Source organism: Podarcis gaigeae (assembly GCF_964106915.1).
Source record: "Podarcis gaigeae genome assembly, chromosome: 9".
Taxonomy (NCBI): domain Eukaryota; kingdom Metazoa; phylum Chordata; class Lepidosauria; order Squamata; family Lacertidae; genus Podarcis; species Podarcis gaigeae.
Window position 1 is genome coordinate 58,548,460 of NC_139685.1, and position 58,728 is coordinate 58,607,187.

At 43.0% G+C, this 58,728-nt stretch overlaps 1 protein-coding gene and 1 long non-coding RNA gene across 5 annotated transcripts; one reads left to right on the plus strand and one right to left on the minus strand.

Moving 5' to 3' along the window:
• Positions 1-17,343: 17,343 nt before the first annotated feature.
• Positions 17,344-58,513, plus strand: SLC39A8 (solute carrier family 39 member 8). 4 transcript variants are annotated; one of them, XR_014568353.1, is made up of 10 exons: positions 17,344-17,513; positions 27,440-28,113; positions 40,005-40,170; positions 42,232-42,401; positions 43,476-43,598; positions 43,865-44,035; positions 50,450-50,657; positions 51,264-51,448; positions 52,076-52,197; positions 57,566-57,633. XR_014568353.1 is itself a non-coding variant. In XM_083756666.1 (9 exons), exons 2-9 carry the CDS (start codon positions 27,850-27,852, stop codon positions 57,713-57,715), a joined length of 1,437 nt encoding a protein of 478 aa, XP_083612792.1. In that variant the 5' UTR covers positions 17,345-17,513; positions 27,440-27,849; the 3' UTR covers positions 57,716-58,513. The 4 variants fall into 4 exon arrangements, 3 of the variants coding, with proteins under 3 accessions (XP_083612792.1, XP_083612794.1, XP_083612793.1); XM_083756666.1 differs by lacking the exon at positions 52,076-52,197 and having other exon boundaries at positions 17,345-17,513; positions 57,566-58,513; XM_083756667.1 differs by lacking the exons at positions 17,344-17,513; positions 52,076-52,197 and adding an exon at positions 25,109-25,403 and having other exon boundaries at positions 57,566-58,513.
• On the minus strand, positions 36,303-37,757 carry LOC310852975. Its single transcript, XR_014568499.1, has 2 exons — positions 37,566-37,757; positions 36,303-37,348 (listed from the first exon to the last, which is right to left on the minus strand). It is a non-coding gene; the product is annotated as an uncharacterized lncRNA (long non-coding RNA).
• Positions 58,514-58,728: the final 215 nt, after the last annotated feature.

Here is a 58,728-nt window from a genome sequence, read left to right on the forward strand (position 1 = left end):
GAAGAAGAAATCAAGATAACAATCTTTTTACAAAAGAATGGAAATGATTTATTGAACATTAACAGATAAATTATAAACAGTTAAAGGCATTGGCAGGATTATTGTAACAACCTACAGTTTTAGAAGAGCATATATTTAAAGAAGATGAATAAATGAGTAAATTAAGTTAATTTGGATATGCAGAAGATATTAAAAACAAATTTAAGGAACCGCAGAAAGAGAGGGAAAGGAAGTCAAGTTTTGAAATGTCAAACTGATTGTAGAATGAGTGAAATGTATAAAATTAGTGAAATTTACAAACTTGAAAAGTATAGATAGATAGATGATAGATAGATGATAGATAGATAGATAGATGATAGATAGATAGATTGATAGAAAGTGAAACTGGTTTTAGACAGTAAATTGCCCAGTCCTAACACACATCATGATTCACAATATATGGCCAGGTCAAAATTATGAAACCGATACCACAATGTGGATTTCAAACCACTTTCGGGTGATATATCAATATATCACCCAGCCCTAGAGAATGGATTAACTACCTCTTGTTTAGAGCCTTGTCAGGGAACTGTATATACCTCTCTTTGGTACCAACACTTGTGGGGCCTTAATGAGTAATTGACATTCAACAAGACAACACAGGCCAAAGTTGCATTATTCTCTATATAGAACACCTGCTCTGCCTGCAAACTGTTTCCTGTCTTGCTAAATGCTGGTTTATGTAGATGGTGTCATGAATGGCATCAAGACACCAGCTGAGATTCCAGGTTGAGTCACACAACTCACTCACTTATGATTCATCCTTGAATTTGTTTAGGCTCTTCTGTGCTGAAACAAGGAGAACCTCAGAGGCAGGAAAGAAAGAAGAAAACCCTCAGAACTGGCTGTTCCATGCTTTAAAGGAAATGTGCGGCTTCTAAATCATGTTGAAACAGAAACATTAAGCATGAGAAGAACAGCCCCGGAAACCATGGTGAAGTGTGTGTGTGTGTGTGTGTGTGTGTGTGTGTATGTGTGTGTGTGTAGGGGGCAGACTGAAGAACAGAACACAGATGCCTTTGTTTTCATATATATATCCTTTGCCACCAAGCCCATGCCAGCTTGATCTAACACTGCCAGGCTCTTACTATTTTGGAAGCTATCAGGAACTGCTTTGCAATATGTATCAAGCCTGAAGTGTTTCAAACCTTTTGACTGCATAGTGAAAGGGGGTGGGGTGGGACTCTCTCTCTGATGTTAATTCTCCATATGAAATGCTGCCAAAAATATAAAATCCTTGAATTATGTATTTGGGCCACAATATCCGAGGCTGTCATTATGAGACAGTTGCATGTCACATTAAGTTCAGCATGATTTATTATGTTTAATAGGCACAGGAACTCCTGTTAAAAAGGAACATTGGGGAACTTCCATACACTGACCCCCCCCTCCACTGCACATAGGAAGCTCTCTTCCATCACTTCATGGCTTCCCCCCAAAGGATTCTGGGGCCAGGTGCTTGTTACAGGTCCCAAGAGGTCTCAGGAGACCTCTATTTCCTTCCCAGAGCTACCGTTCTCAGGATGGTTTAGCAATTGATCCCTTTTTCCCAGGGAACTCTGGGAACTCGGAGGACTTTGGTTAAAGTTGAAGATGTGTTTGACAAACTCATTCTATGCCATCTGAAGTAGTCACAGCTAAGTTCAAAGGCACTTACTCCCAAGAAACTGTGCACAGTTATGTTTTATGCTGTGTACTACTGTTTTTTTGTGGTCTTCATTGATAACGGATCAATGAATCTGCTTGGATTCTCTGTGGGCAAACAAACCCTTGTGTTGCAAAGAGAATGTCAGCAATGTCTAGGCAACACGATGGTCATGTACATACACAATAGACAATCTTTATAGAATTCCTTCAAACCATAACAAGTACAAAATGAAATCTTTGTACTTGTTACGGTTTGAAGGAATTCTATAAAGATTGTCTCTTGCGTATGTACATGGTCATCGTGTTGCCTAGACATTGCTGATGGATTCTCTGTGGAGGCTGTTATGAAGAGCTCTTGCACTTCAGAATTTACCACTGAGCCATTGGCACCCACCCTCCTCTTGCTAGCCATATGCTTCCATCCTCAGTTTTGGGACCAGGAGACTGACCTCAGTTCTACTCATCTGTTCACGAACTTGCCAATCCTAGGATGCTCAGGCCATTGTTTGTGCAGCAGCTGCTAGGCAAACCTATGGAAACTGGGATGCCTATCATTTCAGTGCGGGGCTATTGAGTCTAAACTCTTGTCCTTCACTTGGTAAACTTATTATTATTATTTAGCAGCTGTGTCCCATATTTGCTGCAGCTGACATTGGCTGTAAATCTTAAACTTTCTCCCTTCCCAATGTTGTGCCCCAAGGAAACTTGAATCTGCCAGCTCTAAGACAGCTGGATTTATACAGCATTTAAAAGCTGACATTTACTGCTATTCTCAAATCTGCCTTCCCTCTCTTGAGTTGATTTCAAAAGGTAGGCTCTTAAGTGGGTGCTGTGAGAGACACTAAGCTCCTTCCAACTTTGCTGGGCTCTTGGCATTTGTTTACAGCACTCAAGCGACTGCTTGACAACCCTGGGAAAGCCAGTCCACATTTTTTCGGTGTGTCTGCCCAGAGGCTATTGAGCAGACAGTGTGCAGCTGTATCAAATAGCTTGCGCCAAAGAAAGCTGTCAAAATCTGGTGTTTTACCCAAGAAGCCATGGGAGGCACACACACACACACACACACACACACACACACACACACACACACACTTTTTAAAATAACAACGTGGCAAGGACTGTAGCTGGAGGGATGCCAGTTTTGAAAGCTCCCACATAGAAAAATAAATGTCAATGCAAGTAGAAAACTAGTAGATCAGGGAGAAAGAGTCTAACTCAGCCCTTTCACTGATGTGTTGGCTTTCTGCTTGCAGGAAGTTCCTTTGTTTTTAATACAGAGGAGCATTCAAATGTGTCATTTGAAACCTGCAGTCTGAAGAGGTACACTCCACGCTACCACCTTAGGACCAGTAGTGGGGTAGGAGAGCTGGAAATAAATAAAAAAAATCACATCTGGCCACCAATGCACCCCTTTGGTTTCAGATAGCACATGGGTAGACGAGTCTAAAAAGCCCAGGACACAAATGTTCGCGACCCTCTAGTGGCTATGGTGGTTCATTAAGCAGAAGTAATGTATTTAGCATTAACTCTGGAAGTGTACACGTGATTCTGACCAAACTAAGCCTCCTAGAGCAAATGGGCTTTTTAGATTCATCTAACCATGTCCTATCTGATACCCAAATGGGTGCATTGGTTGCCAGATTTAAGAAATATATCGGCATTATTTTCAGCTCTCCCTATTTCACTATTGAGCAGGGGTGGGGAAACTGTGGCTTGTGGAACTGATGAGACCCACTTGGCCTCCCCATTTGGCCCATGGGGCCATTTTGGATCAGCAGCTACTCAAAGCCCAGTACATCCCTGGGACATGGAGTGGTGCCTAGTCAGCTCTGAGCTTGCCAAGCCCCATGACAGTGTTTTGCAAGACTTGAAGGGCCAGCAGCTGAACACCAGGGCTTTGCAGTCTGTGGCTATGCCTGCGTGGTTTGATTTCAAATTGTGCAGGCAACAGATGGCCACCCCTACAACACTGTACACTTGGTGTTACCTGTACACCAGATAAGTGGGCCCAGCCACCTGTCTAACTTGACCCGCTGGTTGGGGTAGATAACAATCTGGCCTGCTGACTGGATCCAATTCCCCCCCCTCTGGGCCAGAGAATGAATAATTGTTTTATGCTTTTTTTCATATGAACTGCCTTGGGAGGGGTTTGTCCCAGGAAGTGGCATACAAATATTGGAATAGATAAATACTCTGGGACTCGAATACTGTCAATTACAGATGGGGGAGATGTTCGTTCAGCCAATTTGCACTTCCTGAGCCATTATGTGGGTGAAAACGCAGCTTTCTGTTGAAATTTGCAGTCCTCTGAACTTTGCGATGCTGTTGCTCAACCCAAAAAATATGTACAAAACAGCATATATTAATGAAATTAATGTAGAAAAAAAGCACTATGTTATGGAATATTGCTTGCAAAAAAGCATGTATTAGGAGAAATGCATGCAAAAATGTGTATGGGCTTTTGTGCTTTTTTTGTTTTGTTTTAAAGTTCACCAACAGATGTGCAATGGGGATAAACTGAAGGCTAGGAAACTATGTATATGAGAGAAGCTAAAATGGCCAAATTTGCCCATCCCTGTACAGCACCATTATACAACTTTGCTCTCTTCACTGATTGCAAATTCCATTGATCCATTTTAGTGCAGGGATGGTTTCAGAAATATTTTTCTTGTGTCAGATGAAGATGACCCAAGCACCTCTGGACTTGCAGGACCTGAATTTTTTCCCCTGTGGGCAGAAGCTGATGAACCACTGCTCTGCCAATATCATTCATGAATTTCTCCTCAAGGCACTGGCAACTTCATATCCCTGTTGGTCTTGCTCCTAGTCATCACTGGCATGTTTTCTGCATGGTGAATTAGCTCATTATTACTAGACTGTTTCCTCCAGACTCGTTCCCCCTTTGGGCCATCGTCTATTGTTTTAGAAGTGCCATAATCTAGAAGGAGACATAGCTAGGAGGAAAGAGTGGTACTGAATAGAATTTTGTTTAAAGTGGATATTTGTATGTCTAAATTCCTCAGGGCTTGTAAGACAGAGTTGTTTCGCCTGGCCTTTGGCTTGGAGCCAATTTGATTCCCTCCCCCCTCTTTCTTTTTTCTTTTTCCTTTCTCCTCCTGTGACGAGGCTGCATTTTAATATTTTAATGTTTCAAGATTTTAAATGTTGTATTTTAATCTTGTTTTTAAGTTGTATTCATTCAACTTGTTTTTATTATTGCTTGTTAGCCGCCCTGACCCCGGCCTTGGCTGGGGAGGGCGGGGTATAAATAAAAAATATTATTATTATTAAGTGAGTTTCTGCCTGAATATTGAAACTGCAGAAGATATTTTCTCTCTCTTTGAACTTTAAAGATTCTTTCAAAATGTGACTGGTTGTTGTTGTTGTTTTGGGGGAGAGCTGATTAAAAACATTTTTGATAGTAAATGAGCATCTTGTCAAGAAATAGCTAGCAAGTATCCAGTATTGTTTTTGCAATAAGCCTAAATATGACAAGTCTGCCAGCAATATTTAGGGACCTACAGCCTAACTGCACCTAGATATTTGGCATATCTTTGTTTTTTTCTGCATTATAATCTGCTTCCCATGTGAAAATCCAGTTCAGGCTGTTGAACCATGGGAATTATTCCAAGATCAAACGCCGCCATGCCTTTATTTCCCATCCTGCTGCTTTGTCAGCACCTTTGGTATTATAACAAAGAGCAACCACTTCCTCCTTTTTATGTTCTCCTATTGAAAGATTTCTATCTAGGTCACATTAACCAGTGAATACATGCAAGGAGAATACAGCTTTCTCTCTTTTCTGGGATACAGCTGCCATCTAGCGGTCAGTTGCACAATTGTCTCATTAGAAGACGCCATGTTGTGAACAAGGATGCGATGAAATAGCCTCTGGTGGTTTGGATCATGTTTTGGCTTTTCTGGAAAGGAAACAGCACCAGTTTTTCATGAGTTAGTTGCACACTGTGTGCTGACAATGGCACATTCACTGCTAGCATGCGCTTATATCATCTTATACTGATGTGCAGGAGCAGAAATTGTCACAAATTTCAAGTTTGTCCATGACCAGGAATGGAATCCACTTAAGCAAATACAAGCTATTGTTGTTTTTTGTTTGCAAATATTTGCATATGCAATTATAGTTTTTTTCCTGCATTTAAATTCCCCCTTCCATTTAAATCCACTGAAGTTAATTACATAATTAATTGCACAATTAATTATGTTAGGTTTGGCCATAACAGCTAGCAAGAGGAATAATGTAGGTTTTCGCTGCAGCGGAACGGAAACAGGACTGCTGGGTTTGTTATTATTTCTTAAAATTTTTACACCGCTTGATTGTAAAACGAACAAACTTCAAAGATGCCTGCATTTCTGGACTGTGTGAATGAAAGGTGAACCATTCTGGAAGCCCTGCAAACACCATCTTGGTAGTCAAGATAACCCCAGAATTAATTGGTAGTTGTAGCAATGAGCTCATATATGTTTATATTCACTTGGCTTCATATTAGCTAATTGGCTTGCTTTGATGTTCAGGACAGATAAAGGACAGGATTCCACTATCCCAGTCAGTCACTCTGAAGCAACAGACTGAATGATATGGGGAGGAAATTGGTAAGGCCTGATACCAGGTATCTGATACCAGAATCCTTGCGGATTGTCGTAACTGGGAGATGTGGGCTCCCAGATTCCAAATTCTTGCTGTGCACATTCAAGAAACTCCAGTAGTTCTTTGTGGACTGAACACTGAGGAGATCTCACTTCAAATAACACCCCCCCAAAAAAAATTCAGCTTGTGTGGTGGGGCAGAGCTGCCCTCTGGCAGATGGGGCTTGGCAGCAGTGAAGCTGCCCCACCCCAGCCCCACCCAGTTAAAACTACATTGACCCCAGTGTTGGGACATTGCTTGGCTCTGTCCAGCCACATGGAACTCTAGGCCTATGAAGACTTGAAATGTGGACTGGTGGGATGGAAATATACCATTTCAGCTGGCTCCCAGCAAATCAACAAGCTCCCAGCCCTGTGTGTTTGATGGGCAGGTGCACGACTTGACAGAAGAAAGTCCTCTGTCTGAAAGTGCCCTCTATTTGAAAGGCTGTCTGGTCCAACTCTAGTTTATTTATTATTATTATTTTTAAAATATATTTATTAGGCTTTTACAGAAAAAAGAACACATAACAACAACACAAATGAAGAAAAACAAACATAGTCAAAAATACAAAAAAATAAAAAATACAGAAAAATAAAATTACACCAATCTAGAAAGAAAAATAAAAACTCCAATTTTTAAATTCATACTTAGTTAACCTTCTTTCTTGACTTCCTCACGCCTCCCTTTTTTGTGTTCCTCTTTACCCAATCAAAACAGCAAATCCTTACCCTCTTTTAAAGCTCATTTCTAATTATTAGAATCATTCTATTATGTCTCCGATCTTCCTGCTTGTACTTTAAACACCTTTAACATATTATTTTACTTTTGACATAATATAACTTTAGTCTTTTACCCTTTTCTATTACATTTTTACATATTTTTTCAAACTGTATCACTAATGCCATAATATTGTCATATCCAACATCATTTTAACATTTATAAACTTTGCAGTGTTTCTGCAGGTAATCTTTGATCTTCTTCCAGTCCTCTTCCACCAATTCTTCTCCCAGGTCTCGGATTCTGCCAGTCATTTCTGCCATCTCCATGTAGTCTATTACTTTCATCTGCCATTCTTCCAAGGTGGGCAAATCTTGTGTCTTCCAATACTTTGCGATACATATCCTTGCTGCTGTTGCTGCATACATAAAAAATGTGGTCCAACTCTAGTTTAAAGATAAAGAAAGCAGGGAGTGCAATCTGACTTGTACTGAGCCAGACCGTTGGCCCATCTAGACCAGTACAGCAATACATTGGTTTCCACACGGCTTAGTTGCCAAACAAATTGGCTCCTGAACATCGCAAACCTGGAAGTAAGTGTTCTGGTTTGTGATTTTATTTTTTTGGGGAAGCCAAATATCCGACGTGGCTTCCACTTGAGTACAGGATTCTCCTGCAGCCAATTGGAAGCCGCTCCTCGGTTTTTGAACAGACTCCTGGAATGGATTAAGTTTGAGAACCAAGGTACCATTGTATTGTCAACACCAACTGACAAGTGGAAAATGCTTAGCTAGCAAAGATATTGACCCAAGAACGAAGATAACATGCAACTAATGGAATGGGAAAGAAAAAATACTTCTGGATTCTCAAACACAATGACAAAGGGGCAAGAAAATTATATGGTTTAACAACCATCTGCTTGTCTCTTATCCTCATAACAGCCTCAGATTGTCAGTAAGGTAACACTCAGCACTTTTTCATGTTATCTTAAAACATGTTTTTCTGCACCGCTAACTTCCAAGCTGCTGGTTTCTTACACCTTTACTTTTAGTGATGTGGTAAGTAAGCCAGGGAATCGTTGTTCTCATCATCCTTATCCATTGTTTCCATTACACATTTTTTGTTGAGGAGCAAAGAAAGGGTTGTCTCATCATTGCTGGGCATTTAAGATCATGATGAATGTTACCGGAGGATTATCTTTAATCACAGTTTAGCATTTTGCCTCGTCACCCCTGTAAAGCTCATAAAACCCTGTTTTGCTTTAGTAAGATATATAAGATATATGATGTCCATTGCTTCTTGCATCCACATCTGTGCTGCTAGCCCAGCTTTGAACAAGGGAGAATTGGGTTCGTGTTGGCCCATCTTCTTGGACACACCCACCTGGTTCAGCTTGTCATTTGTGCATCGGGGTTCATGTTTTCATAGAGACCAAAAGGAGCGCAAAAAGGGTCTACAGAGGTTGGACTCTACACTTGTAGGCTTCTATGGAAATATGAACTCATACATACAATGGCAGGAGGGGGCATGAATGACATGAATGGCATGGTGTAATCCTGATTCTCACCACGCATAGATTCCTCCAATAGGAGGAAATACCTGACTAAGAATGTAGATCATAAAAACACATTTCTTCAGGCTAAAGGGTCTGATCCAGAAACTGCATACAGTATATAAGGTAAAGGTAAAAGACCCCTGGACAGTCAAAGGGGTTGTGGTACTCATCTCGCTTTCAGGACGAGGGAGATGGTGTTTGTCCACAGACAGCTTTCTGGGTCATGCGGCCAGCATAACTAAAACCACTTCTGGTGCAACAGGACATTGTGACAGAAACCAGAGTGCAGGGAAATGCCATTTACCTTCCCCGCCACAGCTGTACCTATTTATCTACTTGCACTGGTGTGTTTTCGAACTGCTAGGTTGGCAGGAGCTGGGGCAGAGCAATAGGAGCTCACTCTGTCACAGGGATTCGAACCGCCAACCTTCTGATCGGCAAGCCCAAGAGGCTCAGTGGTTCAGGCCACAATGCCACCCTCATCCCTATGCAGTATGTACAGTACCATTAGGAACATAAGAACCCATCTGGTACAGCATCTCACAGTGGGCAAACAGCTGCCCATGGGAAGCCTGAGTGCAATATTGCTCTCTCCACTTGCAATTTCCAGCAACTGGTATTCAGAAGCCAGTGTGGTATAGTGGTTAAGAGTGGTAGACTCGTAATCTGGTGAACCGGGTTCACATTCCTGCTCCTCCACATGCAGCTGCTGGGTGACCTTGGGCTAGTCACACTTCTCTGAAGTCTCTCAGCCCCACTCACCTCACAGAGTGTGTGTTGTGGGGGAGGAAGGGAAAGGAGAATGTTAGCCACTTTGAGACTCTTTCGGGTGGTGATAAAGCGGGATATCAAATCCAAACTCCTCTTCTTCATATTGCTTTTGACAATGGAGGTAGCACATAACCATCAGAGCTAGTATCTACTGAAATACCTCGCCTGCCATGATTATCGTTTTGGAGTGAGAGGAAGAAAGCAAGGTTCCTCCCTTAAAAAATAAAATATTTTTTTTTCATTCATTACATACATCTCAAATTCTTAACATTTATTATATATTCCTTCCTCCCCTCCAAGGTTTTCCCCAACTTCCGCTTCTGGTTTGTTTCTATTTTCACCCACTTTGCTATCTCTTAACAGAAAAAGTTATTAATAACAAAACATCAAGCCTAAAAACATAAAAGTAACAGTAAATACACCATCATATTCCACTATCTTCTAAACATTTTCTAATGCTAATAATGTGAATGTTTATTTAAATCCTGCCATCAAGCCTATTGACTTTCTTTGTTTCTGTAAATATAATATGAATGGTTCCCAATCTTTTTCGAAGTCTCTGTTGTCTTTTTCTCTTAGTCTATCTGTCATTTTTGCCAGTTCCACATAGTTCATCAACTTCTCTTGCCATTGTTCTTTAGTTGGTATTTCTCCAGTCTTCCGGTTTTGTCCAATCAACATTCTTGCTGTTGAAGTGGCATACATAAATTTGGTATGTCGTGACCTAAAATACCTAACAAAAAGGCTTCTGGTTTTTTTTTACAAAAGTTATTTTCAACATTTTCTTCAATTCATTATATATCATTTCCCAGTAGGGTTTTACCTTTTTACAATCCCACCACAGGTTCCTCCCTGAACAGATATGAATGGGACCATGCACATTTCCCCCCGAGGATTGTGGCAGGAATGCGGAATTGCCAGACCATGGCCTGGATGCAGCCTGCAGAGGATTCCCACCCTCTCTTCCAGGTAAAGCTGAGGTCAAGCACAAGAGAGCAGTCCTGAGTCAAACAGAAACCAAAGGCAGAGTCATGGGGCAGACACTGGCAACCAGGAAGATCAGCCAGAAGGAAAGCCAGGTGGCAAGTGTAAGGGGCTGAAATATAGCCCAGCCCCCAAGACCCTGTCCAAAATCTATTTAAGCCTGTTCTATATGAACTCGTTACTATTGAGGAATGCAGTTACTCCCAAAGAGCCCTGGTGCCACAGGGCTCTCAGCTGCACATCCCTTCATGGAACAACTGCTGACCTGGACCTTCTCGTGCCAATGCTTCTGAGAGCTGGATGGTGATTCAGTCTCCCCTTCCTTCTTAGATCATGGAATCATAGAATTGTAGAGAAATGATACATAATGAGATGAAAAAGATGTTGAAATATACATTTATTAAGAAACCAGAAGCATTTTTACTTGGCATTGTAGCAGACGATATAAAAGGAAAGGGTTGTAAGTTGTTTTTATATGCAATGACGGCAGCAAGAATATTATTGGCACAAAAATGGAAGCAAGAACTACCGACGAAAGACGAATGGAGGATGAAATTGATGGACTGTGCAGAATTAGATAAGCTAACAGGAAGGATTTGAAACCTGCGGGACCAGAGATTCTCAGAAGACTGGAGTAAATTTACAGACTATTTGAAAAGCAATTGTGATGAACAGATCACGCTAGTAGGTTTGCAAGAGGTTTTGTAAGGAGAATTATTTGAAATATTGCAAAAAAGACAGTGAGGAGAATTATTAGTTAAGGATAATTAAAGGTAATACGAAATTAAATGCATAATAAGTGATAAAGAACGGAAAATCGTCAGAGGTGTTGACGGAAGTCTAAAAATATTGTATAAGATGAGAGATTATGTTGTATAAATGTTGGAATTAATATGTTAAAAAATTAATAAAAATGTGTGTGTGTGTATGAATCATAGACTTGTAAAGTTGGAAGGGATCCCAATGGTCATCTAGTCCAATCCCCTGCAATGCAGGAATCTCAACAAAAGCATCTATGGGAGCACCTCTGCTGCAGAAGGCCCTTCTGTGCAATACTCCTGTGACCCAATGAAACACCTGCACGTTAAGCGTTTTGGGAATTTTTTTTGATGAATTCAGTCGCTGTGGAGCCGTGTGATATCACTGCTGCTCGGAAATTATTGGAGATCTTCCACGAAGGTAAATACCTGGGTGTGAGCTCTCTTGGGCAAGAAATTGCTGCATATTGAGAGTTATTTCTTCATTCAGGAAACTCCTTCTGTTTGGAAAGGCATTCCTTTACACTATTTTGTGTACCTGAAAGAAACTTTACCCGAAAACCTGGTGCACTCTGTGCCAGCTTGTAACCTGGGATGCTTTCATTTGTTTTGCAATAACTAAGAACATGCAAAAATTGGGAGCAGGAGAAGTTGTTGACCCAACAATTTGTAATGAGTCTCACGAAGGGCCAAACAAGACATAACAGAACCAACTTACTGCATCTCTATTTTTTTTAAATAAATATTTATTCAGGGTTTTTCAATTACAATATAAATAAGCAAACAAAGGTGTTGCATATCATAACATATTTTCTTAATTCCTTTGGACTTCCTCGCATCTCCCGCTCCTGCGTTCCAAGTTATAAACATTAAACCAGCAATTTATCACCTTGTCTCCATTCTTTCTATCTGATTTTCCAATATTATCTCTCAAGTTTTAGATACATTTGTTTCACTCCTTAAAAGAAAAATTTAATTTTAGCCTAATCATTATCTAAAAGTTTGTTTTTTCTTAAATTTAACTTATCTTCATAGTTCACTTCATCTGTTTAAGTGGTGCCAAGTTAATTATAATCAAGCATCCTATTTAGCATTCATACAATTTATAATATTTTTGCAAATAAATCTTAATTTTTTTCCAGTCTTCTTCTATCGTCTCCTCTCCCAGGTCTCGGATTCTCAGCCAGTCATCTCAGCCAATTCCATGTAGTCTATCAGTTGCGTCTGCCATTCTTCCAGTGTGGGTAGATCTTGGGTTTTCCAATGCTTAGTGACGAGTATCCTTGCTGCTGTTGTTGCACCAACTTACTGCATCTCTATTCTCCTTACACTTCTGCAGGGAAGGGGAGATATGAATTGGGACCATAGCATAGTGGAATGAGGGTCTGTAACCTTTGCTTTTGCACTGTTTTCTCAATTTAAATCCCCCCATATGCTATTTGACTTGTTAGGAAAAGCATTCATGCTTACGTCACGTTTTTCCTAATGGGGCAACAGCTTAGGTGGGCAATCTTCATTGGGAAAACAGTGCCATTCCTGATTGCACCCCTCGCTTGTGGCTTCTATTTTCAAAAGCTGGAAGAGAAAAGACATCTTGTGGCCCACCACCCCAATCTCTGAGCGGTGTGAGATTCCAGAGGTTCCGGGTGCTTACCCAGGGTTTATGTTTGCTTTTGGAAACAAGGCACAATAGAAAAAGTGGTGTCTTTATGATTGTCAGGGAACTGCCATCAGAACAGGGGTGGGAAACAGAGGGGCAGTTGTATTACTGGGAGCCTCCGAAAATCTTGCGAAGCAGTTCTTCTGCTGGTGATGAGGAAACCCCATCTCCAGTTGTGCTGGTCCCGTGGGTCAACCGAGAGGTCCAAGGTCGAAGGAGCAATATAGAGGCAGTCCATAAAAGTTGAAGCTGGGTGCAGGGCAGGGAGTCCGGTGAGGTCAAGAGCGCTGGCAGGAGAGCAGGACAGGGTTCAGGCAGGACCTGGCAACCTACAAAGTTGCTCCTGTAACTTGGGGCTGGCTGGCTTTTATCTGCTCCGAGGCAGAGGGCGGCCCCGATCCACAGGTGACTAGCCTCTCCTGACCTGGAGGCGGGCACTCCTCCTGCGGGAACTTAGTTCCCTCCGCCTCTCTGCTCTGAGCCTCCGTAGTTGCTCAGGAGAGGCTGGAGGGTTACCGGACCCAGAGGCAACCTCAGCTTCCCCTGACGGGGCTGAGAGTGGAGCAGCTGCAGGCCATGGGTCCTCCATCACCTCAGGAGCCAGAACAGACTCAGCTGGAGCCTGCACCTGAGGATCCAGCACAGGTGAGGACCCTTCAGGCTCATGCCCCAGCCCCGGCTCAGCTGGTTCTGGAGGCACGGAATCCTGTGCAGGCTGGGATTCCTCAGGTTCAGCATCTGAGTCCAAATCCCAGGCCATCACACCAGTGGGGAAGAGGTGAAAGGACCAGAGGATGCTGGTAGGAGCCTCAACACCACTTCTGGCAAAATAGCTGCAGTCAGACTCTTTCTCTGCCTTTCCACCCTGCAGCTTTTCTTCCAGCTCCTGGCTCACATAACTTGATTCTAGACTCAAGCTTTGTCCTTCTAACTACCTGCGAGTTGCCCACCCGTTTGCCATCTCCTACAGAGCCCCTTAATCCCACTTAATGGCTCATCGCTCAGGTGATCACCTCATCAGGAAACTAGCCTGTCTTATATTGGAACATTTGCTGGACCCAGGGATTAGAGGTATTGGGCACCCAGCTTAACACACACACACAAACTCATAACACTATATTCTCATGTCTCTGTTGTCGTGGGGCTATTGTGGGAAAGGGGTTATTGTGCTGAACTAAGACTTGTGTCTTTGGGACAGTCACATTCTCCCAGCCTAACCCACCCCAAAGTGTTGTTGTATTGATGAAGCTGGTTACTAGCTCCCAGTTTCTTGTTTCCAGTTCATTTATTTACCATACTTGCATAGACGGCAGTCAACAGCATGTCCTCAAGGCAGCTTACAGAACAAAGAATAAAATGCAGTATGAAAAGGACAATAAAAGGATTAAAATGGAAGAATCCAAACCATAAAAACACTCAGATGCAATATTAAAAAACCCCTACTTTGTAGGAACAGAAAAATAAAGCCCATAGTTGGAGATTGACAACAACTAGAGGACACCATATTAATACCCTATTTAATGGTGTTTCCTGCTTGGCAGGGGGTTGGACTCGATGGCCCTTGTGGTCTCTTCCAACTCTATGATTCTATGATTCTATGATTCTACCCCTAAGTATACACCACTAATATACATAGTAAGTAGGCTGCATAGACAGCATACATTTAAGGCACATTATTTCCCCAAAGAATTCCAGGTACAGGAGTTTATCCCTCCCAGAGCTACAATTCCCAGCACTTTCAACAAACTACAATTCCCAGGATTCTTTGAGGAAACAAATGTGCTTTAAATGTATGCAGCCGTATTGGGCATATATCAGTCATATTAAATATACCCCCTCCCTCAAGAATCCTGGCTACTATGATTTACTAAGGGTGCTAGGAACTGTAATTATGTGAGGTGCAGACTACAGTTACCAGGGAAGGAATGTTTCTCAAATGTATGGTGTATACATGGCCTAAGACTCTTTAATGCAGGATAAAAGCAAACTATGCTCCAGATCTCTCAATCTCTCTCTCTCTCTTTCCCCCGTTCCCTCCCTTAAAAAAACCCTCTTCTATATGGATGGAAGAATTTGGGATTTTCCCTCACCAGATGTAACATCATTTCACTGAAAGGTAAACGAACTGAACTCAGATAGGGCCTAGCATGACTATGGCACTCCCAGCTTCTAGTAAATCTAATTATATTTTAACAAAGGTTAAGCCAAGTCAGCATTGGATCACTAACAGTCTAAGCACCCTGCAAAAGTAGAGGATAAAATTGTGTGCTTGCTGGCTGATTACTATGACATTATTTCCCACAATGCATCTCCCCCATGCGGGATGTTGAGGGACGTGACTCAGCCCTTTAAACTGTTTGTTCGTATCATCGTTTACACATATAATCAAGGTCGTTTACTTTATTAAATGGCATACCCGAGATTCAAGGGCTAAACATGGGTGGCTAACACTGCATAATGCAGTTACCATGACCAAACTCTTTTGTTCAAATGCTATAATCTTCATCATCTGTTCGCCAGGCGGCCTTAGGCAAGCCACTATTTCTCAGTCTCAGTCTCTCTCCCTGTCTCCACCCCTTCTTCTGCAAAACAGGGATAATAATATCTGCTTAATGTACAGGGTAGTTGTAAAGCTTACTGAGAGGCATATGTGAAGTGCTTGTTATACCCTAAAGTGTTATTCAGCAGGAACAATAATAAACACATTTAAAAGTCTAAAATGCAGAAGAATATGTTACGATTTTTTAAAAATAAATGGCCGTGCTATACAAAGCAAAAACATAGGGGGACTCCAGTATGAGGAAAGGATCAGCAATCTACCTGAAATTGTCACATATTGTTTAGTGACCGTAAGGAATCACAGGGTTTCTTAGGAATGTGCTCTTATCACAGTCACAGTTCAATCCTATGCATGCCTACCCAGAAGTACTATATTTAATAAGACTTACTCCCAGGTCAGTCTGAAGTAAAAGTGTGAGGAACCTCTTGCTGGACCCAGCCATCAGCCCCAGTTAGCACGACCCAATTGTCAGGGATGGTCCATTGGCATCCACCCAGACTCCCCGCCACTGTAATTGTAGGTTTTGGCTGCTACCCCATGCCCACTTATTGGAGTGCAGGCCATACTTAACGGGACTTATTTCTGAGTAGACAGGTACAGGAAGGCAATGCTACCCTACCTTCCAACCAGTACCAAACTTCAGTTCACTATATGGAGATACTTTCAGGCAGCAACTGCAGAATCATCTGTAGATTCAGTCAAAGGGACATCATTCTTAATTTCCCCCAAACCTGGATGAAGATGCATCTGATGGGGAACTCTTTTACTCCAAAACAGATTGGCTGTTTGAATCAACCTGGCAAAGTAGTTTTTCTACATGTAATGAAGACATGGAATTTGCTTTACTACTAGGTGGCCGGAAGCAAAAGAGGAACATGGAAAGGCGCCTTTGGTCCATCTAGCTCAGTATTGTCTACTCTGATTGGTGGGTTTCAGGCAGGATTCTTTTGAGGCCTGTCAGGCCCTGCCCTGGGCCAGGTTGTGAATGGCAGGAGCAGGGCCCTCAGGCACTCATGCAGGGGAGTCCTCTGCTCTTGTTTGTGTAGCTGGTGATGACCATTAGCTCAGATGGCTTTATCTGGGATTTGAGACATTCAAAGAGGAGATCTATTAAAAAAACAGTTAAAAACACAAAAGCAGCAAATACATTTAAAACAAAATCCTAACAAGGTTGGGGGGGGGGGAGAAACCCTTTTATTCAGTTGTGAAAGACCCATTTATTTGGTTTGGAAAGCTTATCAGAACAAAAATGTCCTCAACTCTTTCTGGAAAGTGCAGATAAGCGGACTGCTATTTCATAGAACGGGGCAGCTGCACCCAAAGCCCTGCTCTGAATTACTGTGGAGCAGGCTTCTGAGATATTTGGAACTCCAAGTTGCTCAAGGGGGCAGAAGTGGTTCTCCCTTTCTTCATTTTAACCCTGCAACAACTCTGTGAGGGACGTTAAGCTGGGAAGCAGCAACTAGGTCACCTACAACTTCTTGGCTCTGTGTGGAGTTGAATCCTGATCTCCCAGGCCCCAACTCAACACTCTTCACTGCTGCAGCATAGCGACTCTTCTATGTCATTAGTCATCATGGCTTTTGGAGCTTCTACATACCAGCAGTTGGAGAATAAACCTGTTTGCCTTGTTATTAAATGAGTGGCATTTGCTTGCAGTTTCTTCATTTAGTGAAATCAGAGGTGGGAAACTTGGCGAGTAAAACCACAAGCTATGTGTGATCATTATGTGAGACACAGAAATGTCTGCTTATGTGAATTTGGTATGTAGCACATCATAATCCTTAAGGGATGCTCCATTCTTGGTTTTTAGAGGAGCACATGCTGTTCTTCTGTTTGAGAAAGCAAGAACCCTGAAACAACCTGTGCTAGTGTTCAACTAGCTTTTTTTATCAGAGAAGTAAATCGCTGCTATTGATGCATGCCTTGTAGTTCTGGTTTTGCCAGCTCATTAACCATGCATGCAAGTGTCATATGGTGTAATATCTTTGCTGTCAACCATTCCTTCTGCCATACATACCAGGGCAGGCAGATCAAGAGGCCAGCAGCTTTTCATGCTACTCCTGAAAAATAAGTGTGACAATCACAACAAAGTGCTCACACTGCAGGACTAGAGAAATGCACATCTTCTGCCTTGATTTCAACAGGTGCAGGTTTCCTCTCATCTGGAACAGGTACATCATCATCATCATCATTACCAAACCATTAAATGCTTGCAGTGGCAGGCAATGCTTATAATACAGCCATTTTAAAATGCTATTTTATTAGTTGAAGACATTCCAAATTAAAAAACAAAAACCGTTCAGAGTATATATTTTATTTCTGCTATCAAGATGACCCCAAAGGATCAAAATTTACAATATGCACACAATACTATTTAAGAATTGTGGAATGTTTAACCAAGCTGGTATTTCCTTAAATACAAAATTGAAAGTTTGTTAATCTGTAGATTTAATGCGGCATTTTTGTTGTCAGATAAGGTTTCATATTGCTTGCCTGTTGTTATCATACTTGTTTTTATCTCATGTCAGCTACGCTGATCTTGCTTTTTGGTAGAAAAGTGTACTACAGATAAAGAATGAAGACAATAATATGCTGACATACACAAATCTTTGGGAGGTGTGTAATGGGATTTCCATTTATCCTGCACATGTAAAGCTCTCCCAAAGATATTGTCTTTTTATTTTCACATAAATGCTGTTTTGACTTCAGTGCACTGTTTTATGCTGTGAAAGTATGTGTGTGTGTGTGTGTGTGTGTGTGTGTGTGTGTGTGTGTGTAAAGTTAAAAATAATAGCTGGCCAGTTATGTGTGTGGGATATATATATATATAGAGAGAGAGAGAGAGAACAAGAGAGATAGACAGACAGACAGACAGACAGACAGACAGACAGACAGACAGACAGAGAGACAGGCAGTAGTGGTTAAGAGCAGTGGACTCGTAATCTGGTGAACCGGGTTCGATTCCCTGCTCCTCCACATGCAGCTGCTGGGTGACCTTGGGCTAGTCATACTTCTCTGAAGTGTCTCAGCCTCACTCACCTCACAGAGTGTTTGTTGTGGAGGAGGAAGGGAAGGAGATTGTTAGCCACTTTGAGATTCCTTAGGGTAGTGATAAAGCGGGATATCAAATTCAAACTCCTCCTCCTCCTCCTCTTCTTCTTCTTCTTCTTCTTCTTCTTCTTCTTCTTCTTCTTCTGAACAGGGGTGTGTGAATGTAGCAGTATTTGAATATTGGATAGACACAGGAGTATTGCTTAAAAATGCACATGCAGAACATTCTCCACGCATCTTTTCTAAAATTGCAAAAAGATAGCTGTGTTTGCCTATTTTAGCAAAAACAATTCAGAATCCTGTGACACCTTGATGACTAATCCATTTACTGTGGATAAACTGTCATAGGTCAGAGTTCATGATGCATGAAGTGGTCCCTGAGTACAGAAAGAGAGAGAGAAAAAGAAAAAAGGGCATTTCACATAGGAAGGTCCAGAGGTCAAACACTGCAAGAGATAGCTGTAGCAGGGCATCTTGGCTCATTGCAGATCACAATGAATGCAGAATCCAATGGCACAAACAAGATGCAGTCAGTGTGGGCATGTGACTTAGTCCTAACTAACTAGCAACTGTAGATGATAAACAGACATTGCAAAACCAAGTTCTTCTGAAGCATATCCTTTTGGGAAAGTGAAATATCCGCCCCCTCCCCTTTCCCCATTGTTATTGCTCAAGAAATAGGATGGAATAGTGAGCACAGCTGAAAACTCAGCACAACAACTAGATTTATAAACTGACTGCCTATTGCACTAGAAACCAGCATTGGCTTCCAGATGTTGGCCTAAGGTCTAGTCGAGATACCAATGTGTGGGTTGTACCATTTTAGACAGAAGGTAGGGCTACACATGATGGAATGCTTCACCACGGGGGGAAATAGAGATTCTGGCAACATAGAAACTCACATATTATGGAGGAAGCTAGGCTAGCATCTTCTCTCTGAAATCTAGTTTTCTATATGAATTGATATTTTTAAAGATGTGGTGGACTCTGCATTCAGTTGGGTGAGACAAAAGTGAGCACTCCAAAGTGATACAATTCAGGCACAGGTTTACCAGGTTTTTGATACAAGCATTCAGTGAGCGGGGCCTCAGTCTAGTCAATGAATATCCACCCTCAGCTATAAAGATCTGCTGCATTCTCCAGGACGCTGCTGAGACAACTTTCATGTCTTGCCTCAGCTGCAGGATGACTAACTATGGTCCTGAAAATCACACCTTGGTCCCTCTCCAAGGTGCTGATCTTACCTTGAGCTTCCTCCTTCTCTGTCTGGTGCAAACTACTTGCCTCCCCTTGCTTGGGCGATCGTCTATCCTTAGTAGTGCACATCCCCATGGATCTGGACAAAGAGACTGAAGTTAGAAATAAATTAGGTTCCCAAATTTATTTTATCTATTGGGAGACACTTCTAAGTTCTTATTCACTTTTCAAAATACAAGTATTTCTCCAGAGAGGTACACATATATAAACCTTGTTGTTGTTTAGTCGTATATAAACCTAGAGAATTTTAAAACAACTATCAAAATTCACAATGCTAGGATATAAAGAGGAGGTCAACCATTTGCTCTTAAGCCAGAAATTTGATTAAAAAATGTAAAACAACACACAGTAAGGGAACAATTAATTAAAAGCGGACCAAAATAATACCAATGATGAAAAGTCTTCAGGCCCCACCTAAAAGAGAACAAAGGGGAAGCCAAGTGTCCCTGTTGGAGGAGAGTGTTCCATAAATGTTTGATATGGCAATGTTTGGGTCCAACAGATTTATTCCAATGTCCTTGAGGATGGAGCGTGCTCATTAATTAATTCTCATTTATTACTGGAGATATTTTGGACCAGTTTCCATGAACCCTGCTCCAGAAACGTGACTTCATGTGTTTTTGAATGCACCTTTTAAGCATTTTCTATTGTAAATGATTGATAGGGAGACGGAAGGGATTAGAATGTGGTAGCATGTGTTTTGATGGTGTTGGTAGTGATGCGGAAGGCAAAGCTCAAACCTGCTCATTTTCAATCCACTTTAAGTCCCTTTGAAATTTATCACACCAAGTCAATGTGCAATTGTCATGTCCAGGAACATGACTCTCTATCAGAAGGCTTGGAGAGCTAGTTTTATACAGATCAGAATGAATTCTTGAAATAACTACATACTTTGGGGGTTCATGTCCACTGTGCAGTGAACAATGGGAGAATCATTTAGGTTGTGGTGCTCCACCTGTGAAATCACCTATCCTATGATATCAAGTAGGCACCTGAACCCCTCAGACTGATTACTTTCCCCAGATCAGGAAGACATCCTTTTGCAATAATATCTGATGCCAGTTGATCGACATGTGGGGGACCACTTGGTGCTGCGGAGTTTTGGATCCAGCCTATTGGTTGGATCTACTTTCCCACCCTTGCTCCCAAGTAGACCCTTGCTGTTGAAGAGACCCTGGGGACAGAGCCTTCTGACACCCAAATCTGCCAGAGAGTTTTGTAGTTCTCTGTTTCTTTTTCCTTTGGAGTCCTATGTCTGGGACGTTTGTTAATGTCCAGAGATTGTATACTCATGGGGGTGGTATATGATAGATAGAAGACCGTCGTTGAAAGATAGGGAAATGTTGGTCTCCCAGGGTGAGAGGCTGGAAGGGGAAAGGAAAGATGCCAGGTGAGAGCTGGGTGCTATCTTCTGTGGCTGTCGAGGACTAAGAATTACTTTTAAGAGAGGACTCCATTTTCTACTTATTTGTATTTTCTGTAGCCACTATTTTATTGTATTATTAAAAAAATAATAAAAATCCCATTACACAGAAAGCTTTGTAGTTCTACAGTAGGGTTTCTTAAACTTTTCATCAAGCTGAAAAAGAAATATTGGACTGGATGTTTAATTCATAGTTCTGTCTAATGCAACTGGATAAATTTTGCTAACAGTGCTGCCATTTGTGAAAGACTAAGAGGACATACCAAATCAGGAACATAGACAAGGATGCTATTGTCTCTCTTAAAACCAGAATGGACTCCAGACTCTGCTCAGATATAAGTAAGTCCACTGCCATCTATTGACTAAGCTATATAATGGCAGTATCCACATATCATCTCGCACATGATTTGCTTTTTGCTTTTTTTGTTTTTAAAAGAGCCAGCAAATAAATCAGGGCCGCTGAAACATTTTTACTCACCCATCTCTAAATCTCAAAAAATTCTGAACAATTCAGTTGGAGCAAGTGTCAGTCCAAGAAGCAACATAGCTGGCAGGTATTTTTCCTCTGTTCAAAGCCTTTCTTTCCATAATATCTTGTGGCAAAGCATTCTTCAGACTAATCCAGCCCTCTATTAGCACAAATGCTTCTGGTTAATAAGTGCTCACTCCAGCAAAACAAAAATGCCTTTCAGTGCCAGGAAAGGAGAAGGAGTAATGAACACATGCTGGAGTTGGCAGTTACAAAACAACAAGCACTGTCAAAATAATAAATCAAGGGGCCTGAGCTAGGAGCTCTGCTCTGATAACGTGGCTATCTATTCATCAGCCCCCCACCCCAAAGAGGCCTCCCACAATCTGATATTCTCTACTCATTGCAACTATGCCTAATTGCAGACACATAATTCAGGAAGTTATGAGGAACCTTTTTTCATCTTGAGGGTCATAGTCCCTTAGGTGCAACCTTCTGGGGTCTGCATACTTCTGGTAGGTGCAGCCAGAGGCAAAAGTGGGAAGGGTAATGGGTGTGACTCTTTACCTTTGTACAAACTCACATTCCAGCCACAGAAGAACCAGGGTCCTACACACACACACACACACACACACACACACACACACACACACACACACCACACACACACTATTTCAGCAAGCAAGAGGTGGGTTCATTGGCTAGTTTAGTTAGATGGGACCATTGCAGAGCCTGAGAGTGCTATGGGCATATTTACTGCTGGGAAGATGTTAAAATGTGCAATACTTGATGCTCGTCACATGGGACTGCTGCATAGAAATCTCGACTTTCCTGTTTCTAGTCCTGGCAGACAATATTCTGGCAAGCCTAATACTGGCTCTGACATTAGGCCTGTATACTGTAATGGAACGATACAGGTTTAAATCTCAGTAGACTCAGAAATATTTGCCTCAATGGCCCACAAAGCATTGAAGCCCGAGTTATAATTAACCTTTTTAGGTAGCCCCAACTAACAGAGTGGCTTCACATGTTAAACACTGGTTTCCCCATAGAAGACCCTAGTTTTGATGGTGCATAGATCTTGCATTTGTGAACTCAAAATGGCTCATTCCATAGTATCCAGATGTTGATGGTGACCCCCAAACTCACATTGCTCGTGGCAAACTCACATTGGTCAAGAAAGCAGTGAATCAGCCTTGTGGAATGCCAGTCTCACTTGTCCCAAGAAACATTGTTTACATTCACTGTAGACTCCACCGGGAAGAGGGGAACTCCCCTGATAATTTATGCTGGGCATGGCCATCATTAAAATGCTCTTTGGTTAGTGGAATGATCATATAAACTGCTTGTGCAGCAGGCGGCTAAACCTACATGACCCCCTAGATCTTATTTGCCATTCTCTCCTTTTCAAATAACTTACAGCTTAATAAAAAACAAACTTAACCATTAGGGAGAGAGGAGAGAGAGCATCCATCCTTGAGGTTAAACTTTGGCTAGCCCCCAAAATGGAGAAGGATTTTCATTCTGCAGCGGATTGGAAAGAGAAAATAATTCCCCCTGGAATTGCCGAAGAATTGAACGTTTCAGCATTATGCAAATACAGGCTGCACATCTAAAAACAGCAAATAGCCTTGTTTATTTAATGAAACTCAAAAACAGCTTTCAGAGTCAGTTGCTGACCAAATGTGGGATAGTGAAAATTATCTGTTAGGGAAATAATAGCGTGTGTTTTTTTTATTATTAAGGACTACTGAATGACCCAGTCATATGCAGAAAATAAGAGGGGTTCACATGTTCCCTTACCGTGGCGAAGTCCAGTCCCCCAACACGTTGACAAGTGGACCCACAATGTCAAAATATTTATAACTGAATCAGTGTGTTCCTGCGGTGTCAACAGTATCCCACTATGCAGCAGTGTTGCAGTTCAGTTTACCTAGTCAACCAAAGAAGGAGGGTTTTTTAAAAACCATTTACAACAACAGTTCATTAATGCAGCATGACGTGAGCACAATGCGACCATGAAACCTGATCCTGATAACCTTGTGCAGCAATGCAAGAGGTGAAGCTTTTCCTGTCTTTTTATCTCCTTGCATGTAACGTCAGCTATATTTTTGCATGCTTGGTTACTGTTAAAGGGCACAGGAATAAGTGCGACAAACAGTATCAACCCCAATGCAAGGGGATCGTTTCGGTACCATGCATTGGAAGGAATGAAGAATCCAATGCCTCTGGATTTTGTTGGACCACAACTCCCATCATCCCTGATAGTTGCCTGTGATGGATATGGCTGATGGGAGTTGGATTCCATCTGAAAGGCCACAGGTTCCTCATCCCTGGTGTATGCCGACCCTATGCCATGTTACTTGGCACACCTGGAAATGATCCCCAACAGGAGTGGCAGTGGGAAGGACTACAAAAAGTGTGGTCTCTAGCATGTCACAGATCCACCCCTTGTGCTGAATGGGTGTGTATAGCATTTAGCACATGCCAATTTGTCTCTTAGGTTGCTTCACCACTTCTCTAGCTCTACTCAACCCATAACCTTGCTCAATCCATTTGCAGCTGCAATAGCTGGATTCATACAAAGTGCTCCTTCCTTGATTGAGATGAGGCTGAAAATCACCATGCAATGGTAGGCTCTGCCCTGATAGCATATCAGATCATTTCCAAGAATTGTGAAGATAATGTCCAGAAAAATCAGTCCTACCAGGGGTGCCAAATTGAATAAAATATTGCGGGGAAGCAAGGTAAGTCCCCACACTGATCACAAGACACAGACACCATTTGAATGGCAATGCTCATCAACTTTGTGGGAGCCCAGTGCCCTCAAATATTTTATTAGGGGAACTGAAGGGACCTCAGGCCCTAGGAGTTGACTCCTATGAGTCCTACAGTGCAAGAGATCTGCCTGTTTTCATAGTTTTCCCCACAGGCTGTCTCTCTGCCTTCCAGTAGCAAACTCACTAGGCCCTGGAAACAGCTGAATGGGGAATTATACATTGCACAAAAAGACATATAAGGAAGCTCCGTGTCTGGAACCCGTAAGTGGGCTTGCAATGGGTGGCAGGTGGGGGGGAAGATTAAGGACATGAGGAGAGCCTGCTGGATCTGGGTTCCAACCAGTGATCAGCCAGATGATCTGGGAAGGCCAGAAGCAGGAGCACCATGGATTCTTTTCACAAAAACTACAGCGGCTGCAGTTTCCCCCATGCAGATTCTCTCCTTTAAATGACTGGTTCAAGAATGATCTAAGGGCAGCTCATTGAAACAAGGGAGAAGGGCATTTGCAGAGCTGCTGGCAGCTCAGCTGGTCTCTCAAAGAATGAACACTTCTGTAGTGCAGTTCTTTGGCAAGCCTCTTGCTCTGCCATTCCACCCCTTGATCCCCACCTTCATTCTCCAGGAACAGCTCAAAACAGGAACCTATCTATGTATAGAGGGACAGGTTCAGGGAAGCAAGGAATAAAGGACAGCATGTCCCCGGTGTTGTGTTGAAATGCTTTCCATATCCCTGCTTAGTCAGAAGGAATATTAGCTATTTCCCAACAGAGGCTGAAAGGCAGATCCACGTGTACTGCTTACTTTGCAGTATGAGGAACTGGAGCAGCTGAATTGGCGGTAGGAATTTGTTTCTCTACCCAATTCGTTTTGGCTCTGTCTTTTGGAGGAAAGGAAGGCTAAAATCACCGCTGGGAGGGGCCAGCCGTGGTTGGCTTTTGACCCGAGCAGTTGCACATGGCCGAGGCTATCTGGCAGTGCACAGTGACTGAACTGCAAGCTGTGTCCCTCCTCAAAGCTTTATCTGTGCAAGAAGCATTGGCTATTCTGAAGGACCGCAGAAATAATCAGCGACAGCAAGAGGTAAGCAGAGAAGCAGCATGCTTCCCCCCCCAACCCACACCCAGCATATGAAAACAAGATAGTGGGAGAACGTATTGTGAAAGGCGGTGTGAAACAAGACAAGCATGGGCAAATAGTTTGTGAAAGAGTAGTGGCTACCGGAATGGAGCAATAGGATGTGCAAATGTGTGAGGCTATTCTCAGGATTTCCCTTTGGTAAATACCTTGCATGTGGCAAGCTTCTGTTTGACCCTTCCAGGTGAGAAGCTATTGAGTAACCTGAGATATAGGAGCATGCGGGATTTCCCCAACTGATTGGTAGGAAGAACAGCTCGATAAGGAAAAATAAATACTAGACGATGCACCATCACTTTTGCTGGCAATGCTCCTGTCCTTGTTGAATTTCTGCCTGTTGTGTAGCTGCTAACAAGGCAGGCAGAAACCCTGCCAGGGAAAGGGGTGTGATCCATGGTGGTCTCGAGAAGCTTAGTTGGTAGAGCACGAGACTCTTAATCACAAGGTTGTGGGTTCGAGCCCCATTTTGGACAAAAGATTCTTGCATTGCAGGGGGCTTCAACCAGATGTTCCTTGTGGTCTCTTCCAACTTTCCGATTCTATGATATAGTTTGAGAGCACGACTGCAGCATAAACCTATGCGTATTTACTCATCGTGGCTCGCTTTAGCCCTAAAACAAAATGACAGAGAACAATGCTTGTAAAGGTGGGCACATGAAATGACATGGGTGAGTTTCTGAATGCTGACACAGCCTGTTTACCCAAGATGGGGCTGTGTGTACTGTGCAACAATAACGGATTGGGGGCATCTCTCATGTTGACAACTGGGACATAGGCTGCATACGGCCTCTGTGAAATTTGTAGGGATCAGCACACCTGGAATAAAGCAAAACAAAACATCCACACATCCATGCCCTAATGACATTATTTAGAAAGTTGATAAACCCGGCCCCAGCAAGATCAGCAATGACCCTGCTGTTTTCCTGGGCAAATCTCTCATATCTGCATGCTCAGATGTTGACATTTCTGAGCCACAGCCAAGCCCCAGCAAACTATTGTTTACCATCTGAAATTGCAAAGCGCATGCTGTGCCCCCTCTCCCTTGTTAACTCTTCGGTGTGTTTCACATTTCGGAAAAGGAAAGTTTTTATGCATCCAGTTAGTGCTTCAGCAAGCAAGGGTAGTGGTGGGCCTGGAATTCTCCGCCTTGAAAGTACAGTAATTTAGAATTGCTTGCATGAGAAAAAGAGATAAAGGGATGGTTTAAAGCAGAAGTGGGGAACTTCAGACTTGGGGTTCAAATGTGACCCTTTGTTCCCTGGTCAAATCCATGACAGGCCCTATCTCATGCTTTATTTATTTAAATTTATACCCTGCTTGATTGTAAAAAAGTAGCACTTCAAAGTGGTTTACAAAACATAAAACAGTAACTGATCGAGGAACCTGAGCACCTTCTCTGTGAACAAGGGCAAACAGAATTGACTGGCATGACAATTCAATAATAGTGCTGCTTTATTCTTCACTGGCCTGGCCACATCTGGACCCCACATTTTAAGACTAAGACTGACAAATGGGAGTGGGTCCAAAGGTGGGAGATCATGATGGTGAGGGAGGTCTGGAAGAAACCCAGCCCTATGAGGAACAGTTGAGAGAGATGGGCATGTTTAGCCAGAAGGAGAGAAGAGGGGAGGGGTGCGGTTGTGGTTGAAGATAGTAAGATGGTACAACTATTGCACTAACTATTCATATTGATTTTTTTTTTTAATGTGTTGCTGTTGCCTCTTTTACTGTATTTCATTCTCTTACAATCTGAAATCCATGGAATTCAATTTTAATATAATAAAATGCAATGCAGAAGGATTAAAGAAGCAATTTCTTAATGGATCAATGTGTGTGTGTACACGTGTGTGTGCGCGCATGTGCTTGTGTGTGTGTGTGTCTATATAAAAACTCCTAGCAAAAACTGGGAAACTCCACTCCTGTATGATTTCAGCTGTCTTCTCAACCTTCCCTGCCCCTATGTTCTGTCCTCTATCACGCAGGAGGAGTTGAATGCATCTCTGCCGTCCTGTTGTCCCGTCCGCTTCTGCTGGGGAAGAAACTTCCCTCTCCGTCTCTTTTGGCTTCGCTCCTGCCCTCCCGCCCCCCTTCCATCGATCCTGCGGGCTCTCCAGGATTAGGAAAGGTCCGAGGGAGCGCCCCAAACCCTGCCCTTGCCCAGGAGGGGAGGGGAGCGACGAAGGAAGACCCGCCACCAGCAGCCGCGCAGGACGCAGTGCGCCCGAGGGAGGCTGAGGCTGCGGACAGGATCTCCTCGTTGGCTCCCGCCGGCAAAGGGAAGGCAAGGCAAGGCGCGTGCGCGCCGTCGGCGAAACCTTAACCCTTCGCGCTCCCTCCGTGCCGCTTCTGCTGAGCAGCTGAGCCAAGAGCAGCTGCTGCGTCGTCGTCTACGATGTCTCTAGTGTCTCGGACGCTCCTGGCCGCCGCGCTCGCTTCGGCACTGGCCGGCTTGGCTCCGGCCAGGGCGCAAGGATCGACGCCAGCCGCCTCGCCGGCGGGGCCGCCCTTCGCCCGGGATGTCCTGGCGCTGTTCGGGGGCAACCGGAGCCTCTCGGCCGGGCAGCTCGAGCAAATGCTGCAGAAGATGGGAGCCGCGCACCGGCTGGAGGAGTCGCTGGCCGGACAGATGGACCTGCACGTCCTGCGCTACAACCAGGTACAGTCCAGTCCCGGTCAGGCTGCCTCGGCAAAGTCCTTCGCCGCCCGTCTCCTGGATTCTCCCCACAAGTTGTTACAGAGGGGAAACTGAGGCGGAGACAGGAGGACCGGGTCGGATCTTTCTGCAGAGACTTGAAGCCTCCTCGCCCGGGGACGGGGCACGGGGGAGGGCTGCAACTTGCGGTTGTTTCCACATAATTCTGATCATCGCCTTTTAACTCATTGATTGTGTGCGTTTTCGAAAGTTCGTCCGTCGATGGTTTGAGCGTGGTGCTGATAGCGTCAAGGTTGCAGGTTGGAGCCTTATATGGGAGAGCTGGGGGCTGGACTACATTGGGGTCCCTTCCAACTTTATGTTTCTATGCAGAAAGCCCCAAGTTCAGTCCACTGCATCGCCAGGTAAGGCTGGGAATATCTCTGCCTGAAACCCTTAGTCAGTGTGGATGGTATTGAGTTAATGGCCTAATAGTCTGAGTAGGTGAAAGGCAGCTTCTGATGCACACAGCATAATTGCCATGGCCAATAATGTTTTCATTTGGGTTCGCTCTGTTCTCTCTGCTCTCTCACCCAGGTACAACCATTTACTTCTCAAATTACCACACATTCATGCATCTGAAGAAAGAATAGTAATAATTTTATTATTTATACCCAACCCATCTGACTCTAGTCTACAAAAGCCATAGGAGATTTGTATGTCTTTTAGGTACGACAAGGTGCTATAGCCCAACTCAAAGAGTTTTCAAGGAAATTAGGCAAAATTATTCAGAATAAGGCTAGGACCCTTGACAAGGATGTAGTTCCTCCAGGATCATGGGCAGTCTATCTGTGAATACTAGTTCCTGGGAAACATAGTGGGAAGCTATGCCTCAATAAAGATGTGGACCCAGTGTGTGGCAGCAGGTGTGAGAAAGGCAAATTATATGATAGGGATAATTGAAGAAAGAACTGGAGATAAAACTGCTGATATCATGATGCTGTTATACAGTTATGTGATCCATGCACTTTTGGAATATGTTCTGGTTAAAGGGTAAAGGGGCCCCTGACCATTAGGTCCAGTCGTGACTGACTCTGGGGTTGTGGCACTCATCTCGCTTTATTGGCCGAGGGAGCTGGTGTACAGCTTCTGGGTCATGTGACCAGCATGACGAAGCCGCTTCTGGCGAATCAGAGCAGCGCACGGAAATGCCGTTTACCTTCCCGCCGGAGCGGTACCTATTCATCTACTTGCACTTTGACATGCTTTCGAACTGCTAGGTTGGCAGGAACAGGGACCGAGCAACGAGAGCTCACCCCATCACGGGGATTCGAACCTCCAACCTTCTGATCGGCAAGCCCTAGGCTCTGTGGTTTAACCCACAGCGCCACCCCTACGTTCTGGTTACCTCATCTCAAAAAAAAGATATTGTGGAGCTGGAAAAAAAAATCAGAAAAGGGCAACCAGAATTATCGCTGGGATGGAGAAATTCCACTATGAGGAAAGATGACAGCATTGGGGACTTTTTTAGTTTAGAGAAAAGGCAAGTAAGTGGCAAGTGATGGTCAGCCAACTTGGATGGCCATGCTTGCCAGGGCTGCTGGGAGTTGTAGTTCCACCATATTTGGAGGGTCAAAGGTTCCCTACACCTGTACTAAGCAAAACCATGGTTTTATCATCCACATGCAAATATGTGGGCTCCCAAGGAGGAGATTGGAGCTGCTCCTCCCCAGGTCCTTTATCTCAGGGCAGCACAGCAGCAAAGCCAAGGTTTGTTCTTGGCTGCAGCTTGTGATAAATGAGGGGAGAGCTTCACCACAATTCCAGGTTGGGACAAGCCAAACCTTGGCTTAGTTGCTGCACTGAGTTAAAAGGGCTTTGGAGGAGCAAACTGGGTATGATCTCCTTCTCGGGAGCCCACCTGCTTTTGCAAAGCCATAGTTTTGCTTACTGTGACTTGCAGACCTGGCCAATATGCATTTACAGTGGTACCTCGGGTTACATACACTTCAGTTTACATATGTTTCAGGTTACAGACTCCGCTAACCCAGAAATAGTACCTTGGCAGACCTGGCCAATACGCATTTACAGAAATAGTACCTCGGGTTACATACACTTCAGGTTACATACTCTTCAGTTACAGACTTTGCTAACCTAGAAATAGTACCTTGGGTTAAGAACCTTGCTTCAGGGTGAGAACAGAAATCGTGCTCCGGCGGTGTGGCGGCAGCAGGAGGCCCCATTAGCTAAAGTGGTGCTTCAGGTTAAGAACAATTTCAGGTTAAGAACAGACCTCTGGAACGAATTAAGTACTTAAACCGAGGTACCACTGTATTCAATTCCTATAGATGTTTGCTTTCAGACCTGTGTTCTGTTTCTTTGTGGGCACAGCTTTATTTGAATAACAAAGACTGCCAGTTTCTGTGCATCTCATTTGGGTGCCGTGCTTGGAACAGAATGTTACAGTACAGTCCCTTGTCGGGCTGACCTTTAGTGGGTAATGTTAAACTTGTTGGTTGGGATGTGGAGTGACAGGAGGCACCGTAGCTCAGTGGTGGAGCACATGTCTTGCATGCAGAAGGGCCCATGTACAGCCCCTGACATCACCAGGTCTAGCTGTGAATGGGAGAGCCATTGCCAGTCAGTGTAGACCAGGGGTCAGCAAACTTTCAGCAGGGGGCCGGTCCAATGCCCCTCAGACCTTGTGGGGGGCCGGACTATATTTTGGAAAAAATAATAATGAACGAATTCCTATGCCCCACAAATAACCCAGAGATGCATTTTAAATAAAAGCACACATTCTACTCATGTAAAAACACCAGGCAGGCTCCACAAATAACCCTGAGATACATTTTAAATAAAAGGACACATTCTACTCGTGTAAAAACACGCTGATTCCTGGACTGCCTGCAGGCCAGATTTAGAAGGCAATTGGGCCGGATCCTGCCCCCGGGCCTTAGCTTGCCTACCCATGGCTTAGGGCATAGCATGGACTGGATCTCCAAATGCATACTTAGTCTGAACATCTTGTTTAGTTTGGGATAATTCTTATTGCATTGTGAGTGCTACAACTGCTAATTCAAACCTAATTATAGAAAGAAAGAAAGAAAGAAAGAAAGAAGGAAAGAAAGAAAGACAAGTGAAAGGGGCTTATGCAGAGTGAAGACTTTCTTGTTCCAACAGGGAATTGTTCCCTTGGGAGTTTGCTGCTTTTAAGGGAAAAGCTGGTTCCATGCTGTTTTTATTATAATTATTATTTTTGTTTTAAAAGATATTTTAAAGTTTTAAACAGTTTTAAATCTATCCATGACTACTTGCATTTTAATGTTTGATTTTTCTGTGTTTTTATCTGTAAGCTGCCTTGAGTTGAGTCCCATCAGCAAGAAAGGCAGAGCATGTATAAATAAATAAGTAAGTAAGTAAGTAAGTAAGTAAGTAAGTAAGTTACAAGGCCTGGAAACGATGCCTTATGAGGAACGGCTAAGGGAGCTGGGTATATTTAGCCTGGAGAAGAGGAGGTTAAGGGGTGAAATGATAGCCATGTTCAAATATATAAAAAGATGTCACATAGAGGAGCGAGAAAGGTTGTTTTCTACTGCTCCAGAGAAGCGGACACGGAGCAATGGATCCAAATTACAAGAAAGAAGATTCCACCTAAACATTAGGAAGAACTTCCTGACAGTAAGAGCTGTTTGACAGTGGAATTTGCTGCCAAGGAGTGTGGTGGAGTCTCCTTCTTTGGAGGTCTTTAAGCAGAGGCTAGACAACCATATGTCAGGAGTGCTCTGATGGTGTTTCCTGCTTGGCAGGGGGTTGGACTCGATGGCCCTTGTGGTCTCTTCCAACTCTATGATTCTATGATTCTGTATAAGAATAATATCACTATGGATACTTGGCTGACTGGGCATTCTCCTACTCTATTGCTCAAAACATTTGACAAGGTAGAATATGTGTACAACTCTCATAGCCATCCTGGAACCGTAAGCCTCAAGGATCTGTAAGCCTCAAGGCTTTTTACCAGCCTGCTGAATTCCAGTTCACGGTTATGTTAATACAGTGGTACCTTGGGTTACAGATGCTTCAGGTTACAGACTCTGCTAACCCAGAAATAGTACCTCGGGTTAAGAACTTTGTTTCAGGATGAGAACAGAAATCGTGCTCTGGCAGTGTGGCGGCAGCAGGAGACCCCATTAGCTAAAGTGGTGCTTCAGGTTAAGAACAGTTTCAGGTTAAAAATGGACCTCCAGAATGAATTAAGTACTTAACCCGAGGTACCACTGTATTATATTCAAATTAATGTTGCTATTATTTCCTAACCATGCAAGTGGGGATTTATAATTCTGAAGGATGAAGCGACAGCTATTCTACAACTGGTTGTAGACGTGGTGGCAAGGAAGGAAGAGAAAAATGGTTCTGACTAAAGCCAGTCTCTGCACACCTTTAAAGCAGCACGATACCACCCAAAGAATTCTGGGAGCTGTAGTTTGATGAGGAGAACCCCATTCCCTTCACAGAGCTACAAAGGAATTAACAGTCAGTCCCTCTTCACAGGGAACTCTGTTAATCTAAATTGTAAACCATAGATTTTCTATCAGGCTATACAACACACGTAAAAACACTTGACATGGTAAGTTTTGGCACCCTATGGGATGCTGACTGATCATAGCAATTCAAATACAAGGCTTGTTACACACACACACACACACACACACACAGGCATAGCAAAGAAAGAAGGTGGGAAGGGTGGATGATGTCTGAGCAGACATATTGGGAAATGTTGCTGTGTTGCAATCCGTAAGCAAAAATTCCTTTGAGAACCAGTTACCAGTTCCTTCATATAAACATCCACCCATCTGGTCACTGGTTGAGCAGGAATTGCCAACAGGTGGAAAAAGGCCAGATCTTCAGGAGGCAAATGTCTGGGAGCAGGCAGGATAATCAGCCTTTTGTGAACTAGTGACTTTCATAGGCTTGGTGCAGCAGAAGGGTGTGCTAGAATGGCAGGTTGCAAGTGGGGAGTTGTCAGTTCTCAGTGCTTGCCCATACAGCAAACTCCTTGCAAGCGAAACTGAGAGAGAGAGAGAGAGAGAGAGAGAGAGAGAGAGAGAGAGACTGTAGATCGCTTGTCTCTTTATTGTGCTGGTTTCCTATTTGTAGGAAATGATTTGAAATGTGTAGAATCCACTACTTGCAGCCTCAAGTTGTCCAGTCATTCTACCACCTTATTCCCTTGCATGTGCTGACCAAGCTTGGAAAAGGTACAGAAAAGAGAAACAGAAAAGTTCAAGGGGGTGGGAGGACTTCCCTGTGAGGAAAGGTAGCTGCATTTGGGATTTTTTAGTTTAGAGGGGATGTGAGTAAGATATAATAATAATATTATTATTATTTAATAATAATTTATTATTTATACCCTGCCCATCACTCTGGGCGGCTTCCAACAAAAGATATAAATTACATTAAAACATCAGTCATTAAAAACTTCTAAACGTCAGATAGTTGTTTATTTCGTTGACATATGGTGGGAGGGTGTTCCACAGGGCAGGCACCACTACCGAGAAGGCACTCTGCCTGGTTCCCTGTAACTTGGCTTCTCGCAGTGAGGGAAACTCCAGAAGGCTCTTGGAGCTGGACCTCAGTGTGGTGACATGACAGGAGTAAATAAAATTATGCATGGAACACCACTAGCCGCCTTACCTTGCTTTTGGTTCTCTAGCATTAAACTAGATTTGGGCCAGACAGCCTTTCAAACTGAGGACTCCACCTAAATAGAGGGCTGCCTTCTGCAAAGGAGCACACATGGGCCACTTTTTCTCCTGGGGAAAGAATCCTCAGCTCTTAAGATATCTGCTGCAACTTTGTTTCGATTAGCTTTTTTTACTGACTTTTTTATTGACTTCGGTGCCATCCTTCGAAAGAATTATTATCAGGACTACTCATTGCAATAAAATGGAAATAAATAATAATAATAGTCACAATAAAAAGAAAATACAAAAAATGGGGGGGAGGGAATGAAAGATTGAAATCAGAGATAAAACTGACAGTGGAACATGTGGAAACCTCTGTTTTATCGCTGATGCTGTTAAGCAGATAATACACTTAAGCATATCATAAACGCATCAATGAAAGTATGCAAATCTGATATTGGCTCATTGGTAACAGGGCAGTGTAACTGGGCTGAAGAGGGACGTAGGTGGCACTGTAATTGGGCTGAAGAGGGAAGTGGGTGGCACTGTGGTCTAAACCACTGAGCCTGGGGCTTGCCGATCAGAAGGTCGGCGGTTTGAATACCTGCGATGGGGTGAGCTCCCTTTGCTCGGTCCTTGCTCCTGCCCACCTAGCAGTTTGAAAGCACGTCAAAGTGCAAGTAGATAAATAGGTACCACTCCGGCAGGAAGGTAAACGGCGTTTCCGTGTGGTGCTTTGGTTCGCCAGAAGCAGCTTAGTCATGCTGGCCACATGACCCAGAAGCTGTACGCCGGCTCCCTCGGCCAATAAAGCGAGATGAGCGCCGCAACCCCAGAGTTGGCCACGACTGGACCTAATGGTCAGGGGTCCCTTTACCTTTTAATTGGGCTGAAACATTGAACAAAGACATTGACACAGTCCAGGGACATGATAATAGTTCTCTCTCTCATTCATATATATATATATATATATATATATATGCAGGTTTTGGTGTCCTCGGGTGTCTTCCCGTGTAAAAGTTGGGGTGTCTAGGCGACGTTTCGACGAGGTCTCACTCGTCATCTTCAGGCTGGTGCTTTCGGCTTCTTGTTACTGGAACAGAGCGGGATCTCAATGTTTGAGTTCCTATAAATACTGTAGAGGGGGTGTGGTGTCTAGCCTCCAATGTTCTGGGCAGAGAGGAAGTTCCCAGGCTAGTGTGCCTTTTCTTCTTTTGTTCCTTAATTACTTGAGAGATACCTTGAGTGATTTCTTGAGTGATATCCTGAGTACCACTTAGGTGGGTCATTAGGTGTGGATTAGTTGCTAAAGTCTTTGTGTCTTGACCTCTTGAACTTTGTGAAGAGTTTTCCTGAGAAGATGGCTGTATTGCACTTAGTTGTGCTTTGGCTTGGCTTCGTGTATAGGGGCGAGCTGTGGTTTTGTGGCTTGTGTCAGCCAGATCTGTGTAGGGATTGCAGGGGGGTGCAGCATCCGGAGGTGCCACCATGGATTGGCTACTGGATGGTGTCAGTAATTCATCTGTGGAGAGGGTCTGGGTTTGGGTCTGGTGTGGTTGATTGGTGTTGGCGTTCTGTGTGCCTCTGGATCTGGTGTCAGTTTTTGTGGGGAGGGCTAATTTCCAGATGTCTGGCAAGCGGGATGTGTCGTCACGCTTGTTCATGTTGTGAGGGTGTTTCTCTATCTCGATGGCTTCCATGATTATTCTCTTGTGGTGATGTTCCGTGTTAAAGAGCAATTTGGAATTTAACACGGAACATCACCACAAGAGAATAATCATGGAAGCCATCGAGATAGAGAAACACCCTCACAACATGAACAAGCGTGACGACACATCCCGCTTGCCAGACATCTGGAAATTAGCCCTCCCCACAAAAACTGACACCAGATCCAGAGGCACACAGAACGCCAACACCAATCAACCACACCAGACCCAAACCCAGACCCTCTCCACAGATGAATTACTGACACCATCCAGTAGCCAATCCATGGTGGCACCTCCGGATGCTGCACCCCCCTGCAATCCCTACACAGATCTGGCTGACACAAGCCACAAAACCACAGCTCGCCCCTATACACGAAGCCAAGCCAAAGCACAACTAAGTGCAATACAGCCATCTTCTCAGGAAAACTCTTCACAAAGTTCAAGAGGTCAAGACACAAAGACTTTAGCAACTAATCCACACCTAATGACCCACCTAAGTGGTACTCAGGATATCACTCAAGAAATCACTCAAGGTATCTCTCAAGTAATTAAGGAACAAAAGAAGAAAAGGCACACTAGCCTGGGAACTTCCTCTCTGCCCAGAACATTGGAGGCTAGACACCACACCCCCTCTACAGTATTTATAGGAACTCAAACATTGAGATCCCGCTCTGTTCCAGTAACAAGAAGCCGAAAGCACCAGCCTGAAGATGACGAGTGAGACCTCGTCGAAACGTCGCCTAGACACCCCAACTTTTACACGGGAAGACACCCGAGGACACCAAAACCTGCATTCCTGTACCCGTGAAAATCTACGAAAGCATATATATATATATATATATATATATATATGTGTGTGTGTGTGTGTGAGAGAGAGAGAGAGAGAGAGAGAGAGAGAGATACACTTTCATGCAAACCTAAAGATGCCTTTGAGTATATAAATATCCAAATTTTGCTAAACAAAGGAATACTTCATAGATGCAATTAGAGTTATTTTTAATCATATTTTATTAAAAAATCTTATTTGCATCCCACTCTTTCTCCAAGGTGACATTATTATTGCTATTCATTTTTATCCCACTTTTCTGTATAAACATACCAAAAGTAGTTAATAGAGAAAAACTATATATCACTACAATCATTTTCTTTATTTCTATCTCATTCTTTAATATTCTCCCCCACCTTTCTGCAAAATGCTTGGGGTAGCTTACAGCGGCATAATTTAAAACTATGTAATAAATCATTTGAAACCAGAGAATCGGTATTGTTCAGTTGCTTTTTTGTTTCTTGTTCCTTTATTTTACTTATTGTTTTAAATATATTGCTTATTTCTAAAAAATGAGCTCAGAGCAACTTTTTAAAAAACACACCCAAAGATTAAAAGCAGATATAAAAGCAAGATTGAAAAACAATCTAAAATACAATAATATGCGAAAAAGAGAGAAACCGTCTCAACCCCACCCTACTAAATAATGTGTTCAGAATTAAATTCCAGAGGTCTGTGTGAATAAGAATGTTTTTGCTGGAACCTAAAAACAGATAGTGATGGTGTCAGGTATGCCTCCCCGGGGAGAGTTTTCCATAAATGGGGAGCCCCTACTGAAAAGGCCCACTCTTGGAAGGGGGCACACAGGGACTGTGTTGGTTCTTGTGAGGAGAGGCAGACCTTGACGTACTGGTTTTATAGGTCAAAGCCATAAAAAGCTAAGACAATAGAACAGGACACTTAAATAGCAGCAACGAAGACAGCTTATTGTTTTAAATCAGTGGACCATTATACGTTAAAAGCTTTCTGAAATGAAACATCTAAAAATAGAAAAGAGGGTGCGAAATGGGTTTTCTCAGAGAGGCCATTCCAGAGTTTTGATGCTGCTGCCCTGCAATACAGTGGTACCTCAGGTTAAGAACTTAATTCGTTCTGGAGGTCAGTTCTTAACCTGAAACTGTCCTTAACCTGAGGTACCACTTTAGCTAATGGGGCCTCCTGCTGCTGCCGCATGATTTCTGTTCTCATCCTGAAGCAAAGTTCTTAACCTGAGGTACTATTTCTGGGTTAGCTGAGTCTGTAACCTGAAGCGTCTGTAACCTGAGGTACCACTGTATTCAATTCCTCCCCTCTTATCTACACAAGCAGGCACACCCCATGATGCACCCCAGTCCATAAATACCACTGCCTGGGAGCTTTTTCCAACAGAAAGCAAAAAAAGGAAAGGGGGAAATGACAGAGAATGAGGAGGAGAGTGTGAACAGTGAAAATGAGGAAAGAGAGAGAGAGAGAAGGAAGGAAGGAAGGAGTTTTGAGATGAGTGGCAAGTCAAGGCCATTTCTTTCTTCCTTTTCATGCAACTCCACCCCTCCTTCCACAATCTGTCAATTGTCAGCACTCTGTGCCATTGCACTCTTACAGGGTTATTTTTGCAGAGCCCCTACAACTCTAATAATAATAATAATAATAATAATAATAATAATAATAATAATATTAATAATAATAATAATAGTTACAGATAGGTAGCCGTGTTGGTCTGCCATAGTCAAAACAAAAAAAATTCCTTCCAGTAGCACCTTAAAGACCAACTAATTTAGTTCTTGGTATGAGCTTTCGTGTGCATGCACACTTCACTTTCTGAAGAAGTGTGCATGCACACGAAAGCTCATACCAAGAACTAAATTAGTTGGTCATTAAGGTGCTACTGGAAGGAATTTTTTTTGTTTTGAATAATAATAACAATAATATTTATACCCCGCCCATCTGACTGGGTTTCCCCAGCCACTCTGGGTGGCTCCCAACAAAATATTAATATTAATAATAATAAAGCAATAAAACATCAAACATTAAAAACTTCCCTAAACAGGGCTGTCTTCAGATGTCTTCCAAAAGTCAGATAGTTGTTTATTTCCTTGATATCTGATGAGAGGGCGTTCCACAGAACGGGTGCCACTACCGAGAAGGCCCTCTGTCTGGTTCCCCGTAACCTCACTTCTCGCAGGGAGGGAACCTCCAGAAGGCCCTCGGAGCTGGACCTCAGTGTCCCGGCTGAACAATGGGGGTGGAGACACTCCTTCAGGTATTCTAGGCTGTGCCCGCCCCATTTTTAACCATTTGCAAACCTTGGAATTATCCTGAGTCTACTGATACCTCCTTCTTGTGCATGAGTGAATGCTGTTTGACATCCCTAAAAATTGCTGATAGGACTATCTTATGCACACTTATATGGGAGCAAGCCCCGCTGAGCTCAGTGGGACTTACTAACAGAGTAAACATGTATATGATTGCACTGCTGGAATTTAAGAAACTGCACTTTCATGTTCCCTTTAACATTAGAACCATGGAAACTAAAGCACTTGAAATGACCTCCCTAGACTTTTCCAAGCCATTAAACCTGTTTTGAAGATTAAATAATTGCAGCTTGGAAGCCTTGAAAATATACTTAATATGCTTAGGGATTTCATTGTAATTAATTTGTTAAGATTCTGGTTTTACAGGGAGAGTCTTGGTCTGTTCATGCAAAACTTCAGAACAAAAGCTGTCAAGAGTATTAACAATTCTGTTTTACTTCCTGTAAATAGCACTGATGCATTGCTTCATAATTGTCTCAGTGAAACTGTGACACCAGGATAAGAAATGTTCAAAGGGCTTATTGACATAAAGTGCTCAGATTCCAACGGCAGCTTTTTGCCCTCATTTCTGGTAAATAACAGCAACAAATCTAGGTGTGGATTTTCCAAAGTCTGTTGTGCAGGGATGGGGAAATGAGATCACGTCTAAAAATGCAGAATTAGATAAATTAACAGGAAGGATTCAAAACCTGCAGGATCAGAGATTCTTAGAAGACTGGAGTAAATGTATGAACTATTTGAAAAGTAATTGTGATGAACAGATTACGTTAGCAGGACTGCAAGAGGTTTTGTAAGGTGGATTATTTGAAATGTTGCAAGAAAGACTACGAAAAGAATTATTAGTTAAGGATAATTAAATGTAATAGGAAATTAGGAAATGCAGAATAAGTGATAAAGAACGGAAAATCATCAGAGGTGTTGACGGAAGTCAAAAATATTTTAAAGATGTGAAGATATGTTGTATGACTGTTGGAACTGATATGTTGAAAAATTAATAAAAATGTGTGTATGTGTGTGTGTGTGTGTGTAAAATGTCTAAAAATGGAAAAGTGTTGGTCTTCATCAGGTGAAGTGAGTCATTCAAACCAGAGATGCACTGAAACCAAAATGATGACCAAAGCATTTCTTAGGCTTAAGGTTCTTAAGGTTAACTTTCAGAGGTAAGGCTGGTCTAGGGGTGACATCTATGCAGGTCAGTTTAATCCCCCTACAATTATTATTATTTTTTGCCCCAAGTGACTATCCACATAGATCTGCTCATCCCCAGATGACCATCTCACTTTATCCAGTCAATGACACCCTAGTTTTGCCTCAAAACTGTGAAGCATCAGAGCCAGACTGCTCTCCTTTCCCAACATCTCTGCTATTTCCTTTCTCAAGCTAACCCAAGTTTCTCATTTTGTTTCAGTGCATGTCTGCTGAAGACATCTTTTCTCTGCATGGAATGTCAAACAGCAGCAAGATCACCGAGTCCAGCTTCTCCACAATATGTCCTGCTGTTGTACAGCAGCTGATTTTTCACCCTTGTGAAAAATCTGTGTCCAAAGGCAATTCCAAGCCATCTCCTACAGAAGGTACCTGTCACTGGTGACTGGTATAGCCGTGAGATTTATTTAGCCCTGTTATTTATTCATTTTACACAAATCTGTGGAGCAATGTTGCTACATGTTAATGGCTGGCGGTCTGCACTGGCTTTTGCTGTTGGGTGGAAGCTGCCTTATTCCTGGTCAGACTGTCCATTTAGCTCAATATTGTCTACTCTGTGGGCAGCAGCTCCAGGGCATCTCCACATCTTTCCCATCACCCACAACCTGATCCCTTTTAATGAGAGATGCCAGGGATTGAATTTGGGATCTTCTGCATGCAGAACATATGCTCTAACTCCTCAAAAGGGTTGGGGAGGGAATTTACCCTGACTAGAGCGCCGACTTGCTGCCCACTGCTGGTTTGCACCCAGTTTTGCTCAAGTTATATTGCCTCTGGTTGCCTCTAGAAAAGTTAACTGTTGAGAAATATGTGATAATTCAAGACTGCAATGGAAGTATGGTGTTTTATATTTTAATTCAGGGCATAACCTGATGTGCTATGGCTTCAGGGTGAACACATACTCAGTTACAAATGCATATTTTATTTATTTAGAATATTTATAAATCGTTCTTCCTTCAAGGGAGCTCAGGGTGATGTACAACAAATATGCAAATGACACAGAAATTCAATAACATCCCTTTAGTAGTTTGTAACTTGTTTTCTGTGCAACACCTATAATGATATTTTCCTTGTGGTTTACAACAGGGGTGGGGAACCTCAGGCCTGGGGCTGAATGCATACCCTCCAACATTTCTCCGATGAAAATAAGGACCTCCCATTCCATAATGATAGTTTTACTATTTATACTCCACACATCTGACTGGGTTGCCCCAGCCACTCCGGGCAGCTTCCAATATACAATGAAAACATAATAAGACATTAAACATTAAAAAACCATTCCCTATACAGGACTGCCTTCAGATGGCTCGGGAGTTGGATAACTCCATAGGTAAAGGTAAAGGGACCCCTGACCATTAGGTCCAGTCGTGACCGACTCTGGGGTTGCGGCGCTCATGTCACTTTATTGGCCAAGGGAGCCGGGGTACAACTAAGCCGCTTCTGGCAAACTAGAGCAGTGCACGGAAATGCCGTTTACCTTCCCGCCGGAGCGGTACCTATTTATCTATTTGCACTTTGATGTGCTTTCGAACTGCTAGGTTGGCAGGAGCAGGGACCGAGCAATGGGAGCTCACCCCGTTGCGGGGATTCGAACCGCCGACCTTCTGATTGGCAAGTCCTAGGCTCTGTGGTTTAACCCACAGCGCCACCCATGTCCCATGGATAACTCCATACCCTCCAACATTTCTCCAATGAAAATAGGGACATCCTAAGGAAAAGCGGGACATTCCAGGATCAAATCAGAAACTGGGACAGCTTCTCTAAATAAGGGACGTCCCTAGAAAATAGGGACACTTGGAGGTCTGTGAATGCAACTCTCCAGGTCTTGCTAGCTGATGATCATTGGAAGACTCCACAGGCCACACCCCCTTTCCCAGGCCACACCTCTCACTGGCCTTCTTCACCCCCTCCTCAAATGTTGTTGCCTGGCTGAAATGTGCCCTAGAATTCTGATGATGCCTCTTGCTTGTCTGGATAAAGGATAGAGAGGTGTAGGTGTAGCAACTAGCCTGCTAAGCAAAGGTGAAATGTATATTCATTGCTCTGCCCACCTTTGCCTCTGGCTCCATGCACCACTGGGATTTGGCCCTTAGAAAGTTGTACAGAAGAGAATGTGGCCCTACCTCTGGTTTATAATACGTTGTTTTCAGCAGAACTGCCCTAACAATTCTGTTTCTTATGCAGCGAGAGAACTATACTAAGGGGCTATTTTGGGTTTTCTTTTACAACCAACACATTCTAAAATAATTGGCAGAAACATTCCTCTCTTATCCTGGTTCCTGACTGAAATATTAACCAAACATTATGCCCTTAATTCAGCTGTTCCCCGAGATAAGTAAATTTTCCCCGCCAGATCCATCTGATATCAAATGATTTTTAATATGGCTAATATTTTGACTGCATTTCCCCCCCCTCTCTCTCTTATACAGTCTGGGGCTTCGGTTTCCTTGCTGTGACTATTATCAACTTTGCTGCACTCCTTGGATTGGCCTTAACTCCTCTTTTAAAGAAAGACTATTTCCCCAAGATTTTAACCTACTTTGTAGGTTTGGCCATTGGAACCCTCTTTTCCAATGCAATTTTCCAGCTTATTCCAGAGGTAAGGATAAAACGGGTGAAGATGGCAGTAGAACTGGGAACATGATCCTGTTGCATGTGTTCCCCTAACCAGGTCTGAAATATACCGTATTTTTCGCTCTATAACACGCACCAGACCATAACACACACGTAGTTTTTAGAGGAGGAAAACAAGAAAAAAAATATTCTAAACGAAATAGTGGATATATGATTTTTGTGGTTCATGCTGTGGCCACAGACATGTGATCTGACAGTGAGTTTGGAGTAGCCCAATGCAAAAATCCTGAGGATCCATGTGGATCCATGCTTTGTAACCACGGAGGAGGGAAGGAAGGGGAACCATGGATCCTCTGCTCATGACTGCAGCAGATCCCCCCCGCCACCCACAGGCATTCACTCCATAACACGCACAGACATTTCCCCTTACTTTCTAGGAGGAAAAAAGTGAGTGTTATGGTGCAAAAAATACGGTACTTGAACAGATGGGTATTCATTGAGCTGCTGAACGTTCTTTCTCCTGCCATGAACCTCATTCAGGAGAATGAGACAGCCTTGACTGGCTATTCTCCCATCTAAGAAACCTGCTGCTCTCCCATCTAACAGGTCGTTGAAAGATGAACAAGCCAAAGACCCTAAGTCCATAAATTGGCACACTAGTTGTAAGTAAATCAGTCTTCTAACCATTTACATATGGTTGTGCTCAGATGAGGGACAGTGCAGGGCAAATTTAGGCACTGAACTTGGTTGAACAGGTTGAGAAGTCTTGCTAGGTGTGGTGGAGCTGCAGTGCCAGCTTCCTGGCAGAGGGGGCACTGTTGCTTACCAAGAAGGACAGGAGGAAGAGGGGAGGTGGCAGGGAGGTTAGTGCGGTGCAATGGACAGATTGAACCAATCTGCTGTTCTTCCTGATGTGTTTGCACCATGCTGCCCTCTCATTGCCTTGACTTCTTGCTGGTTGCCAACCGTGGCCCACTGCTTCTGGTTAAAGGGTGAGTAGTGAGTATTCTCTTACAATATGTGTGTGTATATATATATTACAAATGAAGCACATTGCATTTTGGGTTAACCTGGGCTCGCTGTTCAACCTTCTTCCTAGGCATTTGGATTCGACCCCAAAATCGATAACTACATTGAAAAAGCGGTAGCTGTGTTTGGCGGATTCTACATCCTCTTCTTTGTGGAAAGAGTTCTTAAAATGATACTGAAGGCCTATAGCCAGGTGGGTAGGTAAGCAGGACACAAAATAAACACTTTTCAGTGTTAAAGATCAGCATGCCTGTTTAATTGGGCAGAATAAGAAGTTCAAAAACCTGAATTTGGGTTTAGACTAAGGGCCAGAGCAGACAAATCGGTCTCCTCTGCAAATTTATATCTCAGTCACAGATGCTGACAAATTTCTGTCCTGTTGTGCCATAATGCATTTAAGCAATTTTTCTGCTTCTGAACTCCATTTGAACCTTTCCTGTTTTATTTGGTTCTTTTTAGAGCAGTCACAGCCACTTTGAACCTGAAGAACTGAAAGCTCCCCGAAGTCTCCCTCCTCCTCCTACCGAATCGTTCAAACCTGTTAATGGAGCAATGTGCTACGCAAATCCAGCCATAGCTGAGGCTAATGGAACTCTGAGTTTTGATGATGACATTGTGATCTCTGGACAGGTATGAATGAACACAACTTGCCAGATTATGCAACATATCAAGGAAGGGGTGAGAATTCAACCCTTGATCCGTTTATGTTTTGATACCAATTTTAAAAACAACTTCAGCATATGTAAGAATGGGCTCTAGCATGATAAGAATGTCGCTTATTTCTTAACAGCCAGAACCGCATTTCTTATAAATAAACTCTTCCATATAAGTTTAATTTACCCCTTGTCAGACTCTGGTATTTGCTGTCTTATTAACCTTGGAAGACTTCACTGGAGGTTTTTAAGCAGATATTGGATAGCTGTCTGTCAGGAATTCTTGAGCTGTGACTTCTGCAATTGCAGGGGGTTGGACTAAATGACTTCTGGAACCCTTTTCAACTCTACAATTCCGGGATTCATCATTTCTAAAATTATGTCCTTTTGGACTGTTAGAGCCAGTGTGGTGTAGTGGTTAAGAGCAGTGGACTCGTAATCTGGTGAACCGGGTTCGATTCCCCGCTCCTCCACATGCAGCTGCTGGGTGACCTTGGGCTAGTCACACTTCTTTGAAGTCTCTCAGCCCCACTCACTTCACAGAGTGTTTGTTGTGGGGGAGGAAGGGAAAGGAGACTGTTAGCTGCTTTGAGACTCCTTTGGGTAGTGATAAAGCGGGATATCAAATCCAAACTCTTCTTCTTCTGCACGTGCGCGCAGGGCGAAACCTGGTAAAATACTTCCGGGTTTGCTGCATGGACTCATGTGGCCAATGAGATGCTTTTAGGGGAGCAGGGCCTGAGTGTGGGTGCACAGCCACTTTTCAGCATGTGTGATTGTGGCAAAATACACACTTTCTTCATTTTAACATACTGTCCCCCCCCCAGTCCCCCCCTATATACAGAAAGTGTCACATGTGAAGCATTCCCTATATTTGAGTCTCTGCGCAGAAAAAAAAAGTCATGCTTGAAAGCTGTTTATTTATATTTCTTTATTATTATTTACTATTTTGCTTTCTTGCCTGCTCTTCCTGAAATATTGCTGGTCCCAGGGCAAGTTACAATTGGACTCAAAGTTGCATGCATTGAGCCGATGGGCTTTGGTGAGAGTAACACGAAACTTAGATGCTGCTGATCAATTAAGTTCAACCTGGGACTGTCTCAGACGGTGAGTCAGCCGAGAGGTATGAGGTTTTGCAAGAAATCGGTTTGTATGTGGAGGACCTGAGGCAAAGTACTTAAGGGAGCTGAAACAAAGGCTTGGTCTAACACATGCAGCAGAATTGGACTGGAGAACTTCAGGCTGCAAGTGGGTGCTTTCATTTTATGAATATTCCCCGCATAAAAAAAAAAAAAAAAACTTACTGGAAGTAGAAGAGTCACACAGTAAGGTGCATACCCTCCAATATTTCTCTGGTGAAAATAGGGGCATCCCATTCCATAACAATAATTTTACTATTTATACCAAACACATCTGACATTGCCACAGACACTCTGGGAAGCTTCCAACATATATAAAAACATAATAAAACATTGAACATTCAAAAAAACCTTCCCTATACAGGATTGTCTTCAGACGGCTCGGGGGTCAGATGACTACATACCCTCCAACATTTCTCTGATGAAAATAGGGAAATCCTAAGTACAAGTGGGACATTCCGGCATCAAATCAGAAACTGGGATGGCTTCTCTAAATCAGGGATGTCCCTGAAAAATAGGAAAACTTGGAGGTGTGGATGAGCACAGAGTCTTTCTCCCTGCTGATTGTATTTTACCGTACTTGTGTGGATTTTTTAAAAAATGAAGGAGCATTTAAAAAAGACCATGTTGGCCCAAATATAAGCCGCTCATTTTTTCCAAATTCTGACCATGAAAAGTTTAAGTGTGGCGTATATTCTTCACCTTACCAAAATGGGCTTTTACGATATTTCTGCTGAAACAGACATACGGTAAAACGGAAGAAAAAAGCATGCTTTATTGCCAATTTGCGATCTTGAGTGCCTGCGGAATTGTAGCAATTGAATAGCAATTTGCGATTTTAGCGATTGTACGTATGGTTTGAATCTGTGCACAGAAAAAAAAAATGTCATGCTTGAAACTGTTTATTTATATTTCTTTATTATTATTTACTATTTACTTGTGGGCTTGCATCAAAGGCTTAAATTGGTTCGGAGTTACAATTCTACCAACCGCAGTGATATTCAGCCTGTAACCCAATTTTAAGGGAGCGGCTTATATTCAGGTATTGTCTCTCCCCCCCTGAATTTTAAAGGTGCGGCTTATTTGTGGGTGCGGTTTATATTCGGGCCAATATGGTAGCACCTGGCACTTGCAATCTGAAGTGGTACAGTCCAGTGTACCCCTATCGTGCCACTGCATGTGTAGACTTGTCCAAGGACACAGGGAAATAGCAGGTGGGTAAGGAGGCTGGCAAGCAAGCAAGCAAGGAAGAAAATAGTCTGATATATACAGAGAGGGGGGTGCATAGGCAAGGCCAGACCCAGGCTACAACTGGAGAAATTAATGCACTGCATAGTGGCTTCATTTCTGCAGGGACATGGAGGAACAGTATCATTCCTGGGGAAAGCCCACAGCTCAGTGGTGAAACATCTGCTTTGCATGCCGAAGGTCCCAGGTTCAATCCCTGCATCTCCAGTTAGGGTTAAGAAAACTCCTTGTCTGAAACCCAAAGAGCTGCTGCCAGTCAGTGTATCTATTACTGAGCTAGATAGACCAATGATCTGAATTGGTATAAGGCGGATTCCTATGTTCCAATAGCTTACTACAAGGACACCAATGCATTGGCTTTAGAGCTCCTAGTTTGAGATTTCCTCGCTGATCTTGATATTTCAACATTCGTTATTATCTTTAGGGAACATGGGCACCTCTTCTCCCTCCCTTATTTGTTCAGATCCCCATCAATATCTTAATTGATTTGGTTGCCAGCAATGCCTTAATTCAGATGTGGGTGGTGCTGTGGGTTAAACCACAGAGCCTAGGACTTGCTGATCAGAAGGTCGGCAGTTCGAATCCCCGCGACAGGGTGAGCTCCCGTTGCTTGGTCTCAGCTCCTGCCAACCTAGCAGTTCAAAAGCACGTCAAGTGCAAGTAGATAAAATAGGTACCACTCCAGTGGGAAGGTAAACGGCATTTCCATGCGCTGCTCTGGTTTGCCAGAAACGGCTTAGTAATGCTGCCACATGACCCGGACGCTGTACGCCAGCTCCCTCGGCCAATAAAGCGAGATGAGTGCCGCAACCCCAGAGTCAGTCACGATTGGACCTAATGGTCAGGGGTCCCTTTACCTTTTTAATGCATTAATTAGACTCACTCCAATGTTTTAACATCACCCCTTGAAACCTCCTGTAATGTTTACATGAAGTTCTTAGTCAGGAGTCGAGGTTAAAAAAAGGACAATGATGTACCCACCTCCCCTCAAATCTTTACTGTTAAGGAGCTTTCTGTTACTAGTCCGGAAAAGAGGCTTTGTGTTGTAGCTCATACTGACAGGAATCCTGTGCTGTGGTTACTTGAGAGTTCGAAAAGGGCCCTGGAAAGGAACTGAATTTTGTAACTCACGAATGGGACGTCAAGTGTGTGACGTTTTATAAAGTCACTTTGAAGAGAAAATTGACCGCTCTCCCTTACCCTCCCACTGAGCTCTCATGCTGTCAGATGTCCTGCTTCTCTGGAAATGTCACTGCCATTCAAACAGCTTGCCTTTGCAAAGCAGGTGGTTTTGCAATCCCTTTGGAAAGTAACTTGGGAGTGAGGAAAGGAACAGTTACTAAAAGCGCAGAAGCTCCAGCCTCCTGATCAGGGGGGCAGACTTGTGGCTCTCCAGATGTTGTGAACTACTGTTATGTACTGAAGTTCTCACCCTGGGCCAGCAGGGGGATACTGTAGATAGTTTATGCAAATGAAGGATCGAAAGTGACGTTCAGTGATTGGATAGTTTGTATGCAAATGAAGGATTGAAAGTGACGTTCAGTGATTGGATAGTTACAGAAAATGGTTACTGTTGCATTCTAGTGGAGCTCTATATAAGCAGGCTGACTGAGCTCCTCAGTTCAGTTCTGTTCCAGCTTACAAATAAAGAGCTGCTTTGGAAGAATCGCTGTGTCGTCTGATATGTTCGCCCACAACTTAACAACTACAACTCCCATGAGCCTAGGCCAGCATGGCCAATATTCAGGAATGATAGGGGCTGTGGTCCAATGTCTGGAGGGGCACAGGTTCCCCGCCCCTATCCTACATGAAGCTTGTTTTCAAAGCAAGGTTATTTACTCTCTTTGGTACCAGTAAAGCAGGCCTTAATGACATTTTATTCCACATGATTATAGAAGGCAGTTCTTTCCCCAATGGCATTGGCATTATGCTCTCTCCTTTGGGATTGTCTAATAATTCAAGGGTGCAATAGAACAATTCAGTCTGCAGAAACACTTCTGGAATCATTCAAATACGAGCAAAATGCATGTTTCTGTCTTTACCTCTGACACATTTGGATGTGATGCTTGTGTAGGAAGCTGATGTGGTGCATCGATCAGTTACTGCTTCATATAAGCATCACTCTCACTTTCGCGGCATTCCTGCCGCGGCTGCAAACAGTGCTTTATGATCATTGTATCACCGCTCAACCAAGGCACTTTTTACTGGAGCAATGATGACTTAGCTGGTGATTCTGTGACTTCAGCTTTTGAAGAGAGATCCTGCATAATCAAACTTGTAATGCCAGAGAAAAGAATGGGGCAACTGGGAGACTTCCCTATGCTAAGTTATCATTCATTTTGCTTTCTCATTTACAGAGGCTGTAAACTTGGTGACATTTTCGCTGCTGCAATGTTCCTTGTGATGATTTGCTTCCCTTTCTAATATGATGGTATTCTTTGTAATCAGAAGAAAATATTACATTTGTGTGGAAGAAAAAAAAAAAGAATGTGTCTGCTCAAACCACATACTTTAACAGGGTGGATTTAACTTTCCCCCATTTTATTCTGGACTTTAAGAACATAATAGCCCAGATGGATCAGGGCAGTGGGTCTTTTTGTCTGGCATCCTGTTCTCATAGTTGGTAACCAGATGCCAGTGAGAAGCCCACAAGCAGGACCTGAATGCCACAGCACTCTAAGCTCCTGTGGTATTCAGAAGCACACTGGCTCCCAACAGTGGAGGTAGACCATAGCCATCAGGGTTATTCCTGTTGATAGCCTTATAGGATAATAGAATTGTAGAGTTCGAATGGACTACTCGGGTCATCTAGTCCAACCCCTGCAATGCAGGAATCTTTTGCCCAACATGAGGCTTGAACCCATAACCCTGAGATTAAGTGACTTGTGCTGTACCGACTGAAGCTAATCCTCCATGAATTTGTCTAATCCTCTTTTAGACCCATTCAAGCATCCTCCATTTTTTACTCAAAGTGGGGTTTGGATTTGCACTTAGGCATTGGTTTTCAGTTTGAGTTTTCAGACCTAGTCTTGAAACAGTACATCTCTGTACCGGCTGCTGCTTATTGATTTTTATTTGCTCCCATTTTATAGTATTATTGTGGCAATGGGTGTTACTGTTGGTTTTAAAGCTGTGTTTTTGTACCCCACTCTTGGGCTACTTGGAATGAAGGGTGGGTAAAATTTTTTTAAAAAATAAGCAAACAAAATAGACATGCCATAAAATTCATGAGAAACTAGGTCACCTGAAGGGATCCAAGGTTTCGTGGATTCTTACAGCAGCCACATCGTGCAAATAATTTTTTTGCATCCTTGGAAACATGAGGGCAGCACCAGAGTCCATCATATGTTGACCTCCTTTGGACAAACCACTTCCATTTGAATGCCACTGTATGGAGACTGCAAAAAACAAAAAAGTAGCCGTGATCTGACTTATAGTGACTTGGGTTGCAATCTTAACCATGTCCACTTGAAAGTAAGTCCTATTGAATTTAATTGGGTTTTACCCCAGGTAAGTGAAGTTGAGGGACGCAGGTGGCACTGTGGGTTAAACCACAGAGCCTAGGACTTGCTGATCAAAAAGTTGACAGTTTGAATGGGGTGAGCTCCTGTTGCTCGGTCCCTGCTCCTGCCAACCTAGCAGTTCGAAAGCACGTCAAAGTACAAGTAGATAAATAGGTACCGCTCTGGCGGGAAGGTAAACAGCGTTTCCGTGCACTGCTCTGGTTTGCCAGAAGCGGCTTAGTCATGCTGGCCATATGACCCAGTACCTGTACGCTGGCTCCCTTGGCCAATAAAGTGAGATGAGCACCACAACCCCAGAGTCAGCCACGACTGGACCTAATGGTCAGGGGTCCCTTTACCTTTACCTTTAAGTGAAGTTGGGATTGCAATCTTAGGCCTTTTAGGCAAAACTGTAATTCAACAGGGCTACAGCTTCCTATGTAATATTTGCTCTCTGTGGAGAGAAAGGACTTCATTTTTCTGTAATTTTGTCATCTACAGAAGGAAGAAACCGAAAGCAACTCGTGTAAATGTTTCAGGGGACCTGCACTGTCAGAGATTGGCACAATTGCCTGGATGATCACACTGAGCGATGCTTTGCATAACTTCATTGATGGGCTAGCCATCGGTGCTTCTTTCACCCTTTCCCTACTTCAAGGAATTAGCACATCTATAGCAATCTTATGTGAAGAGTTTCCTCACGAACTGGGTAAGATGTTTTCCATTAACTCAGCTAGCTGTTAGATGAATGCATTAAGAGAGTTCTCATCAAACAAGAGACAACCAACAAGTGTTCTGCCGCATTGAAATGGAAAAATGAAATGATGGTGTCACTATAATTTTCATACGCACTGTTTGTGTATTGAGTCAAAGGATTTTATATCTGTATTATTATTGTCTGTATTGCATTAGGGTAAAGTAACTGCCTTTTGGTTCCAGAGGGTACAGCTACTATTGGTTCATTTAAGCTGCTGTATTTGGATCCTCTGTCTTATTGGTTTCCTCCAAAAGGCAGGACTGTGATTGCCTGAGATTGTTCCCTCCAAAATGTATCCTTTCTAGCTTGTTCCCTGTCCCTATAAATGTAGCTCTCCCCTCCTCAAGTCCTCAACACTTCTTAATAAAGAAGTGTTACTAGAGAACTGTCTCCAGCATATTATGTCAAGAGAGCTGAAATCACAAACCCCACGTCACAACACGCACTACCCATGTCTTTTTAATTCTCTTGTTGGGAGTGGGGTGTGTGTGTGTGTGGAATGTATAACAATAATGATAATATTGCTTGTTGACCATTTCCCTGCTTTTCTTTTTCCAGGGGATTTTGTCATCCTTCTTAATGCAGGAATGAGCACTCGGCAGGCCTTGTTTTTCAATTTCATATCAGCATGCTCCTGCTATGTTGGACTAGCTTTCGGTATAGTAGTGGGCAACAACTTTGCTCCAAACATTATCTTTGCAATCGCTGGAGGCATGTTCCTATACATTTCCCTGGCAGATATGGTGAGCTCCTACTATATTGTATGAATACTACGTGTATGTATGAATCAGACCATTTATCCTCATGGAACCACAATTCTTATATTCGCTAAGAAGCCAGATAGCTAAACGGCAGTCAGAAGACCTGACCTTTATTGTTGCAACAAGAGTCACCTGTGCAACATCGCCAGAACAAAACAGAAGATCAGTAATGGGAAAGGATGAGTGGAGAAAGCAGTAACTAGGATGGAGAGGACTTATTTTTTGAGAGTTGTTTTTGCCTCCAAATTATAGAGACAGATGAACAAACCCAGTACAAAGGTCACTGTGCATTCAGTGAGTCCAGTGTTTGCTCTTCCTTCCTTTGGATAGGCATCTTTCTGCATAAAAGAGGAATATAGTTCTGTTGGTTTCTATTTCTGCATTGCAAGGGGTTGTGCTAGATGACCATTGGGGTCCCTTGCAACTCTACAGTTCTGTGATTCTGTGATTGGAACCTCTTCTCTCTGCCAAGGGCAAAGGGCCAGCTAGGAAACTACCATTGCTGTCTATCTCTCTGACTCTTTTCAGTATTACCATGTTTACACCCTTGTTTTAAAGCCAATAGGTGATAGGTTTCTCTGTCTACCTTTCTAATCTCTCTGTCTGTAGGTGTCTAGACCGGAACCGTTAATGTTGTGTCTGAACAAAATGTAAATGATGTGTGTGAATGCTCAGTACAGACTCCTGCTTTTCTGCTGAATTCTACCCTGTTCCTCTCTGTCTAGAAACAGGTAGGATTTGTTAGAACTCTTGCTTCTCTCTTCCATCTCTCACTTGCTCATTACAAGCTAGTTTACACTTTAAGGAGGGCGAAGTGGTAGGATTCAGAATGCAAGCAGGAGGACTCATATTTCTGAATAGTCCCCCATGGAAAACAAGCTTTCTACATAGAGAAAATTATGTGCATCTTTGAGAAAACTTTAGCAGAGTTCTCCTGTGTTTCTATAGGTAGGAAGCTTTTTATATTGAATAATATTACCTCCCACCTGCATTCTGGAATGGTACAGTCTAGCATTTTATTACCTTAGTTCTACAGCCTTAATAGCTACATCATGTGTGGATGGACTAGTCAGTGTTATGCAACCTTCAGTCTGTAGCTGTTGCTCAACTACAACCCCCATAATCCCTAACCAGATTAGCCTATGATCAGGGATGATGGGAACTAGGAACCCAATGTTGAAGAACCCTGGACTAGATGATGTGTCAAGAGTACCAAGTGGAAGTATGTTGTTCTTATTAATTCGATTTCTTATCCACCACAAGGTCCCAGGGCGGGTTACAACATTTAAAAAGACAGTATTAAACTCAGTTTAAACAAGTTAAGTTTGAATTGTTTCACATGGTGGCTGCCATCATGCAATTGCACCTGACCACATGTAGTGGGAATTGGTGTTCAAGCGAAGGGTGCTCTCCTTCCCTTCACTAGTAGGCAGGTTCTTTGAAGAAAGACTCATCTGGGGGCTGAATGACAAAGTGCTTCAGCCATCATCCCTGAAGGCACCCAGGGCTTGCCCTACCACTAGGCAGAGGGGGTCAACTGCCTTGGGCAGCAGGTGCTGGAGGGGGGTGGCAGGATCCCACCCCTCAAATCCTCTTGAACCAACTGGCCATTTTGCTCCTGCAAAGTGATGGACTGGCCTATGCCCTCTGAGCTAGCATGTCACCTTCAGCAGCAATGGAACCTGCTTTCCCACCACCAGTATTGAAGTAAGGCCCAGTCTGTACTCTATATTTATTACTTACTTCGCCAAACCTTTATTAGGCATTATAAATATAGGCCATCATAAAACATCCATAAGTAAAAAATTTAAATATATACAAATAAACAGCCTTGTAAAAATATGTAATAATGAGGATTTTCATTGGAGTTTTTTTCCTGCTAAATAGTGCCATTCACCACTCTGAAAGATACTATTGATAGAAACTCAGCCACCCTTGCAGTTGATGTCAGACAGATAGAATCTGATATTTTCATTGTGCTGTGATGTTAGACTATCCAAAAAGGGGGAATAGCATGCCTTTGTGTAGCTGGTTGTACAATAGACAGTAGAAAATAATATATTCTACTGTGTCCAGCACATTCAAAAAACATCTGCAATGTCTATCGATTCTGGGGATGTTTAAATATCTCTCTATTTCAAGCAATATTACACCCCTTTAAACAGCCATGGCTCCCCTTCCCTGCAATCCTGTTTGTTAAGGGTGCTGTGAGTTGTTAGGAGATCCCTATTCCCTTCACAGAGCTACAATTCCCAGAGTCACATAAAATCAATTCCCCTTTGCAGTGAGCTCTGGGAATTCTGGCTCTGTGTGGGGAATACAGGGTCTCCTAACAATTTTCAGCACCCTTAACAGTTTCCATGATTCATTGGGGAAGCAACGGCAGTTTAAAGTGGTATAAATACTGCTTCAAATATATTGTGCAGATGGGGCCTAAGACTCACTGTGGGTCCAGTTGATGCCTGCTTGTGGAATAGGGGTTACCAACCAACTTGGCTTTTCCTTCAGAGGGAAAAATGCCCTGAAAAGCTGCAGCCTGAGTAAAAACAACGATTCTGTCATGTATAGTGAAAACATCAAGGGATGACCTGGTGGCCACTGGGCATATTTCCTCAGATTCCCTAAGGAAGCCAACCAACACACAATTTAAGATTGCAATCCTATGCACACTTACACTGGAATTGACCCCACTGAATCCAGTGGAGCTTGCTTCTGAGTAAACATTCATAGGGCTGTACTGTTAACAGAACATGGGGAATCCTGAAATGGTTATTTGCAGTAGTATACTGAGAACAAAGCTTTGTTTACAGTTATCTCTTCATTGGACAATGATCATTGTGTGTTGATTGATCAAAGTGGCTATGCCTATGCAAGACTTTGCATCTCAAGGGGGTGGGAGAGAAAAGACTTTGAATCTCAAGGATGCTGAAGGAGGTGCTTGATTGATCTCAAGAGAATGTTAACTGTTGACCCCTCCTAGGAAGGGTCAGCATTCAGAGCTGAGAGTGCTTTTGAGCCTTAAAGCCAGCTGAAGTGGGTGAGTCATAGCTACAATGTTCAGAAGCCCTCCAAGAAGCTGTTTGGGGTTGAGAATAGACCCGAAGGGACTGTGGGCGATGCAGACAGGTGCTACTCATGTACCAACAGGCCTTGTTTTCACCAAGGACTAGATTAGCCACAAGTCTCTAGGGAAAACGATGGGCAGCTGATTTAAGGTCACCAATAAGAAAAACAAATGTTACATTAAAAACATATAAAGTGGGGGTTCCCAAACTGCAGATCATGGACCATCAGTGGTCTGTGAGCTTCATCTAGGTGGTCCATGGTCTGTCATATTGATTTTTAATGGTTTTTTAATCCCTTGGCCTGCCAATGAAGACTGCCCCCTTTCCCAGCTGTGGCATGCAAGAGAAGGACTAAGTCCACCCTCTTGTTCACTGCCTTCCTTTTGAGAACTGGAGTCCTTGTGCCTGTAATTATTTTAGGAAAAACACGATATGTAGCTGTCTCAAGGGAACATGTAGCTTGGCTCCAAGGTTGCTGAATAAATTCATGGTTGTGAATCTGTCTGAATTGGGACTTTGTGTCTCCCGGCTCCATCTTCTGGATGGACCCTGATAGTTCTGGCAATAGATGAGCAACCCACCCACTCTTCCCTGGTTTGCAAGGTTTCTTCAAGCTAGATCTGGGTATAGCTGCCCATTACTTTGACCTGTTACTGATAAGGAGGACCGTGTTGTTGTATTTTACTCCCTGTGTTGTGAAGGTAGAGGTAGTATGCCTCTGAGTACGAAAATCAAAAGTAGAAAAGAGTGCCTGGCCTGCTTGAGAGCTTCACATGGGTGTATATGATTGGCCACTGTGAGGACAGGATGCTGGACAAGGTGGGCCTTTGCTCTGATCCAGCAAGCCTCTTCTCATGCTCCTAAAGAGGGATTTTTAAAATATTGTTACTGAACAATGAAGATGGCTTAGTTCATCCTTATTATTAGCTTTGTGGAAGAAATTTTAGCTGCAGTGGGAGATGATAGCACTAATGGCTTCCTTCTCCTTCTGAGGTTCCAACCCTAGAAAATTAAATTGTGTTGGGATTGGAAAGGTGTTTTCAGTTTTTGTATTACTTAAGTTTCAGAGGGCTTTGAAAACTTTGAACTTGATCCTACCTCATCTTTGATAAGCAGCCAGCACAGCAATTTTGTTGATCTGTGTTTGTCAGCACTTTGCAGAAGCAGAAGTGTCTTTGAATTAATTTCCAAGGAGAGTGTGCTGCAATGATAAACTGGCAAGTTAGTGGTAGAGATGCATTTACCTGTCAGGTTAGAAGTGGCTTCTGTGGGCTTTTTCATTGCAGTGTGTTCTTTTTTCTTCTGTTTGAATTTCTGGCTGATGTGTCTTGGTAAACTGTATTTATCTTGATCACAGAATCTAGTGCAAAATGTCTTACGGTTTCATTAAAGTTCTATAATTCACAGCTCCATTTTTCTTCTGAAAGAAATCAGTTCCCCTGATTTTGTAGAAAAAGTAGGATAGCATTGAACTTTATTATAATATTTGATTTTATTATTATTTTTTCACTACATTTATATGCCACTTTTTCTTCCAAAGAGCTCAAGGCGGTGTACACGCTTCTCCTTTCCCCCATTTTATGCTCACAACAAACCTGTGAGGTAGGTTAGGCTGAGAGACAGTGACACGCCCAAGGTTGCCCTGCAATTTTCATGGCTGAGTGGAGATTTGTACCCTTGTCTCCCAGAGTCCCAATGCTCTAACCTTTACAACACACTGACTTTTATTACCCACTCTTCACCCTTAGATACAGGGCACATCACAGCCATCGACAACACAACATTTTTATTTTTATTTAAATGTTGTTCACACCCTTTCCCAAGAGACTGTAATAGTTTATGATATATATTTATTCCATGCCATCTTCACCACACAGGGCAGTCTAGAGATTGGAAAGCTAGTACAGTGGTACCTTGGAAGTCGAACAGAATCCATTCTGGAAGTCGGTTCAACTTCCAAAATGTTCGGAAACCAAAGCGCGGCTTCCAATTGGCTGCAGGAAGCTCCTGCAGCCAATCGGAAGCTGCGGAAGTCATGTTGGACCTTTGGGTTCCAAAGAACGTCTGCATACCAGAACACTCACTTCTGGGTTTGTGGCATTCGGGAGCCAAAACGTTCGACTCGCAAGGCGTTTGGGATCCAAGGTATGGCTGTATTTGCTATGCTTCAGCAGAGGGATGAATTTTTCACTGTAGTGGGGAGTACCCCAGGTGACCTGTGTGTCTGCTCAGTCCACTGATCTGATGGTGTTGACAGTTGATTGGGAACTTCAAGGTTCCTCAACCTCTCCATTACTTTCAATATTTCCATAGCTTTAAACCAAACTCGGTCTGGACAGCCTTTCAAATAGATGGAGGCCTTACACCCCATCAGAACAAAAGGCTGCCCTCTAAAGTAGAACACACAGCTATCCTGAAGAGGAATAATCTGGTATCCTAGCAGTTGCAGGCAGAAAATAGTCATGGAAACAGGAGATGCCTGGGTCAGCACTGGGCAGGCAAGTTGCCCTCTCCAGCCACAGCAACAGCCCATGACAGTGCTACTAGCCAATTAGCAAACATCTGTTTGCATCTGCTGGTTGATTGTCCTGAAGCAGTGCTTCCTATTTGCAAACTACAGCTGCTATCAGGTCTGCCCCTCTCTGTTGCTTAGCCCACCCATATGAAAGGGACTTATCGCTGCCTGTGCATTGCATAGACTTAAACTACTGAGAAGCCTTCTTGCACAAGCTCCATTTAAGTGAATGGGGATTGCACAAGATGTATGTGAGTCCATCCCTGAAAGTTACAAAGAGAGGCTCAGCTGAGGAGGAAGCAATTTCCAGTGTTCCTTTCTTGGTGAAGTAATTGCTTGGACACAACACCCAGATCGTTGCCGCTCCAGCAGCTTAAGAACCCAACCCAATCTTATACAGTAATGTAACATAAATCAATGCATGCATTAAAAAAACGCACCATTAAATTCTAATGTAGCATGTTGTTCCACCAGATGGCAACACTTACCTAAAAACTTCCTTCCTTCTGCCTCCTCTAGTTCCCAGAGATGAATGACATGCTGAGAGAAAAAGTGACCGGAAGAAAAACAGATCTAGTCTTCTTCCTGATCCAAAATGCTGGGTTGCTCACAGGGTTTGCTGCGATTCTGCTGATCACGGTGTATGCAGGAGAAATTGAACTGGAATAATGCAATGTTGGAGATGTGATAATGAAGACACTTAGTAAATTAAAAATGGAAGAACTCTTGAACTCCATAAAAGGGACTTTGGAAGTTATAAAGGATTTGATCTGACATCCCATTTTCTTTGGAACGAATACTTTTGGTTTTTGTGTCAGCATGATAATAATCACTTGTGCTGCATAAAGACTTAAACATGTGGGCACTCCAGTACCTGTGGGATTTCCTCTGCCTTCAAGAATTGTGCCGTTAACTTCAGCACACAACTTCCTATTCATCACAAAGAGCCCTGGATTGCCACCTTTGTAGTTTTAATTGAGAAGTCACCTATACCACTGTATACAGAAAGTATTGCATACACTTTAAGAAGCATCCAACAGCAGGGACATCTGCAAGATGATTCTGGCTAAAACAAATACGACTTTGTTTACAAGGAACTTTTTACAGAAGATCCATGGCCACATTTCTAACTGCGATACAAATGGTTTCAAAATAGCTTTAGACTTTTCCTCCTTTGGGGGCAGATTATTATTATTATTATTTTAAAAAAATTATACTTGCTTTAGTACATTTGCATAAATAATGCAAAGATTCCAATTACCAATTAACACTGGATTAATTATACCACTTAGTGCTTTTGATCACTCTTTTTCAAGGGTACTGTGGGCTTTATTATGAGAAGCACATTTTTTATTAAGTGATGTTAAAATTTCAACTTTATTATGTGCGTCATGCTTAAAAGGCTCTGGCCTTATATATAGATATATATATATTAAAAGAGAACAGAAATTAACCATTTTAACATTACAGTAGCTATTTCAAGTTTTTGCTTTGATTTTTGTTGCAAAATTACCGTGCAAATCGATCAGGCAATGCTGATGCCACAGAGTTTGACGAATTGCATGCCTTGGCGTGTCCTAGTCTAGTGGTTCCTTCTGACTATGGAACCTCTTTGTGTGCATTGCTCCTACTGCCATAGGAACTTTATATAAACTTCAGCGAGGAATGCTGCTCCACTAATA

What these genes read in the sequence shown, in the direction of transcription:
- SLC39A8 (XM_083756666.1), top strand. Translation starts at nt 27,850, where the DNA reads ATGTCTCTAGTGTCTCGGACGCTCCTGGCCGCCGCGCTCGCTTCGGCA. An exon ending in ACATTGTGATCTCTGGACAG is followed by an intron (nt 44,036 to 50,449) that starts GTATGAATGAAC and finishes TGTCATCTACAG; the next exon opens with AAGGAAGAAACCGAAAGCAA. An exon ending in AGAGTTTCCTCACGAACTGG is followed by an intron (nt 50,658 to 51,263) that starts GTAAGATGTTTT and finishes TTCTTTTTCCAG; the next exon opens with GGGATTTTGTCATCCTTCTT.